This window comes from Lissotriton helveticus, chromosome 4_1 (genome assembly GCF_964261635.1).
Source record: "Lissotriton helveticus chromosome 4_1, aLisHel1.1, whole genome shotgun sequence".
In the NCBI taxonomy this organism is placed as follows: domain Eukaryota; kingdom Metazoa; phylum Chordata; class Amphibia; order Caudata; family Salamandridae; genus Lissotriton; species Lissotriton helveticus.
The window spans coordinates 1,339,994,066-1,340,066,154 of record NC_136063.1 but is presented as its reverse complement, the minus strand read 5'-3'; the positions used below and the strand labels follow the sequence as shown (position 1 = coordinate 1,340,066,154).

The 72,089-nt window shown below is 43.3% G+C and overlaps 1 protein-coding gene across 1 annotated transcript; it reads right to left on the bottom strand.

The window, feature by feature from the left end:
* Window positions 1–14,368: 14,368 nt before the first annotated feature.
* On the bottom strand, window positions 14,369–58,163 carry LOC144828147 (tumor necrosis factor receptor superfamily member 16-like). The gene is made up of 3 exons (XM_078686259.1): window positions 57,205–58,163; window positions 17,016–17,059; window positions 14,369–14,499 (listed from the first exon to the last, which is right to left on the bottom strand). Exons 1-3 carry the CDS (start codon window positions 58,038–58,040, stop codon window positions 14,369–14,371), a joined length of 1,011 nt encoding a protein of 336 aa, XP_078542385.1. The 5' UTR covers window positions 58,041–58,163.
* Between the last annotated feature and the right edge of the window lie 13,926 nt (window positions 58,164–72,089).

Genomic DNA, 72,089 nt, shown 5'->3' with positions numbered 1-72,089 from the left:
GTTGTTCCACATACCGCTCCGTCGGCCCAGTATTTGTTGTCTCCGAAACCCCAGTTAAGCGTTTGTTGTTCCTCCGGGACCTTGCTTCTAAGTCCTCCGCCTTCGCCGTCATTGCCATAAGTTGTTTCTCCATCCTGGTTTGCTTCGCATCCATCTGCACTTGTCCATCTTCAGCTTCAGAGATCCTGCTCTCGGCCATATCTTTCCTTTCTGTGTGTTTATCTAGTCGTTTTAGACATTCTGTCGGCTCTGTATGTCAAGGAATCTATTTTCCCATCAATGTTTGTTAGTGCAACTTGGATCGTGGCGAACATGGATTATATATCGTCATTCGACACTCCTCCCGTTGCACCGTCCGCTGTTTGCGCTGTTGTTTGTTCATCATACCTGCGGTCCTGTTGTCTCTTCGCTTGGTCAAAATTTATTTTGGTGTGGGTGCGGTCTGTTTTCCCCATGTTGCAAGTTTGTGTTTCCGCAGTTACTGAACGTAGTAGCGTTCAAGTATGCAAGTTCATATAGGCCACCCTCAGATATAGTAACGACCCGTATCATGTGAGGTACTCGGCGTACAGTCAGTCCACTAGCACGGGGACCGCTTTATGTCAGCCTACGTTTCCCAGCTGTAGCTCTGAGCTTCTCATGCGTACGGTGATGCAAGATGGCTTTTTAGTGTCTTGAATGTCTTTTCGCGTATATGTACTTGTACTGCTGACTCCACAGATTGCGCTTATATCAGGCTTCCTACAGCGTCGGTGAGCAGAACCTGAAATGGCCCGATGTACGGCCACCTCCTCCCAGGCAACCCGAGGCTAAGTAGCTACCCTCCGGGCCTCTTTTAGTGCTCTGTAATGTAGGTATTGTCAGCAGCACGAAAGTAGAGAGGGGGACTCTCAATGTACAAGGGGGGTCCCCAGCGTCGCTGTAATGTGCACAATCAGTGCATCATCTGAAGCGCTAGAGATCACCTGTTTCCACTCCTGTCTGGCCTCTTTCTATACCTCTACTTTGGCAGGCAGATGCACCCACCAGCGTGGGCCTCAGGTACCCCAGCCCATCTAGGCCGGCTTCCTATAGCACATCTCCTTCACTTTCAGTGCCTGGGAACAGCCCCACAGACCGGAGGGTGCTGTTTGCCTGTAGTGCGTCCAGGGTATTGCTAGTGTATGGCCTCCCCTGCTCTCAGTGCTGATTATTATCATTATCCCCTGAGCTATGGCGTGCCCCCGCTGGAATTTGCGACATTTCTCCAGCTCAGGAGTAATGCGCCTCAGTCTTGTTAGCCAGCGCTGCAGTCGGTCGTATGTATGCGCCCCGGGGGTGTTTCCAAGCTTTCACCAGTTCGCCTGTATCTTTACCATCAATAAAGCTGGGCCTCTTTCAGTTTGCCGCCCGGGACCTTACCGCCTTATTCTCTGCTCCGTCAGCCCCGATCTATAGCGGCAGCGTCTTCCCTGTCGCACCACACCTCCAGGGCCGATGTCGGGCCGTAGCAGATCCGGTCGCCCTGTGTGGCCACGTACGTGCTTTACGTCGCGGTCCAGTGAATCACCACCTCCCGCGGCTCTTGTTGCACTTTCACTGCTTGGGCCGCAGTGCGTCTATCATTTTGCCGTGATTGCCCATATACGTTTCCTAATTTTTGGAGCTTGCTGGTGTCTGTGTCCTCATCGCGCTTCTTTCTGCACCAATTTGAAACGTGTTACCTCCGATATTAAAGGATCGTTCATGGCTAGCTCCGCCCCCCCAAATTGTGTTCTTTTTTAATTATGATTTGTTATTGTTAATTTGTTAATTCTTTGACTTGTGTATTTCCTGACATTGCAACAACATTTGTTCCTATTGTGTTCCTCAATCCTTTCGACTACCAGCATACGTATTTTGTGTTTTTAAATCCCCAGGAAATGGTTCTGTGTTAGGGACATTTTTTTTGCTTCATGTATTTGCTCTGTTCCAGATTTGTCTAATAGGAGACCTCCCTTTTCTTCTCTACAAATCCCAGGTGTGAACCTAGAAATCATGTCTGAGAACTAGACAACGTACTGAATTCAGCAAGGGTTCATTTGTGTAGAGTTGATATATTTTTCTCCAAGGGAACTAATCATTGAAGGTCTATAAGCCAAGCAAATCGCTGGCAAAACTGACAGGTCTAACTCTATGTCAGTTGGTGCCGCAGTGACTGCGGCACCAACTGACATAGAGTTAGACCTGTCAGTTTTGCCAGCGATTTGCTTGGCTTATAGACCTCCTAGGTTCTTGTGTGTTATTCAATTGTTGTTACTGGGGAAGTGAACCAGTAGTAGGTCTTTAAACTTTTTCCCTTTGACCCTATCCTCCCTGATTGTTTCTGAACTAATCATTGAAAGAAAAAATAATCAAAACAAGTAGGTAAAATGTATGAGTTCTGACAATATTTTCTTCCATACAGTTTTACACCTATGGCTGGTTTACAAAAGCAACATACTGTTATGTTTGTTAGACCCTTCCATTCTGGTCACAGGAAGATATAGTGTTTGATGATTTTCCAAAGCGGTATGATACCTACAACCAACAACTGATCTGCAACTTATAATGATTTTTCATTGTATACCAACCATTCACTTATTCCTATGGTTAATTCCAATGAATGAAAAATGGCCATTAAGGAAACCTATGTATTTTCGTAAAGTGTGCAAGATACTGAGTTGATGTATATTTATGCACCTCTGAATTATGCAGTTACCAGTACTATCACCTGATTCTGAGGGCATTTTGCAATGTGTTCTTTCTTGCACAGTGGCTTACATTTGTAAGCCAAAATGGATAGAAATCCATTTGGTAATACAAATGTTCAACTTTTCTGTGTTACCACACTTTTTCCTATAGAATATTTGTGTCGCTGGTCTTAGTGTTTATTTCCTGACAGGAAAATCCCCCAAAACCACATTGTCGATATATTACATTTTTTGCAAGAAAAACAACCCCCTTTGGCTATTTGAGTCATGGAGGAGATTTGTGCCAGTCTATGGCTGCTGTCCAGAGAAACCTACCAATCCCAGACATTTCTAAAAAAAAAAATACACACAAGGGACTCAAAGGTCCACAATGACCTGTAAACTTCAAACTTAGGCTAAAATGTGTGATTCCAAATTAAACTGAATAATTTGAAAAAGTGCACAGCTAGTCTAATGATGGGCAATTGGAAGGCATGTATTCATACACAGCCATTTGTTCAGATGCTAACTCATTATCTATCTGCTCCACTTCAGGTAGTTTCCTGTAGCCGTGCAGCATCCTCCACAACAAATGAAGTAAAGATTACTTCTTTTTACAGCAGCAATACTTTCAATAATGCAATTCAAGGAAGGAAATCAGTCTTCTCATGGTGATCTGCAGATTGACAATATTTTCATTGTATGTTGCCAGCTGTTAAAGGTGGATAGCCAATTATTTATACCATGTGTGAATATTATCCAATCCAAAAATTCTTTATTTCGGCCTCATGGGCCATAAAAGAAGCAATAAAAATACATACAGATAAAAGACAATATATACAATAAAAACCAGCTGAACCTGCAGAGTTTAAAAAGCGTGGTAAAATGGTTTAACTAGACATTTTCTTCCTTATTATCCATGCTGCCATTAGGAATTTAGAGACCGCAAACACAATGTGGCCCAGGGTATTCGTTTTCAGCACCCTGTAGGCTTGTAAATAATTACTGAAGCCCAGATTCCGACATAGAGGGGCTAGCCAGCGCCTCCTCGGACTCCTGTAGACATGGCAGCAGAACATTATGTGCAAGTCATCTTCTTCCTTAACTTTACAGCATGGGCAAAGCTTGTCGCCCCCAAGCGACCACTTGTGGGTAAAAACTTTAGTAGGGAGCGTACCAAACCTCCATTGCAGGAACAACTTCCTCGCCAGAAGAGGGTAGATAAAATCCATAAAAGGTTCAAAAACATAGGAATTTTTGGATACAATAAAACATCCGGTCAGGGTGCCACTATCATGTGCAGTGTCCATATCAGCAAGGGTTTTGTTCTTGTAGAGCTGTGCCAGGGTTTTGCGCGAGATCCTTCTACATCCCTGCGCTGGGTCATCCCATAGGTCTGGCAAATTCAAGCTGACACATTCCGATTTGATAAGTGCCAGCCACGGGATCTTACCATTGACATCCAGTCTCAAGACATGTATGAGGTCCTGCCTATAGTGATGCAGCTCCTCAGTGGACCATAACCGATGCCAATACTTCACCGGTTTCGCCCGCAAGTCCTCTGTAATTGACGGGAGGCCCAGGTCAAGTCTTAAGGGGAGGAGTGGTGTGCCCTGCGGAAGAGCAAGAAGTCGTCTGAGGAAACAATTTTCCACCCCTGCCATGACCTTCCCAGCTTTATGGCCCCACAGCTCACTGCCATACAGGGCAGCCGCCTTTGCCTGAGTCCTGTACATTTCTAAGGCCGGGCTAACAGGCTTAAAGGTGGACTTGTTAGATACCCTCAGGAGTGCGCCCGAAAGCTGGGAGAGTTTCAGCCTAGATCTTGCCACCTGGGAATCCCAAGTCAGATTTTCTTGAAGTGAGACCCCCAAGTATGTAAATGTAGAAACCCTTTCCAGACTGGTTCCCTCGAGTTTTGGGCTGGGTCTGGTCTTGGTCGGAGGGTTGAAGATCATGAACTTAGTTTTTTCCGTGTTCACCTCCAACCCGTGTTGTCTACAAAAGTGACCAAAACCATCCACGATCCTCTGAATCCCCATGGGGGATTTGGAAAGAAGGAGGGTGTCATCGGCAAACATAATTGCCGGAACCCTCCTTCCTGCCAAAACCGGGGCATCATTGTCCCCGACAGCGTCAAGGTGTTGAATGACGCTGTTGATGTACAGACAGAACAGTGTCGGAGCCAAAACACAGCCCTGTCTGACACCTCGGCGGACCGGGAATTTACCCGAGGGCTTGCCATCCCTCCCACACCTTACTACCGCAAAGTTGTTCTCATGGAGTCTAGTGATGATTTTAAGGAGGTGGGGGGGAACTCCTAGCTTCTGCAGAACCTCCCATAACTTCCCCCTCGGGACGAGGTCAAAGGCTGACCTCAGATCCACGAAGACCATGTACAATCGACCTCCCTCTAGCGTAACCGTCTTCCAGTACAGAAGAAGGAGGCGAAAGATTTGGTCCATGGTCGACGTGTTCTTTCTGAAGCCAGCCTGTAGAGGGATTAAGATGTCATTGGCCTCGACCCAATCTAGGAGGTGGTCCAGAATGAGGCGCGCGAAGATCTTTTGGGGCACGTCTATGAGGCTTATAGGCCTGTAGTTGGAAGGGAGCAGAGTAGAGCCCTTCTTGTGGATGGGCACAATCTCTGCCCCCAACCACGACCCAGGGATCACCATACCTCCAAGAATGGCATTAAATAGAACGAGAAGGTATGGGCCCCAGATGTCCGGGTGATGCCTAAATAGATCCCCGGGTAACCTATCCAGGCCTGGCGCCTTCCCCACTGCTAGACGTTCTAGGGCAAGCTCCACTTCCCCCAGGGATAATTCCATTCCGGACTCCTCAGCACCCAAGGGCAATTGCATCTCCACAGCCGAGCAGGAACTGGTATCTAGGTAGAGAGCCCCAAAATGGGACTCCCATACCGCAGGGGCTATATTAGGCTCAATCGCTTTACTAAGTTTCCCTGACCCATTGTTTACAAGGGCCCAGAATTGCCGGGGATCCCTAGATTTGAGGGCATCGTAGAGGTCCTGCCAATACTTCCAATCCCACTCGGTCCTTGCAGCCACCAGCACTGATTTATGGTGGTTCCTCAGGTCACGCACTTTGGCCTTATCTGACCCCTCTTTTATGGCTGCAATAAGGTCAGATTTTGCAGCCCTACAGTCTGGGGTATACCAGGTGGGAAGAGGTGTCCTTTTCTTTCTAATTGGGACCTCCGGATGAAATACCTCGGCCAAGTCCCTCACTAGAACCTGGTGAATGTGTCCCAATTTCTCACAGTAATCAGCGGTTCTAGGTTCGTTCAGAAGGGTCTCTACCTCCATAAGGCTAGGGAGCGCCAGCTCGTATAATTTCTTGATTGACTCCTCCGAATTTACAAGCTTCCCCCACTTAACTCGGCGCCTATTTGTGGTCAGGAGCAAATCCCCCATATCAGCCCCTTGGCCAGCTGGGGATGAGTCCGTCAAGGGCGAAGGGCACACAATATTTAGGCAGAGAGCGTTGTGGTCGCTGTCTGTCCTCTTGATAACCCTAAAGTCCCGCACTTTGGGCCAGAGTGAGATATCCACCATAATATAATCTAGCCTCGACTCATGGCCCCTCCTGTTGAATGTACACACCGAGGGGGTATCGGACGGAGTACGACCATTACACGCCCTCAGCGCGCCATTCAAAGTAAGGGACATGAGCTGTAAGGCTAGAGGGGACCAGGCTTTAGGGTGAGGGGAAGAAGAGGGTGGAACCCCCCAATGGTCGTCCTCGGCCGTAAGGGCACCATCGAGTAACCCTTCCAAGGGTTCAAAGTGGCAATTGAAGTCTCCTCCAAGTACCACCTTGTGTTCACCCGGGAGTTGACCCAGGAAGGAAGCCAGATCATTTAAGGTAGGTGATTCACTTGACGAGGCGACCGGGCGCGAGTAAACATTGACAATGGCCCACGGAGTTTTACCAGGCCAAGTGAGCCGCACACACTGGATGTCCTGCGAAGACGTGAGTACCCGCTCCGCCTGACAGCCAATGTGACTCGCAATCCAGATTGCCAAACCACCAGATGGCCTCCCCCTCCCGGCCCATTTGGCAGGGATTTCAAATACCTCAAACCCTCTCCTGGTCTGAGCGGCCCTCGCCCAAGTCTCCTGAAGGAGAACAATGTCACAACCACCCACCAGGGAGTGCCATTCAGGAGAGCCCTCCTTGTTCGCTAATCCTGCCACATTCCAGGAGAGAATTCTCAGTCCTGGGTCAAGTGGCAGGCTGCCCTTGGCTCCAACATGGGATTGCAGGGTAGCCTTCGGTGGACCGACGTCTGAGGCGCTGGTTCCGCCGACAGCGATGGCAGCACGACCAGCCTGCTCTGCTGCCCCTGTTTGGGGATTATGGGCTAGCCCGGTGTTAAGTGGGGGACTCAGTTGGCATGAATTATCAATCATGTCAGCCCCTCGCTCATCAACTGCCTGGAGCCGGGCTAATTCCGGCATAGGGATCACAGCCAAACCCACATGGCTTTGCACCTCATCCACCCCATTCCCAAGGCCAGACAAGATTGGCCGAGTTTGTGGTCAATCAACCTGGTCCAGACAGGAAAACCTGTTGTGATGAATGAAGTTTGCCTGAGCAATTGGCAAGGAGGGCCTTGGTCTGTAACGAGAACCATCTACAGCAAAGCCCACCCTGGTCCATCCCTTCTCACTCCCTCCCACCGTGTTGCTAACACTAGGGTAGAAGTAAGCAAGGGGTACAAGTTCTATTGCGGACTTGTCAGGCCTTACAAGCCAGTTGCAGATGTAATTAGCAACATGCGGGCTCCTGAAACTTAAAACGATACAGTCCCCTGACTTGTTCTTCTTGGTAGGGCCAATCCACGGGATCCTCCTAACCATCAGAACCTCACCCTTCAAGCTTGGAGGCAACGGTCTATTGATACTGAGCCAGCTTATGACCTTATTACGTAGGGAGTCCTGAGACTCCCTAACACCACCAGCTAGCTCAGGAACTCCCACCATGATTGCCGTATATGGGACAGCTTCTAGGGGCAGGTTGACCTCCCTGCGTCTATCTAGGGGGGGGACACAACCATCACTCAGGGCGTTTGTAGGACCCACTGTCGCCCTTGTCTGCGGCACAAGCCGCGGCACAGGGGGTTGGCTTAGATCTCCTGGGTGCCGGAACAGGGGGCCCAGGCACTGGAGGTAGTGAAGTGCGCGTCTGGGAAATAGACACACCATTTGCGCTAGGCAGTGCCCTACTAGAAGCCTGGGGTAATGTAGAAGGTGGTAGACTATTCCCAGATGGTTCCCCGATGGCTACAGGAATGTTAGAAGCTACACCAGGGCTACTCCTAATATGAATATTTCCCCAGGGCTGAAGGAGATTCTCTATAGCCTCTAGTCTAGCTAAGATGGGAGCTAACAAGTTCTTAATAGTGGCTGTAAGGGAATTGATTACTGCATCTGAACTATTAGAAGACAGCCCACCAAAGATAAATGGGCCCGCCACCACTGGTGATAACACAGGAGCTGGCGAGGCCCCAAGATCCGACCCAGTCCCAGATGGAATGAGCTCAGGGGAGATCGAAATATCTGTACTGTCTTCGAGGCTTAATTCAGATGCTACAAATTTTGCCCTTTTTGCCCTCTTTGGTTCAGCTGGCCTTTTCCTCTTTAAAGGCTGAGTCACCCCACTATCAACAGGGACTGTTGTCAAGACCACTTGACCCGCTTCCAGCGTATTTAAACTCATATTATCCAGAACACCAGAGTGGTCGGGAATCCCCGCTGGCCGTGGGGAATCTCGATCCCTCTGCGAAACCGGAGTTCTTAGCTGCCGAAGTACTGACTCAATGGTCTGGTCGATGCTATCCAGCAGAGACATATGGGTAGCGTCCGTAGTGATGGGTGTACTAGCATCATTTGAGGCAGATTCCTCAAGGTCCAGGAACACACTTTCAGGACCCATCTCTAGGTGGGGAGAGTCCGTAGATAAGTGACACTTGCTAATTTGGGAGCTCGCCTTGGGGAAAAATTTTTCCAAGGTGCTTGTGCCATGTTGTACCGACTTACTCCTTAGAGCTCTGGATGCCATGATGAGGTGAATAAGGAGCAAATTAGCGAAGGCGTTAGAGGGATGGCCCGGTCCGGTCTCTTCCGGCCTCTAACGGCCTACAACGGCCCGCTCTTTGCCCGGTCTTCGCCCCGGGGATCGCCCCGCGCGCGTCCCGCGATGCGCGTAACCAAGTGCTCTAATGAATGGCAGGGGGGCGTGGCACTGGGAGGGGGCGCGGCGCGGGCGGGAAGAGGAACCAGCTGGCGGTGTTCAGCAAGAATGCTGGTCCTCGCAGTCCCGCTCGCCGTGCCTCTCACCTCCACTGCGGCCAGCCTCCGATATGCTGTCTGTCCGCCCAGGTCTCCACAAGGTAAGGGCTGAAGGGGCTACTCCTGTAGCGTGCAAGGGCTTTCCCACAAGAAGCTGACTCGAGCGGCACCCGCGGAGCGGGGGCCGCGAGAGGTGAAATACAGTCAGGCGGGGGGCGTGGCACTGGGAGGGGGCGCGGCGCGGGCGGGAAGAGGAACCAGCTGGCGGTGTTCAGCAAGAATGCTGGTCCTCGCAGTCCCGCTCGCCGTGCCTCTCACCTCCACTGCGGCCAGCCTCCGGTATGCTGTCTGTCCGCCCAGGTCTCCACAAGGTAAGGGCTGAAGGGGCTACTCCTGTAGCGTGCAAGGGCTTTCCCACAAGAAGCTGACTCGAGCGGCACCCGCGGAGCGGGGGCCGCGAGAGGTGAAATACAGTCAGGCGGGGGGCGTGGCACTGGGAGGGGGCGCGGCGCGGGCGGGAAGAGGAACCAGCTGGCGGTGTTCAGCAAGAATGCTGGTCCTCGCAGTCCCGCTCGCCGTGCCTCTCACCTCCACTGCGGCCAGCCTCCGGTATGCTGTCTGTCCGCCCAGGTCTCCACAAGGTAAGGGCTGAAGGGGCTACTCCTGTAGCGTGCAAGGGCTTTCCCACAAGAAGCTGACTCGAGCGGCTCCCGCGGAGCGGGGGCCGCGAGAGGTGAAATACAGTCAGGCGGGGGGCGTGGCACTGGGAGGGGGCGCGGCGCGGGCGGGAAGAGAAACCAGCTGGCGGTGTTCAGCAAGAATGCTGGTCCTCGCAGTCCCGCTCGCCGTGCCTCTCACCTCCACTGCGGCCAGCCTCCGGTATGCTGTCTGTCCGCCCAGGTCTCCACAAGGTAAGGGCTGAAGGGGCTACTCCTGTAGCGTGCAAGGGCTTTCCCACAAGAAGCTGACTCGAGCGGCTCCCGCGGAGCGGGGGCCGCGAGAGGTGAAATACAGTCAGGCGGGGGCGTGGCACTGGGAGGGGGCGCGGCGCGGGCGGGAAGAGGAACCAGCTGGCGGTGTTCAGCAAGAATGCTGGTCCTCGCAGTCCCGCTCGCCGTGCCTCTCACCTCCACTGCGGCCAGCCTCCGGTATGCTGTCTGTCCGCCCAGGTCTCCACAAGGTAAGGGCTGAAGGGGCTACTCCTGTAGCGTGCAAGGGCTTTCCCACAAGAAGCTGACTCGAGCGGCACCCGCGGAGCGGGGGCCGCGAGAGGTGAAATACAGTCAGGCGGGGGGCGTGGCACTGGGAGGGGGCGCGGCGCGGGCGGGAAGAGGAACCAGCTGGCGGTGTTCAGCAAGAATGCTGGTCCTCGCAGTCCCGCTCGCCGTGCCTCTCACCTCCACTGCGGCCAGCCTCCGGTATGCTGTCTGTCCGCCCAGGTCTCCACAAGGTAAGGGCTGAAGGGGCTACTCCTGTAGCGTGCAAGGGCTTTCCCACAAGAAGCTGACTCGAGCGGCTCCCGCGGAGCGGGGGCCGCGAGAGGTGAAATACAGTCAGGCGGGGGGCGTGGCACTGGGAGGGGGCGCGGCGCGGGCGGGAAGAGGAACCAGCTGGCGGTGTTCAGCAAGAATGCTGGTCCTCGCAGTCCCGCTCGCCGTGCCTCTCACCTCCACTGCGGCCAGCCTCCGGTATGCTGTCTGTCCGCCCAGGTCTCCACAAGGTAAGGGCTGAAGGGGCTACTCCTGTAGCGTGCAAGGGCTTTCCCACAAGAAGCTGACTCGAGCGGCACCCCGTGAATATTATCACTTGCACTATATGGGGGCTTGTGATATTTTGTTAACTAAAACCCAACCAGTGACCAGTGAAGAGCTCTCATCATGAAGTGTGGTGAGCACATATTCTTCCAACCTATCACAGAATTTGACAGTTAGAAGTTCATTGCAACATATCACAATGCTTTGGCCTATTTGGAGCTTCATACATTCAAGCTCCTGGTGGAAAACAGTGTAGTGCTCTCCAAATGTACTGCAAGCTGAAGTGGCAGCTTTATATAGTTCACTGAACAACCTGGATCCTGTGTAGACGTTTTCCATATAGACGTCATAATTATTATAAAGGAATGATTGTGAAAATGGCAATGCAATCTTGTCACTAAATCCTAATGTGAAAGAGCAACTTATAGAATTTGTTGTGGAGTCTTTTCATGAAAACACTCTCAGACTGAATATATAACCAACAGAGCCCTCACTCAACATGTACCACCTGTTGCCCTATCTACCTCTTTTGTTAAATATATACTGCCTGATCAGCAGCCGCCCTTTGTATAGAATCAATAACTCATGTGCGGCTACATTCTTCCCAGGAGTACACATCTCTGGAAATTTGGCAGACAAATGATCTCGAACAGGCTGAATTTTAAGCAACTGGTCATGGTCTAGATGCTACAGAATTATCAATAAAATGCAGCAAACTCAGCAGAATCATAAACCTGCATCTGTTCATGGCTGGTGAGAAGCTGGGTGTTTCCCAAACCATAGGAGTAGGCCATTAGAGCTGTATTGCTGATTTGTGTATTACTCACATGTTGAGCGTAAGGCTGAGATATTTTTTGATCTTTTGAAGGGAAGTGGAATTCCACCGAGCCACTCTAGAATGAGTTTCCAGAAAGCCTCCATACTTTTAGAAACTGATCATCACACACACTTTCTTCAAGGAAGTCATCATCTACAAAATGAGGAAAGTAGGTAATAGGTGAAAAATTGCAGTATTGAATTTAAATCCAGAATCTGCAGTGAATGTGGACATTTGTGTTAGCACTAAATTGGCAGTCTCCCAAGTGAGCACTTTCCATGTGCTTGGCATAATACCTTTCTGCAATCTTATGTGGGCTACCATGCAACTGTCTCCAAGCTGCATAGATTGTACTTGAATTAAACTCCACTGACTGAACAATCACTTCCAGGTTCAGTTTCATGATCCTTTAACTCCTTTGCTGTCTCAGTATCAGAACCTGCCTCAGTGCATTTCTACAGTAGTTGAATTTGGGTCTATAAAGCAGCCATCCACCAAGATGACATGTCTGATAACTATCTAGATCATTCCCCTCCAATGCTATGTCCTAGGTAGAATTTAGAGGTACTCATATAAATGTTGTCTGTTATGTGATATGTGCTGCAACTGCGAATGTCATGGATGCAATAAGGCATCATTGCACCATGTGCCCCTATGTAGCTGCACAGTGCCCACACCGCTTAGGGCAGTGCGTCAATCCACTTCAGCCTTTGATCATTTATTGTGCTATTCACAATGTCCTTTTACCCACCTCAAAATGCATCATAGGGCAATGGGTAACCCCACTTCAGCTGTTGATCAGTTATTCAGCCATTTACATTTGCTTCCACCCACCACAGCATGGGGCAATGTATCAGTCCATGTCAGCCATTGAATAGTTATTGTGCATTTCCCATTTACTTTCACCTACCACAGTGTACATTATAGGACTATGGGCAACAAATCACCTGAGACATTGATAACTTATTCAGCCTTTAACATTTTGATTCCACCTGGTATTGCCTAGACAATGTGGCAGCCCACTTCAGCCATTGATTAAATATTAACATTTACATTTTACTTTCATCCACAATAGCAAAAATCATGGGGTATTGATCAGTAATTATTTGATTCACATTTTACTTCCACCAACCGCAGCATACATCATGGAGAAATGGGTGACCTCACTTCAGCCATTTATCAGTTGTTGAGCTATTCACATTGTATGTCCTTAATTTCCTTATGTATTTAGTGGGTGGAAGCAAAATGTGAATGGCTTAATAACTGATCATTGGCTTAAGTGGTCTCATCCGTTACCCCACAGCCTGCATTTTTACAATGTTCACCAGTGTAGCAGCAGTAAAAAACTAAATGGGTTACAACATATCCCTTCTCCGGGGGGGGGGGGGGCTGATCATAGCCCCTCAATGTCCCATTTGCACCCCCAGGAAAGGAAAATCTCAAATTATTAAATATGTCACCTTTTTTGGACTTCATCAAATGGCCCCCAAAAAAGATCCCTGCATGCAGGGAATGGTGCATCACAATCCACAAACAGGGATCTGTTTGAAAGAGATGTTGCTGGAAAGTGGAGAATCTCCCTGTTCTAGCGATGTCTCCTTCAAACTTGAAGATGTCACCTGGGGAAAGAAATCCTGCCAGACAACAGGAACTCTCCTTATCCACTCTTCATGGCACCATCCGGTGGGATCTGTGATTTCAGTGCAACATAGGGTGTGCTGACATCACTAAGGATCAGGAGGAGTGGTGGGATTGGCACAGAAGTGATGCTACATTGGTCACCATCATAAATCCTATGGGAGAAGCTTCTGGTGCAAGCACAGGAGATTTCTCTACACTACTCCAGGAAGTATGTTGACATTCTTTCCAATGAGAAGTCATCAACAGTTTGTCTGTAGCAGCAGACAGGTTAATATGACAAAGTACATCAAAACTATGAAAATGAAAGATTGAGAACTAGAGGTAAGATTTTTTCAGGTTTCAGGTTAAAAAGCACTAAGAAAAAGAAAAGGTCTGATCATTGATTGTTATCATTTCAGGCGGACTGCGATGGAGCAGAGGTCAGATACAGCAAATTGGTTGTCCAGGTCATTGCTTTTATCTTCTGGCTTGGGGTCTGAATAAAGTTTAGTGGAATGGATTCTCTTTCACAAATGGGATGGATTTCCTGTCCACCATGACATCGGAGAAGCGTGGCTCAGTGGTTTGAGGCGGCAGACCCGGAAGCTGAGATCGGCCGTGGACCAGGGTTCGGTTCCCCGCCCCGGCGGGTCTCGGGCTCAAAAATTCCACGGACTCGACAATTCTCGCTCCGGTGCCTACTCGACTCACGGGGTCACACTCTGCGACTCTGGGCAATAGCTTGCTTAATCTCCACTACGGCCCCTCGCGGCGGGATGCCTGGCTTTCACCTTGTGGATACCCTGCAGGGGTATCTCACAGGGGAATACCAGGACGGGTTCCCTAAGCAAGCGCCTTGAGACCCCTGGGTGATTCTTGCGCTATATAAATCGAAATACATTTACATTTACATTTACCATGCTATAAGTGCATTTTATCATACGGCACTTCGAATACGCTGGATGGGATATCTCATGGTGGAGTATCTAATCTACTGGATTCTAAATCAGAACTTTGGCCCTTTTCAGGGAAGTAAAAATCCTTCAGGGAAGCAAAGTTGAAGGCTGTATCCAATGAACTACACTCAAAGACAGATAGCCGCTAGACAGAGTCCAGCGGAAACCATTGGTTTTGATGGGAAACACATGGAAATGATGTTTTTGCAGTTCAGAAAGTTCTAATATCATATGTTTGTTTTTCCTTAATATCCATGAAAGTAGTTGACTTGCCACTGAAGTATTCACAGCAGTTACAATGTCCACATTTATAAAATCCATTCAGATTGGTAGTATAGTAATCTATGAGAAAGAGACATATATCAAATATGATAGATGTAAAAAGGGTATTTGTAAAAAAGAAATCTATGTAGGATCTACTAGAAGTTTGTTGAAGGATAGATGATGGGAGCAAAATTGATACACGAAATATCCCAAATCCATGCATCTTGACCAGTGCCACCAGAGAAAACTTTGGAATGAATTTCCTTTTTGTGACATTTAATATGCCCCTCTGAGTAAAGGACAAGTACATAGGAAGATGTTATTTTTGTGGCATTTCACACAGCCCTCTGCAAAGATGACAAGTATATAGAAGCACACATTAAGGAGAACTAAAACTACTGGATGAGCAAATTGCAAACGATTTGCTTTGAGGATCACTGACACAATATTGTGGTAAAAATATAGTGTACAAAAATGTAGTGTCAAAATCATAATTTAACATTAAATCCTGCTCCTATATTTATAATGCAAAGTACTAAAATATCAGAAAGAGATATAATTGACACTAATATCGTCCAAAAATATACAAAAATATAGATTTTTCAATATAAGTAGAATTTGATATACAAACACTGTCACTCACTGGATAATGTCATCAGTGATATCATTTTTGATGTCATCAGCGATGTCACTGACCATGTCATGAGTGATGTCATATGTGAGGTCATAAGCAGCGCATTGCTTGGTGTAGGTTACAGTTAGCTCAAATAAATATATGTTGGATTTATATGGTTTTGTGTATGTAAAATCTGACCCTAACTATAACGTCCCTGTAACCTTTCATTTTTTCAGTGAATTTCCAAGGATTATTTTTTTATTATATTTATTAATTACAATGCCCATGTAACCTTTGTACTTTTTCTTAATGCAATTTCCTAACTTTAACATTCCTGAGACCTTTGCCTTTTCTGAGAATTTCACTGTTCTTTTTAATGTAAATTGTACTACAATTTCACCTAGAAGATCAATTTAGTAATATAAATATTTTTACAGGTTTATAAATATATTTTAGTCACACTTTCATTCTCCTTATTCATTTTAAATGTTATAATTAACAAATCAAGGTACAGTAACTTGTGTAATATTTCTATAATTGCAATACACCAAGGGTCTCATTAATGAGGTTTTGGTGAAGGGCAGCGCTGCAAGGAATCTTGCAGCCCTGCCCTACATCAAAACAAAGGGGCAGGAATGCACTTTATCTGTCAGATGGGACATTTATGTCCTTATCCCTGGTGCACAATATGGTGCTGTGAGCTAACACATGCACCCTTGCACCATGGTGTTGGGGGGCTGATTGATTTTGAGCATGGAGGGACACCTTCCTGCACAAAATCAATCAGTTCAGGCAATTTCCTTTATATGTGTTCCACAAAGTAGAAAAAGGAAAAAACGAGGAAAAATGAAAATATTTCTCCTCGTTGGGCCTCCCTAAAAACACCCCTGGGTTGGCCTTAGAATCCAAAGCATTCCCAGGTTTATGATTTCTCATAAATCTGGGAATGCCTCGGAGTCCATGGATGTTGTGTGGGAAGACCCACAGCAACACCCATGGAACTTCCCTTTCATGCAGTGTTCTGCATGAAAGGATCACATATTTACAAGGCCATGAAAAGCCAAATGAAGTGGCTTTACATGGACTTGTAAATATGCTGTGTCACAGTGTGTCACCGGAACATCAAAAAAGTGACGTTACAGTGGCACAAAATGTTCTCTTTTTGTGTTTATGTTATGGATCCGCAGTGATTCCACTGCGAATCAGCTGCGATTCCAGGAACACATCCAAACCTCAACTTCTCATTGGACACAGTAAGGGGACTATTTAGAAGCTGGTTTGCATCACTCTTAAGAGTGATGCAAATTTTTAAGTAAGATTTATGAAGCCATGCAAGGCCACATTGCATGCCCCTGAGTGGCTCCATAGATCTGGAGGAAGGCAACGCAGCAAAAATTGCTGTGTTACCTTACTCTGGCCTGGGAAGGCATTCCATGTCCGTTGCATGAGTGTCCCCAAGCAACTCTCGGGGTTTTTTGACACATTCCCAGATTTTCCAGAAGTGGTAAACCTGGGAATACGCCAAAAAGACATACCTTCCCAGGAGAGGTACAACAAAGCAAAATATATTCATTTCTCCTTGTTAATTCCTCCTTTCATGATTCAAGGATGCCTGTGTTGGCTCTAGGCTTCCAAAATGGTGCCATTGCAGAGCAAAACACTGAAATGCACTGTAAAGCTTTAAATACGATGCTTTCCTGCCCTTTAGCTGTCACGCAGTGCAACTCAGCAAGGTGACTTGCTGCGCTTCACTGCATTACTTTTTCATAAATAGGCCCCGAAGTCTCCAACCATGCACATTGCAAACCACACCCTGAGTCCTTTACGAGGGTTTCACATCACTCTGGAGACAGGCGGAAAACCACAGCTCCAACCGTTTTTTAGCTTTCCTTCAAAAGTATAGAGTTTTAAAGTCAAGATGTCTTATGCTGCTAATAGAAGAGAAGGAAAGAGGAGGATGAAGAAGAAGAAGACTTACCATCTCCAAAGAAGTCCTCGACCTTTTCAAATGTATATCCATCCCTTGAGCAGAAAAAAAAGTCATCAAAAAAATTATCCAATTCAATATATGCAGTAAAAAACTGTCAAGAGGTACAGTGAAGTACTATTCACTTGGAGCATTCTCTACATGGAAACACGTGAAAACCATACATTCAAGGACATGTCACAGTGTTGAGATAGGTAAAATCTGATGTCAATGAATTTCATGATATGTGGAGGACAAACAACAGCAAAATCAGAAAATGCAATGTGAACCTACACCCCCCCTTGTATCCTCACAATACCAGTAAATGCATTGTCAATTTATACTGTAACTTGGGCCCGCACAGCAGCACCAATGAAAGCGAGAATAATACCAATGTATTCTGTGATCCTTGTTCATATGATAATAATATTGTTGCGGATAAGAACAATGACAATGTGCGTTTAGACCAGCGCAAATATAATCTCGCTCATACCAGTACAAATAATATCAATGTACATAATGACAACTGTATCCATAATAATGATAATGTTGCTAAAGATATACCAGTGGCTGCCATACTACTTTTAGGAGTTCCAATGACCGTACATTATTGCTGTCAGATTCACCCAAGGTGACCTCTCCTTCAACCCCCAGTCACAGATATGTGGTTAGGCAGGTTCTGTGACCCATTCCCACACCTATCAAGTAACAAGTCACAGGTGAGGTCACCCATAAACCAAAGACAAACACGCACCCATGGAAAACCCTGATCAATTCCACAGGGATATAGTTGCACCACAAACAAGTCTGATAAAATTGGCCACAATAAAACCCATTTGGCCAAAGGATTGCTTAGCCCAGAAATACAACAAAGCTAGATTCCACTTGTAGATTGGCACTTGCAACCAATCAGGGCATGACAGGCACACTACATCCAGTGATCACACGCTCCTCGTGCCAGACATCCGGACAATTACACACAATCCCACTCTAGCTCTCCCTGAGGTATAGAGCTATCTGTGTTCTTAATAGATGTCCATGTTTGTTGATTAACAACTTAGATGCTTTTTTGAAACATAACAAAGTGTTTTATTTCACATCATGAACTGTATAAATGGATGGCCAGAACTTTGTACAGTGAGAGATTTTGACCAGACACATCCAGTCCAGGCCCTCCCGGCTGCAGCATTTAATTAAACCACATTATTCTTGTTTTGCCAAATGCCTCATGCCTTTTCATTTATCTAAGGTACATTCATATCCGAGCAACAACAGGATGATGAGAGAGGCATTGTAATCAGCAGCTAGACCATATATGGGACCCTTAAAACCTGAACAGATGGTTACATGATGAATCATTGTAGTAAAAGCCATGTGCAGTTGCACTAAAAATGGCATCTGTTGCCCAGTTTATGGATGCTGTCAACAAGCAACATTTTTAATTTTGTTCACCTCACTGTTCCACCTTCTTTTCATCTTTAAGCACAAGTATATATCTGAAAAGCAAATATGTAATTTATTTAACTTTAGATTACATACTATTAGATGACATACTATTGGCAAGTCCATGGCTACATAAGTGGTTATGTAAGTGTGTAAGAGACTGTGTCAGTGTCTGAGTATGGGTGACTAAATGGCTGTATGGGTCAGTGACTGGGTGTGTAAGTGGTTGAGTGGATATGTGAGTGAGTGTATCAGTGCCTCTGCGGGTTTGTCAGTGGTCGTGTAAGTTGCTGTGTGGGTTTGTTCCTGGTGTTTTATTGACTGTATGGGTTCTAGATGGATATGTAAGTGCCTCTGCTGCAGTCTGACTGGGTGTGAGAGTGGCTGTATGATTTTGTACATAGATATGTGAGTGGATGTATGGGTGGGTGACTGGGTGTACATCTGGGTGTATGGGTGTGATAGTGCGTATGCAACTGATTTTCTGAGTGCTGGATACATGAATGGCTGTATGGATGTGTGACTGGGGATAGTGCCTGTATGGGTGTCTTAGTGACTATGTAAGTGGACGTATAGGTGAGTAAACGGGTGTATGAATGGTTATGTGACTGAGTGTGTCAGTCACTGTCTGCTTATATGAATGGTGGATACATAAGTGTTTTTGTGGGAGAATAACTAGGCGTGTAAGTGCGTGCCTGACTGTCAGAGTTGGTGCAAATTACATACTATTAAATTACATGCTATAAGCAACCATCCTGATTTAAATTTAAACACATTCCTTCATACTGGCTTAGTAAAATAACTATATTTACAGTATAGCAATTCCTCTTCCTCCTTTGCTACTCACTATATTTCAGCTAAGGTTCTCATCTAACCTCCCTTCTATTTTGCCCTTTACTAAAGCGTATGCACGCTACACATCTTCTTTCAGTTTATATACGCATAGTTTTTTTAATATACTTTTTTAAAGTTCATCCTAATTAACATACATATAAAATCTCTTTGCTGTTGTTCAAATGTTACTTTGATGTCTGTTAATATCTGTTTTCCACTGCAAATCTCAAGTCAGAAATATAGCAATCCTCCTCCACTCTTGATACAAAAGTACCAGTAATGGCTACCCTTCTCACTGTGCTCCTACTCAAACTTCTGTACTTAGCAAATAACAGACTTTCTTTAATCTTTTATTTTTGCTTTGCTACACCACTTCTAAATGGTCATTATTTTTAACCCTTTCCATGTTTCCTGTAAAGAAGCACCATTTTTTATTTCAGGGGGGGAGATCCACGGATCCACCGTGGGGCTCAACTTGGCTCATCCCCATTTGGTCTGCAGTGGATTCATGGATCCACACCAAAGCCCTAAAAGGAAATAAACAATCTGATGTTAATTCTTTTCATTTATATTTTATTTTCAAAAATATTGTCAATTACAAGACATATACTCTCTATTGAGCAATCTTTGCACAATAGTATGGTGCTCAGTTTCACACTGCAGTCTCTTTTGTTCCCTTTCCCCACACTCTTTTAGCTCCATTTCCGGAGAAATCATTTTTCAAATAGTCTCCACCTATCAGTAGTTCAAAAGCTGACAAAACTTTCTCTCAACATTATACAAGCTCCACAATAACTGTAGCAAGTGTAGGTGATAGTTTACAATCCCTAGCATATCCCAAACAATATAACTTTTTTTTATTTTTTCAAACCCAATCACAGAGTTAGTTACTTTGTTCTGGAAATCACTACCTGATTTTAGTTCTTCACACTTCTCCACATCCAATCAAATGTGTTCCTTGCTGTTCTCCATTGTTACTGCCTTTGATCTTCAAAACTGCCTCATTATGCTGCAGCCTTTTCTTGTGTGCTACTTCTGCTTGTCTCCAAAATGGTCACAGTCTGGGATCTGGGCCATAGTTTTATGTTTTGGGGCAGAGAGAGTCCTACAAAAAGTGGCGTTGATAAGGATGAATTTTTACCTAACGTAGACATTACTTGGGTGCCCAAAGAAGAATAAAGGTGCATCCATGTCTGCCTTTGGTTGAAAACATTGTGGAATGCCAACATTCAGACCTCATGGTTGTGCACTATGGTGGCAATGACCTAGACACAATTACTGGGATAGGACTGGAAATTCTAATGAAGGATACCTTTGCTAAATTAATGGCAAGAAGTAGCTGTGGTCAATCAAATAAATGTTATCTGCAGATAGAGAAAACTAGGTAACATGACAATAGAGCTGTTTCTGCATTCCTCTGAGATCATAATATGGGCTCTAAATACAGAACGTACGCTTCAACATGGAGAGAAAGTATCAAATAGACAGAGTCCATTTCACAGACACAGGCAACAGGGTGCTCTTCAATGGCATAAAAGACTGCATCCTGTTTTATGTGTAGTTATCATCTACACCGCATAAACACAAATACTCTTTTAAGAGCCAACCCGTTTCAAAAACTTTGCTTCTTTTTGTTTTTGAATTCTTTACTATAACTTCTCACACAGATCCACCATGGATCCTCAGCCAAATAAGTGGTCTGTTGTCTAAATTGCAAGCGGATTCACATCAGATCTGTGGATCCAGTCCCAGCCAAAAGTGCACATTTGTTACAAAACAAAGACGCATTTAATACAAACATATCCTATTACAATTTATATAACGGTATCACTGCCTGTGTGGGGTTGTGTGAATAGCTGCATAAGTAACTGTGTGGTTGTGTGAGGAGCTAAATGGGTGTGTAAGTAGGTGTGTTAGTGGCTGTCTGGGTGTGTGAGTGGCTGTATGGGTGTGTGAGTAGTTGTCTAGTGCCTCTGTGGGTGTGTGAGTGGCTTTTTGGTTCTGTTAATGGGTGTGTAGGTGGCTGCATGGATAAGTGAGTAGGCAAGTGAATGGTTGCGTCGGTATGTAAGTGGTTCTGTATGTGGGTGTGTGAATGGCAGTATGGGTGTATGAATGGGTGTGTGGGTATGTGAGTGGCTGTATGAGTGTGAGTGCATGTATGAGTGGTTGTTTGGGTGTGTAAGTGGGTGTGTGAGTGTGTGGTGCATGAATGTATGAGTAGGTGTGTAAGTGGCTGCGCTCATCTCTGAGTGGTGGTTGAGTGGCTGTATGGGTGCACGAGTGGATGTGTCAGTGGTTTGCTATATGGGTATGTGATTGTGTGTGCAATTGGCTGTGTGGGTCTGTGAGTGCATGTGTGAATGACTGTATGATTGTGTAAATGGGCTTGTGAGTGGGTGTGTGAATATGTGTGATAATGCCTGTGCAGGTCGGAGAGAGGGTGTGTGAGTGGTTCTCTGAACCTATGAGTGGATGTTTCAGTATCTGCATGGGTGTGTGAGTGGTGTATGGATGTGTGAGTTTATGTGTTAATGGTTGTCTGGTTGTGTGAGAGAGTGTGTGATTGGGTCTGTGAGTGGGTGTATGTGTTTTTTAAACTGGGGTCTTGATCTGTGTATCCACTGGGGATTCACATAGGGCTGATGTGTGAGTGTCTGTATGGGTGTGTGCATGGGTATGTGAGTGGTTTTCTGGGTCTCTGAGAGGTTGTGTGAGTGACTGTATATGTGTGTGAGTGGTTGTGAGGCTAAGTGGATGTGTGAGTGTGTGATGGTGGGTGCATGAGTGGGTCAGTGAATGGGTGTGTAAGTGGTTCTCTGGGTCTATCAGTGAATGTGTGAGTGACTGTATGGGTGTGTGAGTGGGTGCATGGATGTGTGAACCAGTGTGCCAGTGGTTGTGTTGAAGAGTGTGTGAGTGAGTCTGTGAGTGGATTCATGTGTTTTTTAACTGGGGTCTGAATCCACAGAACCACTGTGGATTCACCCTGAGTCGATGTGTGAGTGTCTGTACAGGTGTGCGAGTGGTTTTCTGGGTTTCTGAGTGGATGTATAAGAGACTACATGGATGTCTGATTGAATGTACGAGAGTGGGTGTACGGCTACTCCACTATCTGCTGTTCCACTGTATGGTACTCTATACTATGCCACTAAACCGTAAACTATTCCACTCAATGGCTCTCCTCTCTACACCACTGCACTCTACAAAATGTGATTGCACGCAATTATGCTCTACCCCACTCCACTGTAACCCACTCTACTTTATAACACACTAGTCTGATCTATTTCATGGTACTCCAATGCAGTCCAAGCCACTCAACTCTTCACTACTTTAGTCTACACCACTTTGCTATGTGACACTCCACTCTACCCAATCCATTGTATGATATTCCACTGTATGCAACTCCATTGTATGCCTCTACGCTATTCCAAGCTACTACAATCTAAGCCACGTCACTATATGCCACTCAAATGTACCCTATTCCGCTGTACCCCACTCCACTATATGCCTCTCCACTCTACACCACTCCACTCTATTTCACTGTACAACACTAGACCTTGCCACACTAAATGGTATGACACTGTTCTCCACTATACTTACCACACTATACTTCACAACACTAAACTAAATGGCACTTGACACTAGGACCTGAAACGCATTTTCCCCAAAAAATATAAGGCTATGTACAGTTGCAGCTGGTGCAGGTAAGAATGGTAGGCAGGAGTGAGGAGGGGGGTCGACAGACGACGATGAGAGAAAATACAATTTAATAATAGAAAAAAACATACTTTGCGCCCCACACATCACCGACTTGGTGATGCGGCTAGCGCAAGGTCATTGTTTTTCTTCCCCCCCCCCCAACATGGTCTGTCAACTCCCACACCCGCCCTACCGCTTTTACCTTCACCGGACGCCACTGGCTATTTAATGTAATAAAAACCCAAAGGTCAAAGCGAAGTTATAGTCTCTCACTACATTAACCATAACTCACCACTCTTCCATCCACTGTGTTCTCAGAAATTGTCATTTGAGGTGAAATACCATTGTTATGACTGCTATGATTGCACATGGTATAACTTATATATACCATGCACTGGTTAAGGGTATAACCAGTGCATGGCGAAAAGGTGAGTTATATGTAATGTAGTGTGGTGGATGATGCAACAAGACTGAGTATGGAGGTGTGTGATGTATAGTAAATTGAAGGTGGTGCATAAACTACAACTGTTATTTATAACTGATGATTCATAAATTAGAAATTTAAGTCTGAGCTATTGTTTTACAATTTCCCAAGTTTGTACAGTTTAAGTTGTGTTTGTATAGAAACTATATATATATATATATATATATATATATATATAGGGCCGAGAATGGTTAAAGATCTGAACCTGTGGGGACTCACAATCAGTTTATTTTTGCCAGGGCTCACCTCAAAAGAAGTTCCAAGATGGAATGAAACGCGTCAGGATTGCCCAAAATTGCTTGAATAAATGCTTTGAAAGCACGTTGTTGCGTGTGCAGCTCATCGTTTCCTTGAAGGGGGAGAAAGTGTTGTAATGTGTAGCGGCTTGGTCCTGCCGCAGAGCTACGCACCGCCAGTAAGTGCGCCGCCATTACCCAGCCTTGGACCACCTTTGTGACTCGTGAATATCAAACCTTGGGTAACGGACGCTGCCAGATACTGAAATTTGGCAAGGTTCCGCAGCAGCCTTGAAAGTGGGTCTGCAGTGCGGAGCAGCACGGAATTGGAGACTATCTCCATCGAGACATTAAAATTGAAAAAGGCAGCCCACTGGAGGGTTTGTAATGTTTGGACTGAATTGTGAAAACCACATATACCATCATGCACTGTGAAATATTGTCATGTTGATGCCCACTAGAGGGGCGAGAATGGTTAATGATCTGCACCTGTGGGGACTCACAATCAGTTTATTTTTGCCAGGGCTCACCTCAGAAGAAGTTCCAAGATGGAATGAAACGCGTCAGAATCGCCCAAAATTGCTCGAATAAATGCTTTGAAAGCACGTTGTTGCGTGTGAGGCTCATCGTTTCCTTGAAGCGGGAGAAAGTGTTGTAATGTAATATATATGTGTATATATATATATATATATATATATATATATATATATATATATATATATATATATATATATATATATATTAGCAGCCCATCCCGACGTTGTCCGGGTATGAAATAGAATGTGTGTAATGTGTGTATTTGGCAAGGGCAATTTATTTAAACATCTCGCGGTAGACAACATTTTTTGTTTCATTAGAATAGGGACGGAGAAGGGCCAGCTGCAGCCCTGGTTGATGTTAGCAGGCGTGTGTAATTGGTGTAGTGATCCGCTGCCTGAGCCCGGCTACAGCCCTGGTTGATGTTAGCAGTTAGATGTCATTGAATGAGAGAGTTATCAGCCGCGGGGAAATCCGTTTAATGAGAGAGTTCAGTGACAGCGAGTAGGAGAGGCTGCAGTAATTGTCCCTGCAGACACGCTCATTTGCGTGTTCCCCCGCTTGAGGCCCAGATGCAGGCCAGTTTGATGTTATCAGGCGCGTGTAATTAGTGTACTGATCTGCCGCCTGAGCCCGGCTAGAGCCCTGGTTGATGGTAGCAGGCGCGTCTAATTTCGTTGAATGAGAGAGTTCAGTAAAAGCGCGCAGGAGAGGCTGCAGTAATGTTACTTACCAGGCCTACAGCTGAACGTGTCTGTCATGCCCCCAGCACACGGCCACAGCAGACGATCTTTTGATTAATGTACGACCCACATGGCATGAAGGGCGGAACGTAGCACACACCCCCGTGTTTCTCACGCCCCCAGCGTGCCCCTTGATGCTGCGCAGCAACGTAATTGGCGCTTGTATTTACGACTCACATGGCATGAAGGGCGGACACACGCCCCCAGCGTTTGTCACGCCCCTCAGTACACGCCCACAGCCCACGATGTGATGGCCGTACCACACGCCCCCAGCGTTAGTCATGCCCCCAGCCCATGCCCACAGCACAACGCAGACACGCCCACAAGGGACTACTTTGCTGGCACAGTTATTTTACCTTTTAAATGTATATGGTGTCCTACGGTACAATTGTATGTCTTGCACTGTATGATTGTGATGAACACCACTGTTTCTTGAAAAGTTAATAAAAACAATTTAAAAAAAAATGTATATGGTGGCCGTCTGCATAGCCTATGTCCTTCTGCTGCAACTGCCCTTTCCAACGCTGTATTGGGTGTTGTGATTGGTGCTGTGGTTACTGAGATTACCCGCCTCAAAGGTTTGGGCTCTCTCTTTATAATATTAGTATGGATATATATAGTTTTCCTAAGTATAACTTAGCTTTAACCTAGCTTTTTTTTAAATTAAATATAGATATAGATATGTTGAAATAATGTAATTATTTTAACATTATTTCCGAAGTGGTATTAGTTCAAGTACCTGCCTTCAATATTTTTATAGCAGTGTGTTTCAATACCTGTAAGTAACAATGTGTGGTGCTAGATTTGCTCCAAGACTGGGCTGATTCCTCTTATACTACTACAAAAATGTACGTATGCTGAGATCTCTGCCCCTATAGCAAAGATCTCCTAACAGAAAAGATAGAAGGCGCGGAGTAAGAGGTCCCCGCCCATAGGTTGGTGAATAGCACTTGGTGGCAGTGGCATAGTGTGGGCTGACCACAGGTGCAGTTTATTATTATTTATTTATTTATTTAGAGGTTTTATATAGCACTGGCTAGACCCAGAGGTATCAGAGCGCTTTCCACGAGTAAGAAGATGGTAATGGTAATACAAAAAAAAAAAATCAACAGTATGGAATCCCAAAAAGTTAATAAAATAGAAATGTCATGAATTTACACATATGAAATAAACAGATAGATAGAGTGAGGGCTATATACATGTATAACGTGGAAATGGTATGGAATGGAGAAGGGAAGGAAGGACAGCAGGTATTAGGAAGTTAGACGTGAGAAAGGGGGAGGGAAGCAGAGGGGGAAATTTTGGTAGGAGGGGGGAAGTGGAAGGGGGATGGAGATGGGAAGGACAGTGAGAGGTAGCGGATAAGAGCAGTGGGAAAAGGAGAGAGCTGGGCCTGTGGAATGTAGAGAGGGGAGGATAGAGAGAGTAGGAACGTGGGGGAACCAGAAAAGTGGAAGGTGTGAGGAAGAATTTAGGGTGCTGGCTATGACCCCCAATATTTATTGAGGAGTTGGTTTTTTAAGTCTTTTTTGAAGCTGATGTAGGAAGGGTTGCATCGCAGGTCTTTGGGGAGTGCGTTCCAGATGTGTGGGGCATTACCGGAGAAGGAGTGGGATTGTGTGGATTTCTTTTTTAGTAGGGGTGGGACTAGGAGGAGCGCATTGGTGCTTCTCGTGGGTCGTGTGCTGCCAACTTTGTTTAGTGGGGAGGTATGGCGGTGTATTAAGATGGAGGACTTTGTGAGTAATGCAAGAAGTTTTGTAGGCAGATCTGCCTTCGATGGGGAGCCATTAAAGGGATTTGACGGCAGGGGAGATGTGGTTGAAGCGTTTGCAGTCAGTGATGAGCCTGGCTGCAAGGTTGCCCTGTGTGCATAATTCTTAGGGGCACAAATTGGAAATTGCGCCACACAATACTTGCCTTGCCCTAGGCACTGGCAAATCACACTAGAACGTTGTGTCGTGGTACAGAAGTGGTACAACATGAGTACTACTTATCTCCTACAACATGAAGTTTGCGATTTTGCCCCACAGGTGTGAATAATGATCGACAACTAGTTGTAACTCCTATGGGTGTGAGTGTTTTGCAAACAAAGCACACAGATGTCACTTTGGACACTGTGAAACTGCTTCTTGCTTTTTGCACATTGAGCCTATTGGTCTGTGCCACTTCCCATTGAGCTGAGCCCTCATCTTAATGTTCCCCATTTATATCGTTTCGAGCTCCCAGTCTATATTAATGAGGGCTTTTGTATGCCCCCTACACAGACCCACAATCTAAAATAAAAAACTATTGGATCCCAGCTCATTGCTATTCATGCAACGTCAACGTCTGCACCAATTTATTTCATAATAAAAGTTTATGTCTTAAGCCGTACACATTTGTATAAAGTTCTTCGTGCTATTCATATTACTTGCACTAATCACGAGCATCAACATCAAGTTTTTCTCTCTCACTTCGCGTATAATATTAAACATGAATACGTTTAGTACTATTCTCCCATTATCATTTCAAATCCACTCGTTTTGTCTTAATAATATTCTAATTCTTACTCTCTCGCTGGCTTTCTCCCTCTCTCTGCGCTAGCTTCTATGCTCGTCCATCCTCGATTACGTGTGAAATGATTCATTCTTCTCCCATCCCCGGCAAAGGTGCCATCCCTGTGACCATGACGACCGATATCAAATACATTCGTGACAAACATGGAAAAAATGACTTACTGGCCCTTATAGCACTAAATGAGCCTTTGATTGGCTCAGATGCCAGAAGAACAACAGTTTTTTTAGAAGTCAAGATTCATCTGAAAGGGCTTTACTAAGCGACAGTACATTGCATTCAACTAAGCGACAGTATTCACGTATTACAAATTGTGAATATAAATAACCGTATGCGTATTGCTTACACGCGTACGATATTATTTTATGTTCATGTTTTGCTAGTTGATAAGAAACAGTATGCGAATTTGCCTTTTTTTTCTAACGCTTATATTTTAATACAATTCTGCTTCTGTACATACAAAGTGGCGTGTTCCATACACTTCTGACAAAAAGCATACATCTATAAAAAACATATGTTTTCCAGGCAGCTGGGGACCTTTGAAAATGTTGTCACGTTCGATTAGTCTTTGACAATGATGTCATTTAAACGTGACATACATATTTCAGTCGGCTGCGAGAAGCCTGGCCAAGGGTATTACCACTGGGTTCAGTAAAACGGCTCGATTTGAGTAAACAACCACACAAACGTTCAGCTCTTGTGCAGCCCAGTACTAACAATAAATTAACATTTTATCAAATAAACACAAATGTTCCTGTCAGCGACGCCGGGCTTTCACCGACAAGCCCTACCCTACGCATCACTACACTTTATAACTCTCATTTGTCCTTGTTTTTGCCTCAACCTGAACTCTCTAATATTCAGACATTTTTACAAGAATTATTTCAAACGTCTGCGTGCTCACTTGACGTGGCGCATTGGAATTGTCCCTTTTTCCCTCATTGTTAAACTCCTTTCGAGCAATGATGTGGAATCACCCAGCCTACCATGAAGGTATCGCAGCTCACAAAAGGGTTTATAGCGCCCATTTACCTGGCAAATAGCATTCAAAAGATGCCTCTTTTGGTTTATGACCACTGCATCTATCAATCACGTTCTTTTCTGGATGGGGTGTATTACGATTGTTTTCCGGTTGTTGCTGTTGCTATCTTTAGAATGCCTTGTATTTTTATGCACACATTATTCCAGTATAAATCAAACGAAATGGATCTTTGATGCCACTATTATTTCGAAAGAGATGTGGAATATTTCAATATAGGGAGATGGTTCGTCTCAGATGGTGGGGGTTGAATTTACTCGTAGCTTAAACAGAGTAAAAAGAAGTCGGCAGCTATACTTTCTAATTAGGTGCGATATGCACAGTACTTTTAAATCCAATATTCATTCTGAAAATATAATTATGAGTGAAATAATTAGCTAGCACACATCACCTTTGGCATTGCTCTTTACCTCCCTAAAACTAATTAGTTTAACTTGCTAATGAGTTTGTTACTGTGAGCGTTTGACATGCATTGGTGTCTCATGTTAACTACTTTAGGTTTCCGACGCCGCATGAACAATGAAGATTGGACCATCAGAGTTTGCTGAAGCTTATTTTTTTAACTGGTGTCGAATGCCCTTTGCAGCAATTCAGTCAATGGTACAGAATACTAAATAACCTTGGCCATTCTTTTATGGCAGGGGCCATTAGTGTTGTGAAGTACTGACATTCACAACTAGCTAGATAATCAATGCAGTAGACAAGGCCTTGGAAGAGTTAACTTCGGGTAGGGCTGGATGCTTTTTCATCAGATTCAGTACATACTTCTATCCCTTTCAATTAATTCATTTTTATTGTAGATTTATGAAAATGAATCTAAATGGTTGCAGAATAAATAATTAATTGCAATGCCTTGTGGACAACCCCATGCTGTGTGTCACTAAAAGCCGTGCACAGCAGGGGGTAGGCTAGTTGTGGGGTGTTTGGTGCAGGGCTTGGATGCAGGGCAGCATCAACGACGAGGACACCAGCGAGATCATGAACACCATCCACTCCGGATCACCGCTAGACCCATGCCCCCACCACATCTTCAACAAAGCCAGCACAGCCATCACACCCCATCTCCAGAAAGTAATCAACATCTCCTTCGAGACAGCAACCTTCCGGAAAGCTGGAAGCACGCCAAGATCAATGCCTTACTCAAGAAACTTTCCAGAGATGGGATGCGATGGCTATGCTGGCTTTTTTGAAGATGTGGTGGGGGCATGGGTCTAGTGGGGATCCACAGTGGATGGTGTTCATGATCTCGCTGGGCTCCTCGTCATTGATGCTGGTCCATGAGAGTAGGCGGTTGATGCAGGTGATGGTCATGGGGGTGATGGTTGTTGGGGCGGTCGTGGCGTTGAAGCTGTCGTGGATGTTGGCGATCTTTTGGTGGAAGAAGTTGGCCAGCACGTCGCACAGGTCTTGCGAAAGTGGAATGTTGTTGGTGTTGGAGCTGGGGTTGGAGAGTTCATTGACAATGTTGAAGAGCTCCTTACTGTTGTGTGTGTTGTTATCCAGACGGTCTTTGAATGAGGCCCTCTTGGCGGTTCTGATGAGTTGATGGTGTCTGCGGGTGGCGTTCGTGTGGGCTGCGTAGCTGTCTGGAGTTCGTTTGTGGAGCCATTTTTCTCCAGTTTTCGACATGTTCGTTTGGAGGCCTGGAGGTTTTCGGTGAACCAGGCGGCATTTTTGTTGGTGTGAATGTTGGGGGTGTCTTGAGCTGGGGCGAGGGTGTTGGCACGGTCGTTGATCCATTCTCTGAGGTTGCAGGCGGCGGTGTCGGGGTTGATGGGGTCGGAGAGTTAGCTCTGGGAAACGGTGGTGGTTAGCTGGTCTTCTGTGACCTTGCTCCAGCAGCGTCAAGGCATCTGTTGGGTGTGTTGGTGTGTGGTGGGCTTCCTGAAGGTGAAGTGGATGCAGTGGTGGTCGGTCCAGTGGGGTTCGGTGGTGTGGTTGAAGGAGACATGGGGGCTTGCGGTGAAGATGGGGGCCAGCGCGTGGCCGGCGGCATGTGTTTGTGCTGTCACAAGCTGTTTGAGTTTGTCGATCAGGGTGGTGGAGTTGGTGTCGTTGTTCTCGAGGTGGAAGTTCATATCCCCGAGGAGGATGTAGTCCGTGGAGGCTAGGGCGTGTGTGCTGATGAAGCCGGCGATGGAGTTGCTGAACTGTGGTCGGGGTTCGGGAGGGTCTGTAGACGAGGGTTCCTCTGAGGGTGGAGTTGGGGTCGGTGTGGATCTGGAAGTGCATGTGTTTGGCGGTGCTGAGGTTGTCGTCGGTGTCGGTTGAGACTCTGATGGTGTTCCTGTGGACGATGGTGATTCCTCCTCCTACGCCGTTGGTGCAGCCCCTGCGGGTGATCTTGTAGCCTTCTGAGATGGCTATGGCGATGTCTGGGGTTCAGCCAGGTCTCCGTCAGGAAGGCGACGTCTGGGGAGTTAGAGTCGAGAAGGTCCCATAGTTCGACAGCGTATTTGCAGGTGGAGCGGGTGTTGAGGAGTATACATCTGAGGTAGTTGTGTCCTTCGGTTGGTAGATTTGCGGGCCGAGGGCTGGTGAAGCTGCAGTTCCGTCAGGAGAAGGGTCCTTGGATGTGCTACGGGATGGCCTGGTAGCAGGTGTGTTCTCGTCCGTGGTTGAGTGCGTGGAGGGTGCTGGCATCGTAGCGCTGTCGGGCGTTGGTGTGTTTGCGGGGGCCAGGGGTTCTGTTGCTGGCTGCGGTCCAGGCACGGACGAGCACAGACGGGCTTGCCTTAGGTGCGCCAGCAGCGTGCCCGCTGCGCCTGCTGCACGGCCTCCATTTATGGGGAGGTGACAGGGAGGAGCAGCTGGGAGGCGGGGGCAGGGCCGCGAGTGGGCAGGCCGCAGGGGAGCAGCGGCGGGAACAGAGGGAAGAGTGGGCTACTGGCACGAAAAAGGGGGTCAGCAGCAATGCAGGGCAAGTGATGGATACAATTGAAAAGGGGGCACAGAAGAGAAAAGTGGGCAACAAGTACACAAAATACAGGACAATCAGGCACAATTACAGTACATTTAAAGAAATAATGGCAGACAATCACTCAGGCGGTGAGAAAATTAAAGGAGCAGGTTAGCCTCGAACCCTGGCACGAAGGGCTGCTAGGACCAAAGGCAATGTAGAGCCGGAGGGCTGCTAGGAACAAAGGCGATGTAGAGCACCGCTGGGCTGCTGGGGCGGGTGATATACTCTAACCACGGTCTGAGGGCTCAAATGCGCTTGCTGCAGTGGGTGGGTTTTGAAGGGGAGGGGGGCGGGACGAGCAGCTGGGAGGCAGTGTTCTACATCGCCTGCTATAAAACCACTTGCAGTCACTAAAGCATCAACAAGACTAAACAAATATGATGATAATTTTGTTTTCTTGATTTACTTATAGAATATTTGCTTCTCTAACGAAAACAAGAACAACATCTCAGCATCCACAGTAAGGGTCCATGATGTTATTACAGATTCCATAAGTAAAATAATGGAGATATTCACAAGAACGTGTGATAAACATGGCAAATTTAGCTTAACACAACTTTTGTATGTCACAGTCTATCGCGACAACATAACACTGTTTTAACACTACCAACAACTGTTTGTCACCTCCACTGCATCATTGGCAACACAAACGGTAATATGGCAGTCCATCGTCAACAACGTTAATGCAGTCGGAGTGTCAAGGAGGTCAATGGAGGAGGTCAAGAGGCACTGGCATGATGTGCAAAGCCAGACCAAACAGAAACTTGTCGCCAACAGAAAGGCAGCAAAGGCGACTGGAGGTCCTGCACCACAGGAGGAGCTAGATGAGCAGGAGGAAATGATGGCCATAGTCATCAGTGTGGAGACCCAAGAGCAACATGGTGAGTAACGACCAGAGACTGGGGGGAGGTGGGCACAATGGCACACATGTACAATCATGTGTAGCACACTGCACATGCACAATGATAGTGGAACATGTCCGTGATACCCTTGGCACACTGCAGCACACATAGAAACACCAAGAAGGGCCCCATCCACAATGTGCACAAATGGGCCCCCTCCATATCACCAATGCCACAACCTACCCATGCACATGTGCAGAATCCAGGAAAGCGGTGGATCTGTGAGCCACACTGACAATGCAAGTGCCACTGCATGACTGATAGCTTGGCTGCAGTCAAAATAATTAACATGGTGCACAACACGACATTGAGGTGGCCCAGTGTGGATCCCATCTGTGAAGGAGCAGGTCACACTCTGACACATCCACATGCACCTACAACTCATGACCTCAATAACACATCAGCAGACAAACAATGCACAGGGACAATCAACACCTCCTGCAGAGCACAAATCTCATCAGTGATGATGAAGAGGACAACCTGCACATATGCTCAGACACCCTCAAACGGCTAATGGACAGCCTCCGCACACCACCCCCAGGACCAGGGCAGCTAAGGTGCCTCAAAGTGACCCCTCCCCCTCCCCCTGCACAGACCACCCAGCAGAAAGCACACATCACCACAGCTGTCTCCCAGGACCCCCGACCAACACATGGAATTCTAAAGCCATGTGCTGGATTGCCAGGAGGAGATGGCTGATCAGCTGTGGGTGGGTGTCGAGCTTGTGGCAGTCAAACTCGATGCCATAAATGGGTGTATGAGTACCATTAGGGACCACTTACAGTCCCTAACAGACACCCACTGTCTGCACCATGCTCTCCAACAATCCTTGGCTGACATTACTGGGGTCATTGCTAGGGCCGGACTGGCTACCGGTCAGTTTGGAATGCTGCTGAGCTGGTGGCTGATTTAGTTCATGGAGACCTGCGTGTGCTAAACGAAATTTGTTTTACTTTAATTATTTCGAAGCACACGTAGGTCTCCATGAACGAAACCAGCCCCCACCGCTGTGAAAGCTGCCCCCAGCTCGGCAGCATTCCAAACTGCCCGGTAGTCAGTCCGGCCCTGGCCATTGCTCGGATACAAGAACTTTCTAGCCAGACAGGCACCAGTGATGACAGCACAGAGTTGGCACAGATGCGCAGGACAATGGAGACCATGGAGCAGATGCAGGCTGGAAGCATGGCTGCCACGGCTGAACACCTGCGAGATGTAGCTGGGATCTTCCATGCCTTGCATTTCCTCATCTTGCCATTGCTGCCTCTGAGCCTGTCCTAGATAACTGCTGCAGAGAATTTGACACACACATCTCCGACCCCTGATGTGTCAGTAGCACACAGTGATGCAGCCATAACACCACTACACACATCTGACACACAGGACACAGAAGACCTATCAGAGGTGGATGGTAATGACTGTGTGAGGAAGGAGAAAATAGCATCCATCCCTGCATTCACCTGGACCCGACATGGACTGCCATATCTGCTCTGGTTACCAAAGACACAGCGATCGGGCTGAGAACTGAACTCTTCATCTTACAATTCACTTTTCATTCCCCAAAGGACTCTGGTTGGCCCACCACTGGGCTACCATGTAATGTGGGCCTGGCATGACCATGTACGGCTCCAGCTCCGGCATTCACCAGAATGTGAATAAAATATTTGAAATCACAGAGATGTGTCATGTCTATGTTCACTCAAGTATAAAAGTATAGATGGATGTACGGACATTGATTGCACACGAAGGTACACCCTGGTAAATGACATTAATGCACATGTTTGACCCTGAGCCACATGGCCAATTAGATGACTGTGAAGGTGTGAACTAGCTGTGGCCTCATTGCACATGAACAACAATCACATAACTCTCCAACATAGGGCCGTGTAGATGTATTTAATGGGGCTGTGTGTAGAAATGACAAAATCGGTAGCAGGCCAGAAGTGGTGTTCACCATTATGTGACAACACAATGTCTCTTCACATACTTACTCATACACATCTGTGTGGACACAGTCTGTTTTGATGTGTAACATTTCTCTACATGGCCAGAAGTTGGACCCCATACTCAGATTGCTGAAGATAGGTAAGTGCACAGGTCTGCCAGCAACTATCCCAAACACAATGTCTCGCTCACAGAGGTGTAGCTGTCAAAAAGGACCCACCCCCTTTGTACAGGCATCAGTCAGTCCCTCCCTGTGTACGGACAATGCTCATTGAGGCACACGATTTGTCATTCAAATCAACACTCATCACAGTGAACACTAGTGAAGTTGCGTAGACTTTATTAGCATGTGCGTGTCAGTACGAGCAAGGCAAGGGCCACAACATGCAGAGAAATGCTTAAGACACTTACACGCAGCATGGGAAAATGACGAGGTGCAAGAAATGGGGAGGCAAAAATAAACACTAATCATTACGGATGGCAACGCGCTCAGCCCACCTCACCTTGCTGGACGAGTCTTGTGATGTTTGGCATATGCTCATTGCCCCGTGTCAGGGGACACGACTCACAGCCCAAGGGATCAGCATAGTGCTTTACCAACGGACTGCACCAAATGTCTGCTCTGCTGACAGTGAGCAGGTGAAATGGTCCTACAAGGTCACATGTTGTACCACATTGCCACATGTGTATGCTCCCCCCAGCAGCGTGTCCGATTTGGGAACGTGGTCAAAAGATGCTGTGCAGCTCCGCCCATGGGACTGCATCACCTTGCACAGGTGTGTGTGCACAGGCCTAGTTTCACGCACATGCAGTCCAGGCGAAGGCAGACATGTCCACTGTTGTGGTGGGATATGTGAGCATTCCCCAAGATGCAACAAGGTGTGGGGACCTGTGCTGTGGGTGACAATCCGATGTGGCTGCAGGAACATAGTTACTCGTCCATTAATGTGAGCGCAGCTTCATGGGCAATTTGTTCCAAGAGTACGTCCTTCTTGAGTTCAAGAAACACCAGTGAGACACAATCCATTAACTGGTCCGGACAGGTATGCTCCGTCCACGCCGTTTCACCAATCCGCAACACAGCCTAATAGGGAAGCGCCTTGATGTGGACACTTTAATAGAACAATAGGGCAACTCAATATTTCCGAAGGAACTGGGTATCATCAATAACATAACAAAATTGATCCTTGAGGACTCATTTAACTCTCAGTTAATGCTTGTAGTGTCACAATAGTGAACATAATTTGACAGAACTCATAATATTCATAACACAAACAACTTTCTATGTGATCGAATCAATCAGTTATCACTATCCAATCATTTGTGAATGAAGATAAAACAGTATTCATAAATCAACATCATGTATGGCAACAAAAAAACCACTGTTTAAATTCCTTCTCATATACACAGTGGTTTCAGACACCTTTTGTTCGCATATGGACCATGCGTACCATCAGCCATATATACTATTCAATTTTGCAATTTACATTCTATTTACAGAACATCCATTGTAAACATATATACAAAAGTCGTGTCGTTGCGTCGACGTTTAGGTCTTACATCTAGTTAATCAAATCCACAAGACCATGATAAGGATAGATGTTGCACCATGCATCTAATAAAGAAATATACACAATATTCAAATATTTATAAAACCTCATGAGTTCCCAATGTGAATCATCTGCTCATACCCCAAAAAAAGCCAGCAAATCAAGTGTTACCTTAATGCAAAATGACCAAGTGCCCAGATTGAAGCACTCCACACCTCGAGTGACACTCTCTCCAAATCTAGGGGCAGATTAGGATACCGGTTTTTCTGTATCCTCCGGGCCGGTGGAAGCCACCGCCGGCCTGGAGGATACGGAAAAACCGCAGCGGACCCACCAAAGACCCACCGCCACATTAGGATGGCTGGTGGGTCCAGGTTTAGGTCTGCAGCTTTTCCACCGCGGTTGGCTTACAACCGCGGCGGAAAAGCCCTAATATGGTGGCGGTGTCTCTCAGACACCGCCAGCCATATTAGGATGCCCAAAAAGAAATGCTTTTCCACGGCGGGTTTTCGGCCGTGGAAAAGCATACGGAGCTTCACTGCGGGGGCCCGTTGCGGGCCCCCTGGGTGAAGGGGGGGTGGGGGGTGCACATGGGGGGTACCTATGGTACCCCCCTGCATTTGTATGCAGTAATCGGCAGGCACCGCGCGGTGCCTGCCGCTTTCTGCATACAAATGCAATGTATGCATTTTTAACATTGCGGCGGGTGCAGCTTGAAGCTGCACCCGCCGCAATGTTAAAAATAGAGGATGTGACCGCCAGGGTGGCGGTCACATCCTAATTGGAGAGGAGAGAACTCCGCAGGCCATGCGGAGGTTCCCTCCTCCTCGATGGTCGCGGACGGACTCAAGTCCGTCCGCGATCATAATGAGCCCTTTAATGTGCATCTTAGCGCTAATTAAATCCAAATAACGGGAAACCTCCACCAATTCAAATCACCAATGCCTAGATGCCACAAAACTCGAATAGTTAAAAATTACCTATACATTACCAAGATTTTCTACTCACATAGAATCCAAATCTTTAGTTAATTACTTCAACAGCACGTACTACAATCATGGTCATCATTAGATTCTACATGAGCACAGTATCAAAACTCTACAGAACATTTTTAAATCATCAAATCTCACTTTTACCGGCATTCACCTTCCGATCCAGTTTACAAACAGAATAGAATACATCGATTGTTTTAGTCACCACAGACCTCATGTTACAGGACCAGCTACTTCAACACCTCAAATCGTGAAATAGTACTCACTTTTTATTGGCGATTTAATCAGCTCTCTAGGAAAGAAGACAGAAACAGTATGTTACACATCTTTCTTTCGACTCCTCAAAGACCACAATTACGAAGCTACCACCCAATTTAAGACAAAGGCAGTGACACACTTACTTGTAAAGAAGTACAAATCAATCCGTTCTTCACTCGACATCCAAGACATGCGTCTGTGCCGTCCTCCCTGCCACCTTTATCCTCTCTGACGAGAAAAGAACATGTCACTCGCATCGGCCATCTTAAGTCAGGTAGTAGAAATCAAGAAATCACCCGACTCCAATTCAACTATCATCCCTCAATACTTCTCTCTTCTTCTCATTGGGCAAATTACATCAGTGTATTTATAATCCAGAACCACAACTAATGACATAGCCCGTCTTATGCCATAGGCACATGTCAATGTTCCAATGCCGCATCCCAACATACACACTTATAATGCACAACCAATAGTCGGCCATCTTGGAGTGTTCAACTTCCTCGTGTTTGAGTTAGCAGCTTTAGCTGTTAGTACCCTAACAGCCCACCCAGCGGTGCCAATACATCGCTAGCAAATACACAGCATTTTTAGAGATCTGAGAGTAAATAGGTTGTAGATCCTACTAAAAAACTCCGTTCTGAATATCTAGGTGAAAACAACTTGAAGAACCTGGTAGGTTGTCTGAACAAGTCTACCTCAAAGTCAAGCGACGGGTTAGTACACCATCGACAAATACAGTTACACAGTACCCTAGTACCAAAATCTTGAACAGAATTATAAGGTGCAACCTAAAAATGGTCCTCCTAGGAATAACTCTTGACTCACATATGACCACTAGGCAAATCCCAATGGCAATTGGAAGACTGTGAGCTCTTCGTATAACATATGTGCGCCTTCACATATCGTATACGGGACTGGTGTTGAATTATTCTATTCTTTACCTCCTGTGTATTTTGCCTATATAGTATAGCAGACAAGGGCATTGGATACAATAGATGACATTCCTAGTTAGAAAATTAGAGTGATGGCGTAATATCCATTGCTCGCCATTTACATTACACAATTTAACCATTGTTGTAGTTGCACAAGCAGCACAATGCCCACATAGATAATGGCCTAGAATCGGCATCAACCCCCAACTATTTTGAATTGTTGTGGGAATAGGTTCTCTGTATGGCTTCACCAAGTGATCTCTCAAATGCCTTGCTCTTTTGAAAGCAAAACAAGGGAGTTTAAGTTGTGGTTCCACTTTTTATATCAAATGCCAATTTTTTTGCTACTATCTTTTTAATGGCATTTGATTCTCTTCCAAAGGTGGTTATGCATGTAACACATTCTGGTTCATTCTCCTTGGGTCTTTTAGATTCCAATAGAGCCTGGTGATCATAATACCAAGCCCTTTTCAGCGAGCGTTTAACCATTCTGTAAGGGTAATTTGTCATCATTAGTTTAGTTTGCAAGATTTTAGCCTCTTTAAAATAATCCTCCCTTTTGGTACAGTTCTGTTTTATACGCAAAAACTGCACAAAAGGGTGGTTATCACGCAATCTGCGAGGGTGATGACTGGTATACTTTAACAGCGTATTTCTCGCTGTGGGTTTAGTGAAGAGACGTGTAGCAATTACACTCCCATAATTCCAGATACATAAGTCCAGAAAACAGATAGATTGTTTGTCAAATATAATTGTGAACTGCAAGTTATTATTCTGCTGATTAAGTCATGTGTGGAATTCCTGTAATTTTGCGATACTACCTTCCCAAATGATACATACATCATCAATGTATCATAAATACTTTTTGATATTGCATAGGAAAGGAATGTTATTGTAAATTACCTTATCCTCAAATGCTGCTACTTAAAGATTTGCTAAGTCTGGAGCAAAAAATTGCGCCCATGGCGACTCCTTTTATTTGACCAAAAAAGTCTCAGTCAAAAATAAAGTAATTTTGTTCTAATGCAATTTTGGCACAGTTAACAATAAAATCAGTGGGATCCTGATGTGGGCGTGATCTTGCATCTAGTATCTCTCTGATGACCTTGAGGGCTTGTGATTGAGGTATGCTTGTATACAAGCTTTCTATGTCCATCGTCACCAGAACATTGAATGCAGGATTATATAATTAACCTTCAAGTTGTGTGATAACGCTTGTACTATCTTTGGTGTAAGATTTTGTGAGAGGTACAAAAGGTTTCATGAAAAAATCAACATATTCTGCAAGGGGTTGGAGAATGGATTGACAACCAGCCACAATAGGTCTACCTGGCGGGTTTTTATTGTCTATATGAATCTTAGGAAGTTTATAAAATGCCAAGATAGAAAAATCCTTCTTATTCATATAGTCAAATTCTTTTAGACCCTCCCGACCTATACTTGTCAATGTCAAAATGTATTTCTTTCTTTTCTGCGTAGGATCATTGGGTAATTTGATGTAATGTGATACATTATTCAGTAATTTGCCCAAGGAGAAGAAGAGGGATGATAGTTGAATTGGAGTCGGGCGATTTCTTGATTTCTACTACCTGTCTTAAAATGGCTGACGCGAGTGACGCATTCTTTTCTTGTCAGAGAGGTTAAAGGCGGCAAGGAAGACGGCACACACACACACATCTTGGATGTCGGTTGAAGAAGGGATTAATTTGTACTTCTTTACAAGTAAGTGCGCCACTGCCTTTGTCTTAAATTGGGTGGTAGCTTCGCAATTGTGGTCTTTGAGGAGTCGAAAGAAAGATGTGTAACATACTGTTTCCGTCTTCTTTCCTAGCGAGCTGATTAAATCGCCAATAAAAAGTGAGTACTATTTCACGATTTGAGGTGTTGAAGTAGCTGTTTCTGGAACATGAGGTCCGTGGTGACTAAAACACTCTATGCATTCTATTCTGTTTGTAGACTGGATCGGAAGGTGAATGCCAGTAAAAGTGAGTTTTGATGATTTAAAAATGTACTGTAGAGTTTTGATACTGTGTTCATGTAGAATCTAATGACGACTATGCTTGTTGTACGTGCTGTTGAAGTAATTAACCTAAAGATTTGGATTCTATGTGAGTAAAAAATCTCGGTAATATATAGGTAATTTTTAACTGTTCGAATTTTGTGGCATCTAGGCATTGGTGATTTGAATTGGTGGAGGTTACCCGTTATTTGGATTTTATTAGTGCTAAGATGCACATTAGATTTGGAGAGAGTGTCACTCGAGGTGTGAAGTGCTTTAATCTGGGAACTTGGCAATTTTGCATTAAGGTTACACTTGGTTTGCTGGCTTTTTTGGGGGGTATAAGTAGACAATCCACATTGGGAACTCATGAGTTTTTTTAAATATTTGAATATTGTGTATATTTCATGATTAGATTCATGGTTCAACATCTGTCCTGATGATGGTCTGGTGTATTTGATTAACAGTATGTAAGACCGAAACGTTGACGTAACAACACGACTTTTGTATATTTGTTTACAATGGATGTCCTGTAAATAGAATGTACATTGCAGAATTGAATATTATATATGGCTACGCATGGTCCATATGCAAACAGAAGGTGTCTGAAACCACTGTATATATGAGAAGGAATTTAAACGGTGGTTATTTTGTTGCCATACATGTTGTTGATTTATTAATATTGTTTTATCTTCATTCAAAAATGATTGGATTGTGATAACTGATTGATTTGATCACATAGAAAGTTATTTGTATTATGAATCTTATGAGTTCTGTCAAACTATGTTCACTGTTGTGACACTACAAGCATTAACTGAGAGTTAAATGAGTCCTCAACGATCAATTTCATTATTTTATTGATGTGGACACTGCACACGATGACTTGTGCAATCTCCCTTCCACAGCTGCCAGCACATACGCCAAAGATCAAGGCATCACATGCACGGATATCCTGGTGACACTCCTGTTCGTGGGCCAACAGGGGGCGCATTGTCAGATCATAATCCGATTCAGCTACCATTGCATTGGAAAGGCAGACCTCCATGGGTCACTCTAATGTGCATGATCGACAGTGGAACCAGGTATGGACGCAGGTTACGTAGGCAAGACGGAAACTCAGACGGAAGCACAGTGATCCCAACAGATACAGCATTCGTGCACGGTACAGTTCCACGTGACAGGGGTTGTGCATGTTCCCGGGATTGCCTGCCTTTGCGTTTATTGGTCTCGTAGCACGGGCAATCCTCAGGCCGGCGGCAGTTCGGCGGAAGATATGCCACAGCTCTGGGCAATGAGTCGTATGTGTGTGCAACGTTTGGACGTATTGGTTGTTTTTTACCAATGTGTCAAGGGCATCCCTTGCAGGTGTAGCTCGAGCAGGGACAAGTGTGTGTGGTGTGTGGATACGTTGTTTTTTCATTAGCGCAGTTTGTGGTGTGGGAGTCATCAGAGTCTGGTATGGTAACTCACGCAGGGTGTGCCAGCCACATTCAGGGCCAAGGTCAGAGGTTTGGTTGTCCTTCCTCCTTGTATATTGATACAAAGGATCTTTCATACCTAAATTTAGTCTGAATACTGCTTGCATTTCTTAAATGTGATGCGGCCTTCGCGCTGACTTTTATGCCAGGCCTTAGATTTGGGTTGAACCAATTGCGAAACACGCGCAGCAATTGGCATGTATGAATGAGCCGGGAGCCCAATTGGCCTTGTGCTCCTTGTTCAGTCTCTCTCTCTCTCTTTTTTCTTTCTCTCTCTCTCCCTCTCTCTCTCTCTCTCTCTCTCTCTCTCTCTCTCTCTCTTTCTGTCTCTCGCTGTCCTTTGATGAGTGCCTGACCCACCTTCTTATCTTGGATATTGTCTTGCAGGTTGTGACTCACAGATTGTACAGGGATGCCCCTCCATGACTCTTCCAAATAGTTGTTTGGAGACAAATTTGATTGTGATATTTTGTTTGAACTTTCAATGGTGAATGAATGAATCAGATTTTCTGTATTCACATGTATGTTGATTGTTGTAAAGGTGCGACATCAGGCTAATGCTTTTTTCATGATTTTGTGATGTTGATGTGCAATATCTTGGTCTGGGGGAGGTGGGAGGTGCCTGGGGTAGGGCTCATGGGGGTGGGGGTGGTCCTGGGGGTGGTGGAGGTGGGTGTTGTGGCCCTTTTGGGTGTCCACGCTGCATGATCAGTGGCTCCATGGCATTTGTTTTTCTTCAGGTCTGGCTCTGGGCTGGGCTTCCTTTTCTGATGGAGGTTGTAGTCCGACTTTACACCAGGTCAGAGCAGGTGTTAATTTCCAGCTGCTAACGCACCTTATTGACTGTGATCTTATCGCCGATCTGGCTGGTCGTTGAGAATGTTGTGACGCGGTGTTGACACGGCTTTTTGCACGGGAATGCTTACTCTGTATCTCATTAGTGATAGTTGCTGTGGTGATATTTTTTGCAGCTGCTATTACAGGTAAACTGGTGATATGGGCTGTTAGCACCAGCATGTGAATGGAGAGATACATTTATCGCGACTTTGGCTGCGATAAATTGCCGATAACTCTGCGATAGTTCCTTGAGAATAAGCTCCTATGTCAGCCAAGATAGGAGTTACACATGATGCTAACACTTCTGCACATGTCTAAAACTTCAACATTTCTGCTAAAAGGAATCAAAGAATTAGGGGTGGATGTAGCTGGTTTAATTCCCTCTGGTGTAATAACTCATAATTATGTGTGAGAAGCATAATCCAGCATTTAGTGCTTTTTTAGTACTGCAAAATGCACACATGCATCAAAAATGGGCCCAAGAATGCATTTTGTGCTAAGAAAATAACACTAAATGCTACAGGACACAAACAGCAGTAGCCAGCAGCTGCTTATTCTTAGGTTCCAGTTCCTGTATTCCTGCGATGGGATTTATACCCCCAAATGACTCTTAATTACTCATACTGGCTTAATTGCTTAATTTCAGTAATTTCACATCAGAAAAAGAATGCATAAATAGAAAAACTTCTCTAATTACTGCAGTGTAATTACATTTTTGCCCAGGCCTAAAAAGAATTTGAATGCATGTACAAAATGAAATTAGAAGCTTCCTAAACGGGACTAATCACACCATTCATGAGATCGCCAATTTGTTAATTGATCAAACTGCATTTTAACATTAAAATATCAATACATAATAAAATGTGAAGCACTACTATATGAGCTAATTTTTAAAATATTGCATAGAATATTGCATTGAACTGGATCCTGTACATCTAGACAATCTAACGATGATGACATCTTTTGTGCACTGATTCTTATTTCTTGTACGCGGGTCAAGCATAGAAGTTGTTGTTGATTCAGACACTGGAAAAGCAGAATGCCCATTATATTGAGCATATTTTGCAATCAGCAACTACGTGCTCGGCAATAAGCTTAAGTGGTCAGATTAGTTGTTTTACCCTGATCAACTCTGTGGGTGGCAGCTTAAATGGAATTTCTATAACAATTTCTTTAAAACAGTTTATGTAGCAAAAGACTGGTCTTACTTGTGAAGCTTCTAATATGTGAAAAGTTAGAGCCCAATGCTGCATAGGACAGTCAGGCATTCATAACCAAGATGTTAAGACAAGGTTTCTAAGTAGTGCTTCTAAATATGGTATTCATACTTGAAATTCATATAGGAGGTAGGACAGGTTTTATTTTTTAACCAAGAAAGCAATAAGAATCCCATAACCAATGATCATAAGGATTGGCAGAAATCTGCTAAACAGACTGGAGAACAGTGAAAGAAAAAATGAGACAATTAGTCCACAAACAGTCTTGATCCTAGTCAACAAACCAGATGCAATGCACTATTCCAGTTGTCTTTGAATAATTGAAGATGGTGTGACTAAAATTGCAAATTGAGTATGAAACTGTATATGCAGGATTTGTTTAATCTCTGAAGCAGTACTGGCTGCATGTACGTCAAAGTTTTTTTTCTGCTGAGGATAAGAGGCCCTCTTTCTCCATTAGTATCACAAGTGTTTTCAACTTATAAAGGAGCCTTTAATCTATATCTATTCTGGTCCAGCTGACATTTTCAAACAATCTTTGGGTAGGAGATAGCGGATATAGTTGACCCTATGCCGTCCTACAACTTGCTTAATTTGAAATTGTCATATCAGACCCATTATTGAGAGGTGTATTGTGGACTAGAATGGATGATACAGGTGCTGCAACCAGTTTGCAGCTGAATCCTGGCTTGTTTATTTATTTATAGAGTGCAACATTTATCCCAGGGGATGTCACGGCGCTAAGGATTACGGTAATAAGTAGGTGGATGAGGTTGTAGGGCCAGATATCAGTCTTTAGGGAATAGGTGTGTTTTGAGTTTTCTCCTGAAGGCATTGTAATCGTTAGTCAACCTAAGTTCAGCTGGAAGCTCGTTCCAGTGCTGTGCCGCCAAGTGTGAAAAGGTACGGCCTCCTGTTCTAGACTTGTTTATTTTTATTGTCTCGGCAAGAGCAAGGTGTTGCGATCCTAGTGGTCTGGCAGGAATGTAGAATTGTATTTTGTTATGGAGGTTCATGGGACCTGTATCGTGGAGTGTCCTGTGAGCAGGACCTAGGAGCTTGAAACAGGCTCTTTGACGCATGGGCAGCCAGTGAAGTTGTTTTAGGCAGTCCTTTGCTGAGCTGTGTTTGCCTTTGTTGCACACCAGTCTTGCTGCAGCATTCTGCACCACCTGTAAGCGTTTGAATAGGTAGTCTGGCATGCCCACGAAAAGGGCATTGCCATAGTCCAGCCCGCTGACTAGCAGGGCCTGTGTGACTGTTTTCCTGCTTTCCAGGGGGATCCAGGGGAATAGCCTTTTTAGGAGTTTCAAGGTGGCAAAACTTTTCCCACATAGAGTTCGTACGTGGGCCTGCATGGATAGTATGTCGTCAATAGTTACACCCAGGTTTTTGGCACAGTGTTTGGGTGTGGGGGCATCTCCTAAAGTGGAGGGCCACCAGGAAGAGTCCCAGATATGTTTGGCTTCTCCGAGGAGCAGGATCTCAGTTTTGTCTGCATTTAGAGGCAGTGGTCTGACATCCAGTCAGCCATTTCAGTAAGGCAGCTAATAAGTTTAGTTTTAGTGTCTTCATGCCCCTTCCCTATGGTGATGGTGAGTTGCATGTCATCCGCATAGGAGCAAACCCCGAAACCCCATTTTGTCCCAATTTGTGCCTGAGATGAAACATACGCATCGAACAGCGTAGGGCTGAGGGATGCTCCCTGCGGGACACCGCATTTCAGTTCTTTTGGTTTAGATGAGAAGGCTCCTAGTTGGACTGTTTGGGTTCTATTGCACAGAAAAGAACATAACCATTCAAGGGCGTTTCCATGTATCCCTTTTTCCCGTAGGTTTTCCAGCAGAAATGATGAGAGACCATGTCGAACACTCACAACAGGTCTAACAGGATCAGGGCCACAGCTTTGCCTTGGTCCAGAGAGTTTCTAATGTTGTCCCTGATGGCCAGCAAAGTGGCCTCTGTGCTATTGGTAGCCCTGAAGCCTGTTTTGGAGGGGTCCAGTAAGTTGTTGTCTTCTAGGTATTAGGACAGCTGTCTATTGATCAGCTTCTCCAACACTTTGGAGAGATACGGGAGTTAAGATATAGGTCTATAGTTGGCCGGGTTTGTCACATCTGTGCCTGTTTTTGTTAGCAGTGGGGTCACAAATGCTTGTTTCCATTTTTCCGGGGAAATTGCTGCTTTTAGGGACTTGTTAAATAGCTGCTTGATAGCTGGGGTAAGGGAGGGTATGATCTGTCTGAAAATAAAATGTGGGCAAGGGTCAAGAGGAGATCCAGATTTGATTTCCTTCATGGTTCTGGCCACTTCTGCTTCTGAAATTGGGGCAAAGCTATTTAGTTGGGCGCGATTATTCAAGGGGGGTCTGATTTTCTCCTGCTAGTGGAGGCCACTGATGTGTTTAGGTTTAATGTTGAGTAGATATTTCTACTTTTTCAGTAAAGAAATTGCTGATCATTTTGCAATTTTCTGTTGAAGGGTGCAATGTTTGGGACATGCAGGCCGGTTTGCACAGTTCTTTTATAATTTTATATAGCTCTTTGGTTGAATTGCTATTTCCGTTAATTCTTTCTGCATAGTGTGTCCCTTTTGCCTTTTTTATTGCATGATTGTAAGTTCTGAGAACAGTTTTGTATATTATCTTATCAGCATCTAGTCGGGACATTCTCCAGGTGTGTTCCCCGATTTTGCATTTCTTTTTGAGTGTTTTGAGTTGTGGGGTATACCATTTTTCAGAGGTAGTTTTTTTATGGATTTAGATTTGATTAAGGGAGCACATAAGTTCAAAGTATGGGTAATTTCTGTGTCTATATTCAGAGTGCCTTTGTTGGTGAGGGGTGTGTTATAAGTTCTGTGCAGATTGATTGGATATTAGAGGAGTAGAACCTCCAGCTTATGAATGCAGGATTGTCTTGAGTGTAACAGCAGAAGTCCAATGATAACTCCCATCCGTGATGGATGAAGTGTGGTCTATTTCTTCATACAAACCCAAGGAGGTATATGTATGGCACGTGTGAAAGTGGAAAGTAGTTATGGGCAGTGAGGTTACTCAATATAGGAGGCACATGATGTATGAGTCTATTTTTAAGAAGAACACAGCATCTTTATTTACTTCTATACTTAACAGGTTGTCTGCCTTCATTACTGCCATGATTCTTTACATAGAAATTAGATCAACTAGTTCAAATAAGGCATTCTTGTCAATGAGCTGCCGCGGTACTTTGCTATATTTTAATGTTTGTAGCACCACAGTTAGCTATGTAATAGCTCTCAATTGAGTTCATCCATGTTGTAAAAGATCAAAATATTCTCTTAGAATGTCAAGGGTGGATGACATTATAGTGCTCATAGAATACACTTGTTTAGAGAGTGTTGTCATGCATTAACAATAACTTTAAGTGTTGTTTGCATAATTTCTGTATTATTTTTTAAAATGCTTTCAGTGTCTTTTTTTCTGCAGATTTTTGCATTTCATTATAAAATCTAGAACATGCTGCAAGTATGAAACAGTTAACACTAGTGAGGACCCAGGAGGAAAACATTGAAAACCATATTTTCACTAATTGTGGGCCGGTGCTCATTTACAGCCTCAAGATTTGATTAGAATTGGTTTGATTTTGGTTTTTCTAAAGCGCTCTTATGCCCTGAACTGAAGCTGGAGAATGTGCAAGCAGCAAAGGCAGAAGTCTGACCGTGGATATGTTTTTTACTGTAGAACCAGGTTTTTAGTTTTTCTTAAAGATGAGACAAGTGGGGGGTAGTTTTATATCCAGAGGAAGCTCATTCCAAATCGGTGCAGAGTGTTTAACAAAGCCACTATCGCTCCAGGTGGTCAGTTGTTGTTGTAGCACAACAACTTTATCCCAAGGCTGGATTGAAGGGGTCTGTTAGAAGTGTACCAACTAAACTTGTACTCTGGACCTGTTCTGGACACGGCCTTATAGGCAATGCATAGAAATTTAAAAGCAGCTCACTTTTTCAGTAGGAGCCAATGGAGTGCGTTCAGTTTTGAAGAATTTTAGGTGTAGAACTTTGTAGAGTTTGCAATTTCTGCATAAGATTAACTTGTGGATTAAGATAAAGACCATTGCAGTAGCAATACGTGAGAGTACCAGTGCAATGACTTCTTTTTTCAGAATATCATGAGGGATCAGATGTCTGATTTTCTCCAAGGTTTTGGAGGTGAAAAAGGAGGAAGAGGTTACTGCATTAATCTAGCTTTTATACGTTAATCTGTTGTTCAGCAGGACTCCTAAGTTCTGGACTTTATTCTTGGGGGCGGGGAGATCCCCCATATCGTGAGCTAGCTTTAAGGGGTCAATAAGGATGTATTATGGCCAGAGAGCAACACCTCCGCTTTAGCCAAATTTACCTTCAGGCAGTTCTTACCCATCTAGTCGCTAACTGCGACATACAGTTAAGAAAATATTTGTCAATACCATGTTTGGGATTGGAGAGGGATTCAACTATCTGGGTGTAGTCCCCATATGATACCAATGAGAACATAAAGGATCTAATAAGTGCTGCCAATGAGGTGATGTAACCATTTAACAAAGATGGGCTCAGAGCGATGAACCCTGGGGGACACCACTCACGGCAGGAATGTGCCAACCATCAATAGCATGCCTTATCCACACTGTATGTTATGTCAGTTACAAGTACATATTTGTGTGTATAGATCGACAGGTATTTCCCATGTCTTCAGTATGATAGTCATTAGCATATAGCGATTGGTCGTACATTTATTATACGTGGGGTCAGAGCCATTAGCTAAAAGACTAGGAGTCTTGAAAAGAAATCAGTTCATGAATACTTTGATATCATTTGGCCGTAGTGCAATTCCTCAGAATGTAACTTAGTCAAATTATAAGTATAATTCCGGATGATGTCATTTAATTCAGAATCTGCAGTGTTTTCTTTCTTTAGCCAATTTGGAAACTGGGTCAAATTGAATTTTGAAATTGAAGGCTCCTTTATAACTCTAGTATATCCAAATTCTAGAAACAGGGTCCTATTGCGATGTTGGTCGGACGAGCATACGACAGTCACCACAGCGGATGGAATCTGCCTGACTATAATTCGGCGGTTCCACCCGCAGTACTAAGCTCTGACCACCCTATGAACATTTGGAAACATCAATTTTTCTATTTCAGCTTATTTGGCATCTGGAAAAGGGCGCAACACAAGCTGCAATAGAAAAATGTACGTTTTCAATCATCATCCCTGTACGGTGTGGCAGGCACCATGCACTGCTTGCCACATGGTACACAGATGTTTAGAGGGGCACCAAAGGCCCCATTGTGAATGGCCAGTAAGGAGGGGATCCCTATTAGGTGCCTCCAAAGTCACTTTTAACCTGCCTTTTCATGACGAGAGGACAGCCATGAAAGGGCAAGTGGAAAGCAACATTGTAATCCCAACGGTTGAGCAGAGGCTGGCTCCACTGCCATTTAGGGAGCCTTAGTAAGATGTGAGCTCAGACGAATTCTAACTCACCGCAACGAAGTGTAACAGATTACTCATACTGGTAAGGCTATGAATCCCACTCTCTCAGACATTGATTCACATTACTACGAGGACATATTCTGAAGATTTATCTTACCATTTTATACTTTAGGACACGGTGGGGTAGAGAAGAATGCGGCATATAAATCAGCTTTTCAGGATCTTTCACTGATTGACCCATACAGAAGGGTAGTCCTCTTAAGAATTATATGGATGGACTGGGACGGAAGTATAGCGGGACACAAGATATGTGTTCGGTTATAAATATTCTGGCCTTTTGACTGCACCACAACCTATGTTTTCATTGGATGTTGGAAACTACAATGGTGCTTTTTATTCCAGATTTGAATTGACTCTGAAATCATTGACAGGTATACACAACTCTCTTAGTTCTGGTGCTTTTCTGGTAGTGCACTGATTTCAATTAATGGGAATTTACGGTAATAAATGGATCCCACAATACAGTACTCTTGTTGTGGAGATAGAAATTAAATACTGGGTAACAGCACAAGAATACTGGGTGTAATTAATCATCAGGATTATCTTCCAATGAGAGGGTATAGGATAATACATAGGTTTGAACTGTTAATTAACCCATGTTAAATGTGTGGCACACCAAAATACATGTGACTTGCATGGGTTTTCACTGAAAATTCACAGATCATGTTGTATTAGACTATATATTATCCTTTACGAATGTCACTAGATTGAGGGGTTACAATAATTACTTGCGGTGCCTTTATCTGTATACTTTTATAGCCCTGACAAAGTCGTAGGATTACCCCAAGTAGCGACGAAAAACATCTTGGCTCTGAGGCTAAAGAATAAAAGAATAGGAATCTAAAAAACAGAACATTGGAAGACTATTCTGTGTTTTAAAAAAAATGTTGTTAAAAGAAAGCTAGCATACTTGTATAGTATATTAGCGAGTGCTTGGGATACAGGATTTGTGTAACAATGATCTTTGAATCATATTTGGGGAGTAGGGTGATTCTCCCTACCGTAAAACATCGACAAATTTTGTAGATAAATAATTAATGTGTACTGCCATCTAAGCGTCATTACCCTAATCATATCACCCTTCAAATATTAACTTATTCCACACTCCACCCCGTTGGAAGTGGGGCAGAATTAATTCCCCCATCGGGTTCCCTCCGACCTCCAATATCATAATATGGGGGTTGAATGGTTGAATGGAAACCTATGATGTCGGACGGAAAGCCTCCTTTGAACTGTTGGATAGCTTTCCGCCCAACATCACAATTAGGGCTATTGACTCCTGTACGGATTTGCTCAGATAAATCATTTCTTTGGGAATTATGCATGCTTTAAATAAAGCTTCTTTTCCCTGAAGTTGCCAAAATAGTATCTTTCCTATACTAATAGCCTTGCATAGCAAGAGTTTCAACAAATCAATGGGATTATATATCAATTTGTGATCGGTAATCAGTTTCTTTTGTGATTTTTTTTCTTTCTGTATATAATAGAAGGATGATGGATCTGACCTGCCAATTCTATTGAAATAAGGGAATGTCTATTGAAAAATTGGATGAATATTTGTGGGCGGAACGCCACAATGCTCCCACTGTGTAAATTTGTAAATTTTACTGGAGTGCTGGCTCCGATTATGTAATGATGACTGAAGTGATGAAAACAATACATCTTTCATGATTGTCAGAATTGAAATGGGGGTCTTCACGAAGTATATACTTGCATATCTTTTAACATTTATTTGATTTTCTTTATATGCCATTGGTGTGAAAAAGAACCAGGTATTATAGTGTTATCAAGAAAATTTTTTCTAATATAGCGGAGATAAAACAGCTTCGTAGGTCCCATAATCTGATAAGGTAACTTGACTCAAACCACATCATCTACCACAGAATATGCGGTGATGTGAACAGAATGATGATCCCAACGTGCTCTGTGAGAAAAATGCAGTTGCAGTACTTGAACCACAGGATATAGCACATAAATGTCATGTCCATTTATTGACAGCAACACTGTACCCAGATGATCCTCTTTAAGAGGAAAAAAACACTCAATTTTAAACCAGAAATAGGACCACAGTGATATGAGATATCTGTCATTAAGCCAGTAGCAAACAGAAAGCCAGTGGTGATGCTGAGCAACTTTGGGGTGTGCAGATACTTCATCTAACTCAAAATCCGTATCGTTCTTACCAATTGTTATTTCTTGCAAATGCATCATATAAATTGATCTTAACTCTGGTGCTGGTTCATAGTAAATCATAGCAGCAGTTGAAACTATTGGGATTGTTGACAATGCAGCATCAGACTCTTCAACAGCATCTGGCACTTGGTATAAAGTGGGAGAAACAGTAGCCTCCACAGTCCCTAGACTAGTATACTTAATTAATGTGTGACTGAGTAAGGAGAGGCTATAAGATTCTACTCTGAAGGCGCTTCGGTGTCAATAGGGGTTTGAAGAACAGAATTGACCACATAATGATTTTAAATAAGATAGATGAACACCTTAATGCTTTTCTTTGATCCAGAAATTGGAGACAGAATTACAGCCTATACATCTTCTACCCCAAATACTGAATTGGTTTTTCTGTAAGACAGCCCAAACACTTGATCTTTGGGAATCTTTTCTTGAATTTTTTGGGAGCCGCCATCAACATGTTTAGAAATCTTATCTTTGCTGGTGGCAGAGTCAGAATGCTTAAAATGAGTTAGCTTTTTTCTGACCTCTTGGATGCCCTGTATGACAATCAAATGATACGGTATGTCAAATTATTTCTCTTTTGCCTCCTTCCCAGAACTATCGAGATTTGGCACATACATATATACTTACTGAACGCAACTACCCAATACTCCTCTAGGCAATTTATTTAATCCTCTCTGACATCCCTACAGATTATGCAACCAGCTCAGTCTTTTAATTAATACTCTAGCAGTCTTGCTCATTTGTAAGTTTACCTTTGTTAATAGCCACCTAAGAAAGAAAAGCTCAAGTATATAAAGCAACATCTGAATTTGCTATCTACATTCAAAAACACAAATGATCAGATACTAAAAATAGCAGCTGCTACCCATGAGGTGACTTTAGTCATTTCCGAAAATGCCCTTGCAAGCCTTGGTAGGAGAAACAGTAGGAAAATGGGAACTAAGCTCCCTGTTTACTTTCAATAGTTTAGCTTCTTGTCCTATTGGCTGAGCCCTGCACCAGCAAATAGAATCCTATTAAGCGGCTCTGATTAGGACAAGGATTAAATGCAATTATGTCAACAGCTTAAAGGATTTACTTTGTGACTCTGCTACACCTGACATTTAGGCAATTTTATTTAATTATTTATATGTAATCACAACTCATTTCCTATGGATATTATGAATGGTTGTGTTTTATAGAGGCTTACAAACAATCTGGTTTGATTAAAACAGACTTCTGATAGAATCTCTGCTCATCATTTAATAGCTAAGGCACAGACACCAGGCATTGCCTAAAAAGAAAATTCTGTGTAAAAATAAAGAACACAACAAATTCCAAAACCAGTAAAACAAGCAATGAAGAAAAGTGTAACAAACAGAAAGATTCAAAAATCAAAGAACAAGCAACATGATTATATAAAGTTTAAGGTAAATGCACCTAGCGAAATGAAAACCACAATCAAAGACAACAGTTGCAGTTGCCTGGGATCTAGTTGTGATTTCAACTCAATAAGGTAGAGCTAGCAAAACATAAACCAAATGAATCATCATAGTTAAACGTTTTACCTGCTTATCTAGTCTCTCAAATGCCCCAGGAAAGCTCTGAGTGCCTGATAGTTCAGGTGCCTGATTTAACCTGTGCACTAGCCAATGATTAGAAAATGCCTACCATCTAACCCTAATCATTCTGTACAATAATCCACCTCCTCTTGCTTTGCTTTGCTTTGCTGTAAAAGTACCCAGGAGACCCTGTTTCAATATGGTAGAAACCTTGTGCAACAAGGCGGTTCATTTCATCAGCTCTTTAGCAACTCTTTTATTAGGATTAACTCTCCTCCCATTAGAAAGGGCCCAAACTGGGTCTCTTCTCCTTATTGATCTGGTAACTGGTTGTCTAGATGCAGCCTGTAAATGTATAGGGGCAGTTCCTCCTTGCCTCTCCAAGTGAAAAGAAGTGGTGCCAAGACAGCCCTTGGTTCTACAAACTGTTTCTGTCTTCTCCCAAACTGCTAATCCTGCTAGATGGTCATCAGATGACATCCTGTGCTCAGAGGAACGCTAGTATCACCCGAGTCAAATTTGTAAACTTTTCTAGCCAAGGAGCTGAATTCTAGCTCTGGAGGTGATGAGTGGCAAAACTGGTATTAGGGCAATTTTAGTCTAGGAAACATAAAGTACATTTTTATTCAAGTTACTCCACTTAATTTATCAAAGATCTGGTTTCACCACTGAATTTGATTTTGAAGATTAATTAATAAATACCATATACTCTTTTCTTGCATAGTCACTGATGGAGATAGGAGGTAACAACTTAAATCTCATCTACACTGTACTACTGTAGCAAAACCTACATTTTCACTGTGCAACACACTCTATATGTTATCTACCTTGTTTTTTTAAATCAGCACACTGTACTGTAGACTTACAAGGCACAATTTAGAGATGAAATAATAATATAGATACGTTGTATTTTACTACATGAAACAATCACATTTCCCTGACATGTGTAGTTGGTAACCTGTAAAAGAACAGGATAGTTATTGAAGATCAAAGATAATGCCACAAGAAATTAAGCTTGTGTTCAGGGTTAGTGGTATTGGTAATTTATAATTGCAGATCTCTCATTACCTAGGGGCCAAATGATGTATAGGCTAGTGGCTCAGTGGTTCCACATACACAAGGGAGCAAACACATTGATGTGGGGGAGGCAACTGATTGGCCATAGAAATGGTAGCTGAAGGACAAAGATGCAAAAGGTTCCTCTCAGGTCACATATCCTCCTTAGGAGCCCAAACACAGCACTGGTATAAGAAGGATGTAGCAAGGTAGGCTCCTTCTGCTTGTGCACCCCCACTTTTTGCCTGGTGCTCAGCTAGTTTTTGACTAGTCTGACTGGCATCCTGCTAATCAGGACCCCAGTCTACCTGCTTTCTCCATAAACTGTTATGTTATGTATCCAAACAAAAAAGCTAATACAGCACACCGTTATCAATTTACATTGATCCACAATAATGTGTATGGGACATATATTCATCACAGTCCAAATCCTAAAGTTTAAAAGACAAGTCCAATATTGAACAAGGCACAATAGGTAGTCCATGAACACCTTCCGTATAAAAATCATTTAATTGCTTTTAAAGAAATTCCCAGCAAACAATGCAGCCAACACATGTTTTGTCTGTACTCATCTGTACTCAGAATTTCTCAAGGCTGGAAAAGTAGACATATGTACAATCAATAGACTCAATAGATTACACATGAATTTAACATCATTTTAAATAAATAAGTGGGATCTGATGTTCTAATGCATGTTAACTAGATGAGGATATAAAAAGGAAGAGAAACATTAAAATAAATATGCAACCAGAACTATTGTCTCCAATTAAATAAATCAAGTGATGCACAAGATGAATCCATAACCAAAAGGACAAAAAACAAAAAAAGCCAAAATGAGACTGAAATTCATATTAAAAATGATTACCAAAGGAGAAATGAATACAAATAGAAAAAGTGATAATCCAATGTGATAAAGTCCAAGGATATAAGCGACAAACCTAAGAGACCCACCAGGCAAAATCAATGTTGTCAACAAAGGATCCACAATACGATGGACGACTGCTTAAAATGAATTGTAAGCAACACAAAATATTCAAGTATTGAGCTTGGCGTTCTAGTGAATAGATAAATAGACATATTAGAATAACTCATGCATATATATACAAGCTCACTATAGACACCAAAATGGAACATTGCGAGAGATCATAATCGAGCCTCTCTGGTATAGTCCAAGCAACAGTCAATATAACCTAATGATGAGGTCTCACGAATAAGGAAAACTATGTACTAGGTATAATCAATACTCAGTAATATACATCCTATGGTTGTAAATAACTAGTAATCCAAAATGTCAAGTGCTGTAACTTTCGGTGCACACCCAATATAAGCATAGGTGTGTTTGACCAAACCATTCCACTCACCCTAAAAGGAGTAACTATGAATGACTTTCTACTCGTTACCGAGATGGAATGTAGGTCATGGCTTGTGACATAGAAATCCTAAAAAATGGACAAATAATAATTGGAAACAAACAATATGAAGAGCTCCAAGAAATATAGTTAAAAAAGTTTAAATAGTTACTCACCCGTAACTATAACCACAGATTTCTTTTAGAAAACATGTAGTTAACAGTGTCGTCCCTCTGTAGAAGTGAATCAGTGTGGTGTCTAGAGTAGAAAGCATGCCACGTATGATTGCCAAAAATGTAATGAGAGAGGCTAGACCATAGTATATCAGTCACCTGTATGTAAAAAGAACAACCAGTAACCATTGGTGCAAATATATATAAGTATGATAAGTACTCAACTTTGCAACCGCTACAACTCACCTTTTGTATCAAGTCAAAAATGCACGCCACGCGTTTTCTGTGCAATAAACAGCAATATAGTAAAATGAATAAAGAATACCGGCAGCAGCCAGACCATGATACATCAGTAGCCTCTATGTAGGAACATCTAGTAACTGTCATTATCAAATATATAACAGAACGATTATGTAATCTCAATTTAGCACCCATCACAGCTCACCTTATGTATCGAAGAAACATTTGCAACAACTGCACATTATGTATGGTGCGCAGAAATGGAGGGCCAGACCATATTACGTCAACAGCCTGCATATAAATAAAAACAAACCAAATAATTATCAGTGCTGAACTGAATAAATAAATATGTTCAGTAACAACTAGAAGCCAGTAGCAACTTACCAAGTACGTCCATGAACAGTATCACAACCACCGCACGAATGTCTGCTCGTACGGGACGGGAGTGAAGCTGTCATGGCCATTTTGACCTCAAGTATTGGCGCTAGGAGATCACGTGACCAAGAGGGCACGTGACTATAATGTGAAACTCCCATAGAGAGCATAGAACATGATGAATACCGCTGCCATCCTAAAAGTGGCAATGTAGTATCAGCAAAGAGCGTGTAAACTTGCAGATTCTACAATCAATCTAATAATACAAAGCCGAAGATGTGCGTACTTAAAATCACCAATGTGATATTTAAAACTGCATGAACATAATCATCTGAATAAAATTCCAGTTTAAAGCTAATAAACACGATAATTATGGTCTGAAACGTAAACAACACAGGAATACATATCCCTGTATGCGAAAGATTGTTGCTGAAAAAATAAGGTCAAATAATAAGGTGAAACCTGTAGTGCCCAACGTCGCATGACCGTGGTGACAAGAAAAGTGGAGGATGAATGACACACGCAGACAAGTAGAGAAAAAAGAAGAAAGACATGAATGTATTCTAGGAGAGTATAGACAATATTATTTGGGAATAGATCATTCTGTTGATAAAGATCCATAGTGGAACAACTTAAAGCACATGTATTTACATTAGAGCAATAGATTTATTTATTTAAGAGTTTATATAGCGCCGCTAGACCCGGAGGTATCAGAGCGCTTTACATGAGGAATTTAGCATTTAGCATATTACAAACGTTACAAAATTAACATGAAAGATCGTTGCGAGGAAGAGGAAAAACAAGGTTATAGAGATACATCTAATGATTAGATCATTACAAAAACAAAAGATATTAAGGTGCAATGGAAGCGAGGGAAAATAGGGGTCAGGGAAAAGGGGGAGAAGAGAAGGGAAACGTGGGAATGAGTGGGAGCAGGGAGAAAGGAACGGACAAAGGACGGAACAAGAAGGCAGGTCAGGATCAGTGGAGAGAGTGAGAAGGAAGATGGGGACAAGAAAAGGGATTCTGAGAGAGGGAGAGGAGGTCCTCGGAGGAAGATATAGAGAGACAGCAGCGAAAGGGCGAGGAGTGCCATGCGCCAGACTCCTCTATAGCCAAACCAAGCGGCTCCACCGGGCATCGGCCATCTCGTCTCAACGGCCATGCACACCAGGTCAGACGAGGTGGTGCACTCCCGAAGCACCACCATCCTCTCGTCGCACTCTCTCTGACAGGGATGGCACGGTGACTGGCTGCTCTTCTCTTCTGAGAAGAACCCCTCAGGACAGGGCTCGCACTGGGTATCCCTCTCCTGGCTGCAGGGCATTCTGGCCCCATACCCACGCTGGCACACCTGGCAGGGCTGGCACCGGCTGATCCCATCCTCCACATGCAAGAAGGTGCCATTAGGGCACTGGCAGACAGTGTCCTCCGTGCAGGTGCAGGTTCTTGCAACCTCCATGTGCTCGGGACATGAGGAGCAGTGGACGCACCCTGTGGGGCTGCCAACACGGGTTAGACGCTTTTCAACGCACAGCCTGTTGGAAATATCGGTGCACATGGTGATCTCCACCTCATCCGCACCACACTCCGTCCGGCATAGCAGGCAGCTCCGGTGTCCAGCCTCAATCTCCAAGTAGTAGCCCTTGACACAGTGGCACACAGCGTCTTCAAAGCGTGTACAGGGTATCAGCACCTCCATGTTGTCAGGGCATCTGGAGCAGGGTGTGCACTGCTCGGTGGCACTGCTTTTCGAGGAGAACGTTACATTCTTTTTGCAGACTTCGCATTTTGTGTTGGAGCTGCCGCATGGCACAGATACCCCGGACCCAGCCAGACAGAGACTACAGCACTCCCCCTGGTTGGTCGTCATCCCACTTGCACAGCGATCCGCCGCTGAGACCTGGATTAGGAGCAAGCCCCATAGGGGCAGTAGGGCCGCCCTCCTCAGCTTCATGTCTGCTTTACGTGGAGACTCCTGCCACCGGCGCCGCCAACTCGGGCTGCCAAAAGTTTACTGGAGCAGCTCTTCTTCGTAGACGAACCAAAGCGACCAAACGCTTTTCTTCCGAAAAGTCACACCGTCAACCCTATAGGTTGTCTAAAGAGGAAATCGACTTCTTGAGCGCCCAGACTGGTTTCTATGCGCTGGTAAGGGTGGCCGGACCGATGAGCCACAACAGGTCGATCCCCACGGCCGGACAGATCAGGTAACGATGAGGACACAATTGTGACGTACACTGCAAAGTCTCAGTATATATAATGTACCTATCAAGTGAAAAATCCATACAGTTGAATGGATTGAACATAAATACTGCATTGTTTACATGAGAATAATGACTGGAGATCAGGTAACCATGAGGACACAGTGGTAACATATAAAGCAAAATCCCAGTTAGTACAATGTATCCATAAGATGAAAAACCCATACAGTTGACTAAACCAAAAATGAGTCTTGCATTCTAACAATGCAATCAGTCTCATAGGAATACATGCACTTCTCCAGCTGTATTTAACCCCTGGTCGACTGATCTTAATTTAATCAGCCACTTGGATTCCAGTTTCGTGAGTGCGGAGGTTTTGTCACCTCCACAAGACATTTAAGACATCACATTTCAGAATTTGAGTGTTCAGTATTATGTAGAGCTAGTGGATAATTGGCATTATTGTTGCAAATCGATCTAATATGTTCCTGGATCCGCTCTTTCAGTGGTCTGATAATACTTCCCACGTAAATTAAATTACATTGGCAGACAATGCAATATACAACATATGTGGCATTACAATTGATGAAGTGCGTTATATTGTGTGTCTTCCCGGTGTTAATGCTGAAACTTTCTAATTATATTTTCAGGAAATTGGCATACACTGCACATTAAATATTTTAAAAAACCATTGGGTTTGGCTGGTAGCCAAGTAGGTGTTTGTTCATTTCTAATGTTACTCACATGAGAAGTACTCAAGATGTTCCTTAAAGTCCTTCTTCTTAAGTATGTAATATGTGATTTTTTTCGTTATATATGGATGGAAGTCATGGTCCAATTTTAACAAATGCCAATGTCTGTGAATTGTCTTGAATATTGTATTGCTATGTGAATTGAACTGTGTAATAACAGCAATTTGTTTCCTGTCTGATCTCTTCTTCTTTTTGGCTTTGGATTTAAGAAGCTTAGTACATTTGATTCTGGTAATTCTCATATGGGCTTTATCCAAAATGTTATCATCGTACCCTCTAGTCAAGAAACGTTTCTTCAGACTCACCACCTCTTGTTGAAAAGTATGATCAATGCTGCAATTCCTCCTAAGGCAAGTCACTTCACCGAAGGGTATGGCCCGAATTTGTGATACAGGATGCACGCTACTCACATGTAATACAGTGTTACAGGCGGTTTTCTTACAAAAGAGTTTAGATTCCAATATTCTATTGTCAACAAAAAGTGTGATATCTAAGAAATCAATGTGATCTTTATTGATGTTGTGTGTAAAGTTCAAAATATATTCATTATTGCTCAAATACACAATAAAGTCCTGTGAGGTCTTAGCATCACCACCCCAGATCATCAGAATGTCATCGATAAATTGACCCCAGTAGACTATATGATTGGCAAACTGGAAGGATCATTGTTGGTTCTGTCTGTATGACTCGGATTGTCTTTGTTGAAATTGGGGAACTGTTATACGCCTGGGGGAGAAGTGATTCTTGTCCATTTCCACTATTATGGATCTGAACCTTGGTTTTGGCCGATAAATCTAGACTTTCCAGGTTTTCCAGGTGCGGTATGCTTAGTTTGCTTGGATGTGTTTCAACACGACCGGCTGAGTTCGTGTGGATCGCTGTCTCAGCGGATTCAACCGCCTTTGGTGGAGTCCGTAAGATGTCGTTGGTGAGCCCTTTTCTGGAGTGTAGCAGGTCCAGATTGACCCTGCTTTGGCTGTTATGGCTGTTGGCTCCTTTACCTGTTATGTAGATGAGTTCTGCCACTTCTCTGGCTCCAGTTGATGTAAGTGCTACATATGTTGCGTCGGCAACGGGGTAGTTGTGAACTCTGGCGGGCCATAAAGGGTCAGATGGATTGCTGCTGGTGTAGCTGTAGTCGGTTTTGCTTGTTAGAAGTGGTGTTTGCAGTCCTTTTATGTTCCCAGTCTTGGAATAAATGGCTGTTCCAGGGTCTTTTAGGAAGGAAAACTTTGTCTATATCTTTGGTTGGTAGGTGCATATATTTTTCCTCACTGGCATTCCTTCAATGGTTATAAGGTTGTTTGAGTCCCTTGACAGTGGTTTTGGTATAGAAGGCAATAAATGCTGTGATGTCGTAGGTGAAGTCAGTGGTCTCGGTGACTGCCGATGAGCCATAATGAGACTTGAGGTGGAGGCGTTTGCCGTAGGTGGTTCGCTGTCCTTTTTGTTTTCATTTCAGCTGATGTTACAGTTGAAATAGAAATTGAGGTTGGAGTTGCAATTAAAGTTGAAGTTGAGGTTGCCTTAAAAGGTCATTCTTTACGAGTGTTGTGAGCATTTGGATTTGTTTCCTGAGGATTGGCTAAATGCGATGACATTATTGGCATTGTTGGCTCAAGTTTCCTATTCCTCGAGTTAGACTTAAAATTGGATTTTGGTTTAGGTAGGGTTTTTTTTAAAATTAATTTGAGTGTGCTTGATTTGGTATTTGAGGCTTAAGGAACCTCCCCTCTTTAAGACCCCTCTTGACTGGGTCTAGCTCGGGAGTTTCCCTTGACAGGGACTAGCTCAGGGCTTCTTGCTTAGCCCGGCTAGAACCCAGATCTTTGGTCCTTTGATATTGAATCCCAGGTGTCAATAATGTGATTGGCTGGCCATTGGGCTCCTGTCATGGCTGGGCAGTATGTAGGATGTCCTCAGGATGTCCTCAGGTGATCAGGTAAAGAAGGGCTGTGTGCGGGATGAAATGAAATGGAGAGGCCAGCCGTTTCCTGCAAGCCAAAGCCTCCGGCCCCCTTGACCCTGAACAACCTGATGACAACCATGTCGGCGGTCTCCGTGAGCAGCCTCACCCCAGTAGGGCACCCGCTTCCCGCTCTCTGCTCTCTCGCCCTCTGGCCACTGGGGTGGGACCGAGGCAAGAGGGTGCTGGCTGGAGTGTGCTGGGGGGAGCTGGGGCGCCGGACAGTGACAGCGAGGAAACAAGGGAAGCTGAGTGATTTCTTCGGGCTGCCACCACCTGTGTGAGGAGCTACTCACCACTGCTGGGTACAGGGCACAGGAGAATGGAGGCTACAATGGTGGCGGCTGTGAAGGGTGGTGATATACCTCCCAGCCTTTCTGCTCCTCCTCCTCCGTCGCTTTCCCCCACTTAGCGGCAGGGCAGGGCAGGCAAGGCAAGGGAGGGAAACCGCTAGGCTGCTTCTGTTCTATTCTTCTCTGCGTCAACCCCTGCCGCCGCTGCCGCCGCCGCTCCTTGTTGCTCCTTGTTGTTGCAAGGCGAGTAGGCGAGTAGGCGAGCAGGCAATACAGGCAAGGCAGGCAAGGCAAGTAAGGGAGACCGAGCTGTGATGGGTGTTAATTTGAGATTACATAATTGTTCTTTTATATATTTGGTAATGATAGTTACTGGATGTTCTTTTTTCATAAAGGCTACTGATGTATCACGGTCTGGCTGCTACCGGTAATCTTTATTCATTTTAAACATTGCTGTTTATTACACAGAAAGCGCGTTGGTTGCATTTTTGTCTTGATACAAAAGGTGAGTTGTAGCAGTTGCATAGTTGAGTATCTAACATACTTATATATATTTGGCAACAATGGTTACTGGGTGTTCTTTTTACATACAGGCGACTGATATGCTACGGTCTGGCCGCTCTTGTTACATTTTTTGCAATCATACGTGGCATGCTTGCTAGACAACCCACTGGTTCACTTCTACAGAGGGATGACACTGCTAACTATAAATTTTCAACAAAAAAATCTGTGGTTATAGTTAGGAGTGAGTAACTATTTAAACTTTTTAAACTATATTTCTTGGAGCTCTTTATATTGTTTGTTTCCAATTAATATTTGTCCATATTTTAGGATTTCTATGTCACAAGCCATGACCTACATTCCACCTCGGTAACAAGTAGAAAGTCCTTCATAGTTACTCCTTTTAGGTTGAGTGGAATTGTTTGGTCGAACACACCTATGCTTATATTGGGTGTGTGCTGAAAGTTACAGCACTTGACATTTTCGATTACTAGTTATTTCCAACCATAGGATGTATATTACTGAGTATTGATTATACCTAGTACACAGTTTTTCCTATTTGTGTGGCCTTATCATTAGGTTATATTGACTGTTGCTTGGACTATACAGGTTACGTTTGATTATGATCTCTCACAATGTTCCATTTTGGTGTCTAAAGTGGGCCGGCATAGACATGCATGAGTTATTCTAATATGTCTATTTATCTATTCACTAGAACGCCAAGCTCAATACTTGCATATTTTGTGTTGCCTACAATTAGTTTTAAGCAGTCGTTCGTCGTAGCGTTGATCTTTTACTGACAACATTGATATTTCCTGGTGGGTCTCTTTTGTTTGTCGCTTATATCCTTCAACTTTATCACGTGGAATTATCACTTTTTTTATTAGTATTGATTTCTCCTTTGGTAATAATTGTTAATATAAATGTTAGTGTCATTTTGGCTTTCTTTTCTTTCTGCACTTATGGTTATGGCTTCATCGTGTGCATCACTTGATTTATTCAATTAGAGACTATGGTTCTGGTTGCACACTTTTTTTTCCTCTTCCTTTTTTCATCCTTATCTAGTTAACATGCATTAAAACATCGGATCCTACCTATTTATTTTAAATGATGTTAAATTCATGTGTAATCTATTGAGTCTATTGATTGTACATATGTCTTCTTTTCCAGCCTTAAGAAAGCCTGAGTACAGTTTAGTACCGACGAAACACGTTCTGGCTGCATTGTTTCCTGGGAATTTCTATGAAAGGTGTTTATGGAATACCTATTGTGCCTTGTTCAATATTGGACTGGTCTTTTAAACTTTAGGATTTGGACTGGGATGAATATATGTCCCATACACATTATTGTGGATCAATTTAAATTGATAACGGTGTGCTGTATGAGCTTTTTTGTGTGGATGTTAAAATGCATGATATCTTGTTAATGTGCGAATAGCACCCTTAGGTAGTGGGTGTCTAAAGCTAGCTGAGCATCCTGCTGTACTTAGAGCAGTTCTAATTACTAATCACGCTAATTTTCAAACAGTGTTTACAATATTTGTTGTTATTTGATGTGCAGTTTTTTCCTGTTAAGCAACATTACTACCTATTTTCTGTTTGTTATGTTATGTACTTAGGCACTCTCCAGATTGGATACTGGGGTGCCCTTGTCAGTTCCTAGTATATGGTACACATATACCCATGGCATAGGTACCATAGAGACCTCCCATGGGCTGAGACATGTATTGTGCCACCCCTGAGAGGTCAGGCAAAATGGAACTATAGGCCTGCCATTGCAGCCTGTATAAGTTGGAGCATGCACCACTTACTTAAGACATAGGCTTATTATATCTAAGGGTAACTGCATTTAAAACCTATAAATCACCCCTACACCAGGCCTTAACAATTCTTAAGGCAGGATGCTTGGTTCTAAGTGAGAGGGTTCCACTGCACGAGCTGGACACTGCTGCAACCTATGGAGTCAATTCTCTCTGGTTGTCCATGATACAGCCATATACCACAGATAGAGTGGCATTATTAGACCGCGTTCTGACTAACTCTAAAGAATGAAACCCTGTCCTGTTTGGTATCAAATATGCTGGACTCATACCCCCACACAGGTAACCAGTGTGGGAGGTACGATTCCACCCCTCAGAAGCGAGTTTTGTGGGGTTCTTGGTGTTCCAGGTACCAGCCTTCTAGTCCGGGACAGCACACAATGGATGCTGCCGACCAGAGACACATTTCTGCCCTCCTGCTGCTGAGCCATGCTCGAGCAGGGGAAGGAGAAGAATAGGCATCCGGTCAAATGGAGGAGTGACTACCTTCTAGACGGGGTTTAGTGTATTAGGCCTGGGTGGGTGCGCTTGCCTGCGACTGAAAGTCTGCATGAGGGGCACATTTGGTGTCCCTGTGCATAGCCAAGTTCAAACCAGACCTGGGAGCTGTTTGCTACCTCTCTGGTGCAAAACTGGACAAAGGACTTGGGAGTAACCTCCCCACTTTCCAGCCCCTCCCCTGGGAGAGTCCCCTGAATTTCTGTCCAACCCTCTCCCGTGGGTACAAAAGGGCTTACCTGGCTGTAAGACCCTACATTCGACATGGACAAGATTCTGAACCAGAAACCACTGACCTACGAGTACAACAGTCTGGAATATCTGGACTTCATTTGGGCCCGACTTCATCTCCCTCTCAGTCCAAAGCAGCGCCTGTGTCCCTGCTCCATACAAGCTCTGTGCAGGGCCTGTGGGGTGTCAAGAACAACTGAAGATATCTCCCGTGGGGTGAAGTAATCACTCCCCTGCATCTGCAGGCACCACATCACGACTGACTGGTCTGCTGCTTCTGAGCTTCTATTGACTCCGAAGGCTCCAGCAACACAGGAGGTGGGTCCCTATGTTCCGTGAGGTCTGAACTGCCCTTTACCATGTTTTGAGGTCAGAATCCCTCATGGGAGCTGCAATACCCGTAACCCTGTGCACCATGTTCATTTGCAAGTTCATATGCTTGTTGGCATTTCCTGAGCAAGTGACCAAACTCTGGCACCATTCCCTACCAAGAACTCTGGCCTCCTCACACAGAGTGGTACGTGGGCTGTTGTTTGATGAAATCACTCGAGGTCCTCTTATGACTCCTGATCCTCTGGCCTCTGAGTCCATTTGAAGGTCAACTTAACTTTCCTTGAGCTCCCTTGGTGGCTCCAGGCCTACCCTGACTCCCCTTGCTTTGGTGAGTCTCCTGTAACTTCCTGGTCCAAACCGTAACCTTCTTTGACCTTCTGCATGGGTTGCTGTTGCCAAGGCTTGTTGGTGCTCCCGCCAGACACCAACCCCTCAGAACTCAACAGCCTTTGTGGAACAGCTCATATCCTGCTCCTGGTTGTCCTCAACATCTCCTGTTCCCCGTGGTTGCAGAGTCAAGAACCCCCTCAATGGACCTGAAGCATCCAACATTGGTGGCCATTCGTCTACCGAGCCCCTGGTCACTCCTGAGAGACCCAGACTCTGTCTCCTCTGCTTTCAGGTACTCTTCAACCAGAATCCACCTTTGTATTCCAACTGACACTTTTCTTCCTTCCAGCAGTGACTCTTCTTCGAAGTCCTCCATTGAGATTGACAGCGCTTTCCAACACCAATTCAGACCTATGAACCCGGCTCCCCTGGGATAGGTAACTCTGGCTCTCCAACCTCCTAACTTCCAGTGGGTTTCTTCGAAGTCCACTGGGAAGGGTTCTTAAACTCTAAAACTTCAACTGCGACTTTCCTATATAATTGTAACGAACACGTGGTTGTGTTCCCACACAGCACCCATCCTCCGTAGGGTCCCTACTTACTCACCTAAGGTGGTTACTTGGGGTCCCAATGATTCTACATCCTCTAGACACTGTCTTGACTTGAGTTGTGGTTCTTATACCAATATTGTAGTATATGGCGTGGTCCCCTCCTGGGGCCCAATGTGTATTTGTGCTGTTTACTCTTGTTTCTGTGCTTTAGTATTGTGTGCTTTGAGAGCATCTTCGTGTAGAAGATACTGTCTCATCCCACATAGTGTTCTATTAATAAATACATATTTTTATAACTACAGTGTGGTTCTCCTTTTATTTAACCAATACTATAAGGTTGCATTCTGGTAAAACAAGCTGCTTAACAGTCCTTCAAGACAAAGCCTGAAGGCTGCTCTCCACAGCTACCAATTGGAGAGCTTTATAAGGTTATCTTTGACCTCTTAAATCACCATAAGGGTTGTTTGGATTGGTGCGAGGTATACCAGGCCAACGTCGCACAAAGGAGCTGTGTGAAGTAAAAAAACAAATCAACAGAGAAGTACGAAGGGTCTCACCGAATGCAAAATTATTCAAACTGTTCAACAGAACACCACTTCAGTAGCTGAGAAAAAACCTATAACAAAGAATGCTGGCAAGCAAAGAAAATCAACCAAAATGGTATATAGAACAAGATCTTAGAGTCTGGTAAGCAATCCAACAGCAAATATTTTAAACAGGCTGATCTTGAGTCAAGAATGGCACCATGACACAGGAATTCCAGGGTGTACAACATTTGCGCCATGTATTTGTCTCCACCTACCAAGATTACTAGTGGAAATAGCTAGAATATAATAAAAATAGGAATACTAGAGACCAATGTTGCTGGGGGCAACAGGATCACTGACAGAGCCCCGTAGACTCCACCAATCTCTGTCAACACATAGAAAACTCAAAGGCCGGTGCCTTCAGTAGAATTCTATCAACTCTACAAAACCTTTGCACTCATACTGACCCTGAAGATCCGCTAACAGACACCAAGCACCGGGGGAGGATAATAAAGAAACTGATGTCTGAGAGTGCTATAGGACCCAACGGACTTCCAAACGCACTCTTTAAGCAAGATGTGCTCTTTTGGGACATTTATTAAACACCACTCTCCTATAGAATTTACAGCTCCAATACCGTTCTGCCCTCAAGGAGATGGAGCACACTTAACCCGATATGTAAGAGTGGCAGTCAAACACCCCCTCTGAATTAAAGACTAATAAAAGTCAAAACCAAAGTTCATGCCTTGTGCATACTTTAAAAATTACAAGAGTGGGAAAATGAAGAAAAATGAATTCCCCACAAATGCAAAGAGGATTCATGCCGGGTATAGGGACAGTAACAAACCTCTCTGCACATACCATCCTGATAGAGAGGCAATGCAGCAAAGGAGCCTTCTATTTACATGCTTTTTCGACCTCAAATCTGCTTTTGATAGAATTCTCCTTGGCTGACTCTCGGCAGAATTGGCAGATTGGGGCCTCCCTGAAAAACTGTTAAATTCAATCATCTCCCTGAACAGAGATGCTTGGGTTCATGTCAAAATTGGCAATGGCGATTCAAACTTAAAATGGCCTGAAGCAGGGGTGTGTCTTAGCCTGCTGCCTATTGAATCTTATTTTTTTGTTGGACCTCGATCAACATCTGACACAAGCTGAGGGTCTTCTTCCAAAATTGGCATTGAATAAAACTGATGACCTGCAATACGCTGACAACATAGTCATCTTGAGTCAGACACCTTTTGGGCTACAAAGGTCAATGAATTCACAGGTTGTATACATTGCGTTATCTCACATGGGGGTAACTGGGAGAGGGGGCTGACCAGACATAATATTCATATACATTTTGTGCTGGCAGGAGTTGTCAAGTTACCATCTCGATAACTAGTCTGGAAGAGCCTATTTCAAACTGAGCGGTTTTCAAAATAACAATACATAAGCTTGGCAGGAACTGTTATTGTACCACACTGAAAAAACACAATTAAATGAGCCATGTAAACTGAGGGGGAGGGCTAAAGGTGACATGTGTGTTTGTATTATGGGGATTTTCCCAGACAGCATGAATGCAAACGGTGTACAGTCATAATATCGAGTCTTTTATTTCGACTGGACAGAATATCGAGTAAAAAATATAGAATGGACATAATATCGACTTGACATAATATAGACAACAGAAATATCGACTAGAGAAAATTAATATCGAATAGAATGGACATAATATCGAATCAAAAATATAGAATGGACATAATATCGACTAGACATAATATAGACAACAAAAATATCGAATTTAAGGTAAGTTAATAATAATTTTTATTTTTTGTGTAATATAAGTCTGTAGCGGGTTGTGGGTTTATAGGGGAATAGGGTGGGAAGTAATTTAATTCTAATTAATTAAATATGTTAATTTATTTATTGATATATATTTAGAATTAATTGTTAATTAATTATTAATTGGTAATTAATTAAAATATAATTGGTAATTAATTATAATTGATTAATTGATAAATATTTTAATTTTAGTAATTTATTTTCTGTAGCGGGTTGTGGGTTTATAGGGGAATAGGGTGGGAAGTAATTTAATTCTAATTAATTAAATATGTTAATTTATTTATTGATATTTATTTAGAATTAATTGTTAATTAATTATTAATTGGTAATTAATTAAAATATAATTGGTAATTAATTATAATTGATTAATTGATAAATATTTTAATTTTAGTAATTTATTTTCTGCAGCGGGTTGTGGGTTTATAGGGGAATAGGGTGGGAAGTAATTTAATTATAATTAATTAAATATGTTAATTTATTTATTGATATATATTTAGAATTAATTGTTAATTAATTATTAATTGGTAATTAATTAAAATATAATTGGTAATTAATTATAATTGATTAATTGATAAATATTTTAATTTTAGTAATTTATTTTCTGTAGCGGGTTGTGGGTTTATAGGGGAATAGGGTGGGAAGTAATTTAATTATAATTAATTAAATATGTTAATTTATTTATTGATATTTATTTAGAATTAATTGTTAATTAATTATTAATTGGTAATTAATTAAAATATAATTGGTAATTAATTATAATTGATTAATTGATAAATATTTTAATTTTAGTAATTTATTTTCTGTAGCGGGTTGTGGGTTTATAGGGGAATAGGGTGGGAAGTAATTTAATTATAATTAATTAAATATGTTAATTTATTTATTGATATATATTTAGAATTAATTGTAAATTAATTATTAATTGGTAATTAATTAAAATATAATTGGTAATTAATTATAATTGATTAATTGATAAATATTTTAATTTTAGGGTTCAGGGTCAGTTTTCAGTTTTTGGGTAAAGGGGTATTTTTAGGGTTCAGGGTCAGTTTTCAGTTTTTGGGGTAAAGGGGTATTTTTAGGGTTCAGGGTCAGTTTTCAGTTTTTGGGGTAAAGGAGTATTTTTAGGGATCAGGGTCAGTTTTCAGTTTTTAGGTAAAGGGGTATTTTTAGGGTTCAGGGTCAGTTTTCAGTTTTTGGGTAAAGGGGTATTTTTAGGGTTCAGGGTCAGTTTTCAGTTTTTGGGTAAAGGGGTATTTTTAGGGTTCAGGGTCAGTTTTCAGTTTTTGGGTAAAGGGGTATTTTTAGGGTTCAGGGTCAGTTTTCAGTTTTTGGGGTAAAGGGGTATTTTTAGGGTTCAGGGTCAGTTTTCAGTTTTTGGGTAAAGGGGTATTTTTAGGGTTCAGGGTCAGTTTTCAGTTTTTGGGGTAAAGGGGTATTTTTAGGTTTCAGGGTCAGTTATCAGTTTTTGGGGTAAAGGGGTATTTTTAGGGTTCAGGGTCAGTTTTCAGTTTTTGGGGTAAAGGGGTATTTTTAGGGTTCAGGGTCAGTTTTCAGTTTTTGGGTAAAGGGGTATTTTTAGGGTTTAGGGTCAGTTTTCAGTTTTTGGGGTAAAGGGGTATTTTTAGGGTTCAGGGTCAGTTTTCGGGTAACGGGGTATTTTTAGGGTTCAGGGTCAGTTTTCAGTTTATGGGTAAAGGGGTATTTTTAGGGTTCAGGGTCAGTTTTGGGTTTTTGGGGTACAGGGGTACTTTGTACAAATAAAGTAAAATTACATTTAAATTAAATTTATTTAATAAAATTAAATTATATTAAATTATATTATAATATTTTTTATTAATTTATATTAAAAAAATTATTATATACTTACCAATACTTACGCTGTAATGGTATGCGTTGTAAAGGTATATGCGTTGTAAAATCTTGCGTTGTAAATGTATGTGTTGTAAAAGTTTTTGCGTTCTAAAAGTTTTGTTGTAATGGTAGGCGTTGTAAAAGTATGCGTTGTAACGTCATACATCCCTGGAGTGGGAATAGTAATTTTAACCTCTACGCTATCCAGCGCTTTCCCTACTGTTGCACCCACTGGAGTGGGAGTAGTAAATTTTACCTCTACGCTATCCAACACTTTTGCTAATGTTGAACTCACTATAGTTGTAACAATAAATTTTAAACATTTTCTAAAATGTTATATATGTTTATTTAATAATATGTTTATATATATATATATATATATATGTGTGTAATTTTTGGTGATATAATTTTTTTAATTATATAAATTATTTATTAAAATTACATTTTTTTATTAATTATTTCTAAGTTTATATTAAATATATTTATTACTATATTAGTTTTAACTTAATTTTAAGACATTTAAAAAAATCGATATTTTGACAGTCTATATTTTTGTAAGTCGATATTTTGGAGTCGATATTTTGGTACTTACCTGTTTGAAGATAGGGAGTCGAAATTTTGTCAATCGATATTTTTGACTCGATATTTGTGTATCTCGATATTTGTGTCGTCGATCTTATGTCAGTGATCCAATGCAAACTGGGAAAGAATTAATAAAAAAAAGCAAAAAACTACCACTCCCTAGTGTTTCCTAAAATCACCTTGGCCAGAACCTTTTGTAAACACAAAATAGCATCTCTATTGTGCAGTGATTTGCAACACTAAATGCCTTAAATTTCAGAGTGAAGAACAATAAAACCTGAACGCCATATAACCTATGGTAAAATGTTAATCTTAGCGGTAGAGGGAACATATAGACACCGATCTATCTCCTATGGGATGCGAAGGAATACAGTGGCCCACACTAATAGATGGGTATGTAAGAGGCGGTAATGAACCTGTAAACAAAAGAACTACAAACAACCACATTACTGTGACCAGATACCTACCTTAATGGAGCAATTTTTTTTTTTAAATAAAGAGTATGGAGAGGAATCTGTTTTTGATCCTTGTCTACCCAAGATACATATCCTCCTTTCACCAACTAAAGTGTGTCTATAGGATAGCACTAGGTGCTACATATGCATGACTTTTGCAGAACCCAAAAATAGGGTAAGAAGTATGAATTTGTACTTGTCTATTGGTTAGTGCATGCACAATAGGGAACAACATTTAATTTAAATTTTGTCACGTATCTGTGTGAGCCTCTACTCTTGTGTGGGATAATGGGTTTACCTCACTGTTAGGCAGGTCAGGTCATCAGCTGGTACTCATACAATTTCAATAATACTGAATCTTAGGAGGTGCACACAAATTCAAAATAGAAAGCTTACAGCATGGAACATATGTAGTGAAGGGACTGAATACCTGATGCATCCGTTAATCACAGTGAAGTAAGATTCAGCAGGCCTCCTTCCTAAGTGAGAGACCATTTTCTTGACAACAGATGTATGGACATACCCTGATTCTATGTCCCTGTTATTATGTCTCTTTCTGTCTGTAGATATTGTCCACTTTCAGAGTATTGTCCCAGGTGAGAGGATAAGTCATCATATATGTAAATGGAATGCATGCAGCCCTGTAGAAGGCCCCAGATCAAATAGGACTCGTTGTCAGAGCTGAAACATGTTGATACTGTAAAACCAAGGTGAATTGAGCATTCACATCTTAATCATAACCTTGTAATCCTTTTTAATAATACCCTAGTAACCTAATAATAAAGAATTATTTTGCGTACACTGGGAGGTATTTTTAATCTTTTCTTCTATTTTCATCTGGATCTCTGTATTATCCAAAAATACATTATCTAAGAACTTCCTAAACCCTTGTTTTGGTAGAGTCTGTGTTGCTGGTGTCAACCTACCAAAGTGTGCATGTCACAATCAAGTGAGTGAGGTATCAACTCCAATATCTTTGAATATCCCTGTAGGACAGCGAAGTAGTGGCCCCATTGGACCCCGCCCCCTCGATCAAATGCCCTTATTTGGGATAGTGACTATTTGAGAGAATGTGACTGGATATATAATCTCCCATTCTCTCTTTGTGAGATCAGGATACATTGAGTTGCAAGGTCTTGGGCAGAACGGAAGCAAAACAAAGCTTGTATTCTTGATAGAACTCAACACAGCAAATTTTAACTCGCCCAGTTTCATCCCTGTTGCCCCTGACCCCTTGGAAACTCTTATATCCAACTATGTACACTCAGTGAGTGACGTAGGTGGAT

What these genes read in the sequence shown, in the direction of transcription:
- LOC144828147 (XM_078686259.1), bottom strand. Translation starts at nt 58,040, where the DNA reads ATGAAGCTGAGGAGGGCGGCCCTACTGCCCCTATGGGGCTTGCTCCTA. An exon ending in ATGCCCGGTGGAGCCGCTTG is followed by an intron (nt 17,060 to 57,204) that starts GTTTGGCTATAG and finishes TTTCTGCTCAAG; the next exon opens with GGATGGATATACATTTGAAA. An exon ending in CGAGGACTTCTTTGGAGATG is followed by an intron (nt 14,500 to 17,015) that starts GTAAGTCTTCTT and finishes TCTTTCTCATAG; the next exon opens with ATTACTATACTACCAATCTG.